Source organism: Amblyraja radiata, chromosome 4 (genome assembly GCF_010909765.2).
Source record: "Amblyraja radiata isolate CabotCenter1 chromosome 4, sAmbRad1.1.pri, whole genome shotgun sequence".
Classification (NCBI taxonomy): Eukaryota; Metazoa; Chordata; class Chondrichthyes; order Rajiformes; family Rajidae; genus Amblyraja; species Amblyraja radiata.
Window position 1 is genome coordinate 101,186,976 of NC_045959.1, and position 72,089 is coordinate 101,259,064.

At 44.2% G+C, this 72,089-nt stretch overlaps 1 protein-coding gene across 1 annotated transcript; it reads right to left on the reverse strand.

Annotated features, from left to right (window-relative positions):
* Positions 1 to 21,215: 21,215 nt before the first annotated feature.
* plekhf2 (pleckstrin homology and FYVE domain containing 2) lies at positions 21,216 to 55,383 on the reverse strand. Its single transcript, XM_033020072.1, has 2 exons — positions 55,141 to 55,383; positions 21,216 to 24,514 (listed from the first exon to the last, which is right to left on the reverse strand). The coding sequence occupies exon 2, from the start codon at positions 24,504 to 24,506 to the stop codon at positions 23,760 to 23,762; it is 747 nt and encodes a 248-aa protein (XP_032875963.1). The 5' UTR covers positions 24,507 to 24,514; positions 55,141 to 55,383; the 3' UTR covers positions 21,216 to 23,759.
* Positions 55,384 to 72,089: the final 16,706 nt, after the last annotated feature.

The window sequence follows — 72,089 nt, forward strand, 5'->3', positions numbered from 1 at the left end:
CAGAGATGCTGTCCGAGCTGTTGAGTTAACCCAGCTTTTTGTGTCCGTAATGTTATATGTTCTACAGCATCTCCGAGGAAAATCTATGCCTACCTGCTCCTGAGCTGTGGGGAGAGGTTGGGCAGGCTAGGACTTAGAAACATAGACAATAGGTGCAGGAGTAGGCCATTCAGCCCTTCAAGCCAATTCAATATGATCATGGCTGATCATCCAAAACCAGTATCCCGTTCCTGGTTTCTCCCCATATCTCTTGATTCCATTAGCCCCACGAGCTATATCTAACTCACTCTTGAAAACATCTTTACTCCTTGGAGCACAGTAGAATGAGGGGTGATCTTATAGAGGTGTATACGATCATGAGAGGAATAGATAGGAGAAATGCAGTCTTTTGCCCAAAGTTGGGGAATCAAGGACCAGAGCACAGAGGTTTAAGGTGAATGGGGAAAGATTTAATAGGAACCAGAGGGGTCACTTTTTTTTTGGATGGTGGGCGTACGGAACGAGCTGCCGGAGGAGGTATTTGAGGCTTGTACTGTCATAACATTTATGATACATTAAGACAGGTACATGAATCGGACAGGTTTAGAGGGATATGGCCGAAACGCAGGCAGGTTGTTGGTCCTCCAAAATATTCCAAATGGAATTTAAACTGGAGGTGGACTAGTGTAGATGGGACATGTTGGTCAACGTATGCAAGATGGGACAAAGTGCCCGTTTCCACGTTGCACGACTTCTACAAGATGCATTCACAGCTTTTTGATTTAGTTTGAGCAACTTTGTAATGGAGTACTTCATGCAGCTTATATATTTTTTTCAAAATTAAAACTAGTGAGAAATGTGTTAAAGAGGGAACTGTAGATGCTGGAAAATCGAAGGTAGACAAAAATGCTGGGGAAACTCAGCGGGTGCGGCAGCATCTATGGAGCGAAGGAGATAGGCAACGTTTCGGGCCGAAACCCTTCTTCAGACTAGTGAGAAATGTTGCTGTATGCAGTTTATTAACAGGCATCTTTCATTGCTACCTCTTTCAGTGAACAATATGACTAGAGTTAAAATGAGACAAAAAAACTGAAATCAACCATAATTCTTTCTTCTCAGCTTAATTACACTAAACAAAATATTTACAGCAGATTTGCAAGCGTGAAATCGGTTTTAAATGAGCCGTGACAATGCAGATGGGATCTTTGGCAACGCATGGGACTGTGCAACAAAGTGCTGGAGTATCTCAGCAGCTCAGACTGAATCTGGGGTGGGGAATGGGCGGAGGGCACTCGGGTTCGGACTGATGATCTCTGCACGAGATTGTCAGCTTGGTAACAAGGAGAACAAGTCTAGTTGAGGCCCTCTAATTTTCACCAAGTGAGTTGTGAATCTGTGGAATTCTCTGCCACAGAAGGCAGTGGAGGCCAATTCACTGGATGCTTTCAAGAGAGAGTTAGATATAGCTCTTCGGGCTAACGGAATCAAGGGATATGGGGAGAAAGCAGAAACGGGGTACTGATTTTGGATGATCAGCTACGATCGTATTGAATGGAGGTGCTGGCTTGAAGGGCCGAATGGCCTACTCCTGCTCCTATTTTCCATGTTTCGAAATACAATTTATTTTCAGACCATTTGTGTTGGTGGCGCAGTGGCGCTGCGGTAGAGCTGCTACCTGACAGTTCCAGAGAGCCTGGATCAATGCTGACTACGGGTGCTGTCTGTACAGAGTTTGCACGTTCTCCCCATGACCACATGGGTTTTCTCACGGTGCTCCGGTTCCCTCTCCTGTTCCAAAGACGTGCAGGTTTGTAGCTTAATTTACCCCTGTAAATTGTCCCTTGTATGTGGGATAGAACTAGCGATCGCTGTTCGGCACAGACTCAGTGGGCCAAAGGGCACTGTTTCCGCTCTGTATCTCCAAAGCCTAAAGTCAATCTGAAATATATTTCTGTATAATATCAAAAGATTAAATGTTATTTAAGAATTAAATAACGTAAAATAATAAAATAAATATTAAGCAATTAAATAGAGATTGGGCAGCCAGAGGTCGTTAGAATGCATCCCAGTCATTGTGTGTAAGCAAATGCAAGATAGCATTTTCCAGTATAAATGTAAATTATCTATTGATTCACATTTAATGAAGAGAGAGAATATTCTAATAACAACTGACCACTTGCTGGTGAGTGTGCATTTCTATAATTAGCAAGAGGGTTCATAAATTGGCCTTCCTGGGGCAAAATATTCGGCCAAGAATCTGTCCAGACTCATAAAGAACGTTCATTAAGATACCAGTTCACCAAGGAGAAATCCAAACCGCAAGAAAACAGCATCAATAATAAAATGGTACTATATTCTGCACTCTCACTTGCCCGATCAGTTTAGTTTAGATAAGGCACGGAAACATGCCCTTTGGCCCACCGAGTCCGTGCCGACCAGCGAATCCCGCACGCTTACACTATCCTACATAAAACAGGGACAATTTTATGTAGGATAGTGTAAGCGTGCGGGATTCGCTGGTCGGCACGGACTCGGTGGGCCAAAGGGCATGTTTCCGTGCTGTATCTAAACTAAACTGATCGGGACAGGGACAATTAATACAGGGACAATTACATAATTGTACATGACTGTACATAAAACAGGGACAATTTTATGTAGGGTAAATTGGTCCCCTAATTTGAGGGACATTCTTGCTATTGAGGGAGTGCAGCGTAGGTTTACAAGGTTACTTCCCGGGATGGCGGGACTGTCATATGTTGATAGAATGGAGTGGCTGGGCTTGTACACTCTGGAATTTAGAAGGATGAGAGGATATCTTATTGAAGCATATAAGATGATTAAGGGTTTGGACACACAGTGGTTCCCAACCTTTTTTTGGCCATGCCCCACCTAATCACCTCTAAAATCCTGATGCCCCCCCCCCCCCCCTCCTTTTTTACCCCAAAAAAATTATTTACTCAAAATAACATCTGAAACATAAACCACATTTACCTGATGGAAAATCCAAAAAAATAAAAATCGAAAATTTGGACCCAGACCACCTCAGTCGTGCTCAATTGCCCCCCTTAAAAATCAAAATGCCCCCCTGTGGGGCGTACGCCCCACGTTGGGAGCCACTGCACTAGAGGAATGAAACATGTTCCTGATGTTGCGGGAGCCCAGAACCAGGGGCCACAGTTTAAGAATAAGGAGTAAGCCATTTTGAACGGAGAAATTGAAACACTTTTTCTCACAGAGAGTTGTGAGTCTGTGGAATTCTCTGCCTCAGAGGGCAGTGGAGGCGGGTTCTCTGGATGCTTTCAAGAGAGAGCTAGATAGGGCTGTTAAAGATAGCGGAGTCAGGGGATATGGGGAGAAGGCAGGAACGGGGTACTGATTGGGGATGATCAGCCATGATCACATTGAATGGCGGTGCTAGCTCGAAGGGCCGAATGACCTACTCCTGCACCTATTGTCACCCCTCTTCCACAAGGCAAGAGGTACAGAAGGCACACCTCCAGATCCAGGGACAGTTTCCTCACAGCTGTTATCAGGCCACTGAATCATCCCATCACCAACTCGAAAGCAGTCCTCGCCTCCCATCTACCTCATTGGAGACCCTCGGACTCTTTAATCAGGCGTTACCTTGCACAAAATGTTATTCCCTTTGTCCTGTTTCTGTAAACTGTGGACGGCTTGATTGTAATCGTGTATAGTCTCTGACTGGATAGCACGCAACAAGAAAAGCCTTTCACCATACCTCGATATACTATAAACTAATGTCTTTGTTCCAAAAGCAGATTTGCAACCAAGACTAGTCATAGACCTGGAGGCAAGTTTGAGCACAGGTGAAGAATGGTTTGAAATTAATGACAAGGATTTGAGTTGGTTTTAAATTATGCATGGTTACCAATTATGAAATGAATTATTTACCTTCCTCTATCACATTGCCTCAATACATTTTCCTTTGAAGCCTACATTGCCTCAATATAGTTTCCTTTGAAGCCTACATTACTTCCCTTAAAAATCAGACAAACAATTTTTATCTTGGCCCACTGCCAGTTATACACAATCTTTTCTATTAATTTTTTTTGAATATTAGAGGGGTAACTTTTTTCACACAAAGGGTGATAGGTGTATGGAACGAGCTGCTGGCGGAGGTGGTTGTGGCTGGTACTATCACCTAGAAAGTAGGTGCTGGAGAAGGCCATTCAGCCCTTTGAGCCAGCACCACAATTCACTGTGATCATGGCTGATCATCCACAATCAGTACCCCGTTCCTGCCTTCTCCCCATATCCCCCGACTCCGCTATCTTTCAGAGCCCTATCTAACTCTCTTGAAAGCATCCAGAGAATTGGCCTCCACTGCCTTCTGAGGCAGAGAATTCCACAGATTCACAACTCTCTGGGTGAGAAAGTTTTTCCTCGTCTCTGTTCTAAATGGCCTACCCCTTATTCTTAAACTGTGGCCCCTAGTTCTGGACTCCCCCAACATCAGGAACATGTTTCCTACCTCTAGCGTGTCCAAACCCTTAATCATCTTATATGTTTCAATAAGATTCCCTCACATCCTTCTAAATTCCAGAGTGTACAAGCCCAGCCGCTCCATTATATCAACATATGACAGTCCCGCCATCCCGGGAATTAACCTCGTGAACCTACGCTGCACTCCCTGCACTGCACTTACCCCCATCATCACCAAGTGCTTCGAGAGGCTGGTCCTGGCACACCTCAAAAGCTGCCTACCCCCCACACTGGATCCCTATCAGTTTGCCTACCGCAAGAACAGGAGTACGGAGGATGCCATCTCAACGGCACTTCACTCCGCCCTCTCCCACCTCGACAACAGAGACACTTATGTAAGAATGCTGTTCATCGATTACAGCTCAGCATTCAACACCATTATACCATCAAAACTGATCACCAAACTCGGTAACCTGGGCATCGACCCCTCCCTCTGCAACTGGATACTGGACTTTCTAACCAACAGACCCCAGTCTGTTAGGTTAGACAAGCACACCTCTTCAACCCTCACCCTGAACACCGGCGTTCCACAGGGCTGTGTGCTGAGCCCTCTCCTCTACTCCCTCTTCACTTATGACTGCACACCTGTACATGGTACTAACACCATCATCAAGTATGCAGATGATACAACGGTGATTGGCCTCATCAGCAACAACGATGAGTCGGCCTACAGGGAGGAGGTCCAGCACTTAGCAGCATGGTGCGCTGACAACAACCTGGCCCTTAACTCCAAGAAGACCAAGGAGCTCATTGTAGACTTCAGGAAGTCCAGGGGCGGCACGCACACCCCCATCCACATTAACGGGACGGAGGTGGAACGTGTTTCTAGCTTCAGGTTCCTGGGAGTCAACATCTCCGATGACCTCTCTTGGACCCACAATACCTCAACTCTGATCAAGAAGGCTCACCAGCGTCTCTTCTTCCTGAGGAGACTGAAGAAGGTCCATCTGTCTCCTCAGATCCTGGTGAACTTCTACCGCTGCACCATCGAGAGCATCCTTACCAACTGCATCACAGTATGGTATGGCAACTGCTCTGTCTCCGACCGGAAGGCATTGCAGAGGGTGGTGAAAATTGCCCAACGCATCACCGGTTCCTCGCTCCCCTCCATTGAGTCTGTCCAAAGCAAGCGTTGTCTGCGGAGGGCGCTCAGCAGCGCCAAGGACTGCTCTCACCCCAACCATGGGCTGTTTACCCTCCTACCATCCGGGAGGCGCTACAGGTCTCTCCGTTGCCGAACCAGCAGGTCCAGGAACAGCTTCTTCCCGGCGGCTGTCACTCTACTCAACAACGTACCTCGGTGACTGCCAATCACCCCCCCCAACCCCCCGGACACTTATTATCACTTATTATTATTTATTCAAATCATTTGCTATGTCGCTCTTCCAGGGAGATGCTAAATGCATTTCGTTGTCTCTGTACTGTACACTGACAATGACAATTAAAATTGAATCTGAATCTGAATCTCAATAGCAAGAATGTCCTTCCTCAAATTTGGAGACCAAAACTGTACACAATACTCCAGGTGTGGTCTTACTAGGGCCCTGTACAACTGCAGAAGGACCTCTTTGCTCCTTTTCTCAACTCCTCTTGTTATAAAGGCCAACATGCCATTAGCTTTCTTCACTGCCTGCTGTACCTGCATGCTTACTTTCAGTGACTGATGAACCCCCAGATCGCTTTGTACTTCCCCTTTTCCCCAATTTGACACCATTCAGATAATAATCTGCCTTCCTGTTTTTGCCCCCAAAGTGGATAACCTCACATTTATCCACATTAAGCTGCATCTGCCATGCATCCGCCCACTCACCCAACCTGTCCAAGTCACCCTGCATCCTCATAGCATCCTCCTCACAGTTCACACTGCCACCCAGCTTTGTGTCATCTGCAAAATTAACTCTACCCCAATCTACCCCATGACAGAAGGGGGAGGTGTACAGTTTGATAGCCACAGGGAAGAAAGATCTCCTGTGGTGTTCAGTCCTGCATGTGCAGCATCAATAACAAAATAGATGAACTTTAGTTTAGAAACAGCATGGAAACAGTCCCTTCAGCCCACAGTGTCCACGCCAACCACTGATCACCCGTTCACACTAGTTCTATGTTATCCCACTTTCACATCCACTCCCTACTGAGACCAGGGACAATTTACAGAGTGCCAATTAACCAATAAATCTGCACGTCATTGAAATGTGGGAGCAAGCCAGAGCACCTGGAGGAAACCCACGCGTGCAAACTTCACACAGACAGCACCCGGGTTCAGGATAGAACCTGGGTCTCTGGCGTTGCGAGGAGGGAGCTACACTCTTATTTGTCTGTACATAAACCATTGCCCTCCAGTCCCTGCACGTCCATTTGCCTGTCGAAAAGTCTCTTAAATGCCACCAATGTGTCTGCCTCCGCCAGCATCAGCCATGATCACATTGAATGGCGGTGCTGGCTCGAAGGGCCGAATGGCCTACTCCTGCACCTATTGTCTATCCCTGGCAGGACGTTTCAGAAACTCACCAACCTTAGTAGAAATTAAAAAATGCCCGCACATCCCCGTTACATTTTGCCCCCATCACCTTAAAGTTATGCCCTCTAGTATTTACAAGTTAAGGGCCTGTCCCACTTACTCGACGACTGCCGGCACCCGTCATAGGTCACCGAAAAATTTCAACATGTTGAAAATTCAGCGGCGACCAGAAAGACGCTACGACTCTTTGGGTGACTGAGGAGACCACTCACGACCATACAGGCGACATCCTGGCGACATGTCGCGGGGTGAAGTCTGTATGGTCGTGAGTAGTCGCCCAAAGAGTCGTACCTTGTTCTGGTCGCCGCTGGATTTTCAACATGTTGAAAATTTTCGGCGACCTGCAACGCCCTATGACGGGTGCTGGCAGTCGCCGAAAAAGTCACGTAAGTGGGACAGGCCCTTGAGGATCTGATTTGGAAGCAACATTTAGTAGGTAGACAAAGAGGCCTTCGAAGAGAGGAGTACCTAACTCACCTGTATGAACCATGAATTCTCCAATTTCAAGTAATACCACGCTAACCCCCCCATTTCTTCACCTGCCCCCAAGTGTGCAACCCGGAGCACCCAGAGAAAACCCACGCTGTTCACGGGGAGAACGTACAAACTCCGTACAGGCAGCACCCGTAGTCAGGATTGAACCCGGGTCTCTGGCGCCGTAAGGCAGCAACTCTACCGCTGTGTCACCGTGCCGGCTTGATGTCCCCGTGGTCAAGGGTGTTCAAAACCCCTGGGGTAAGGCAGCATCTATGGAGAGAAGGAATTGGCGACGTTTCGGGTCGAGACCCTTCTTTAAACGTAGCCTATTGCTTCTCTCCATAGATGCTACCTCACCCGCTGAGTTACTCCAGCAATTTGTGCCTACCTTCGATTTTACCAGCATCTGCAGTTCTTTCTTAAACATTAGTCTCAGCGTGATAGTTTGATCATTCACGAATTGAGATGGAAAATGTATTCGTCCAGAGAGTAGAAAATGTAGGATATGAAACCACTGCAGCAAATGCTGGGCTGGGCAGGGCAGGGCAGAGAAACTGTAGTCGCCAGCTAATGATGTGGTTAACCCTGGAATGGTGGACATTGACTCAATACATTCAGAACAAAGATCCACTAGAATCTGGGCTATTAAATGAATTCAGGGATGTGGGATTAGAGAGGTAAAAAGACTCACGATATTATTACGGAATATACCAGGGGCAAAACTACTCCAAAACAAAGGGTGGCACGGTGGCGCAGTGGTAGATTTGCTGCCTTACAGCACCAGGGACCCGGGTTCGATCCCGACGACGGGTGCTTGTCTGTACGGAGTTTGTGCGTTCTCCCCGTGACCTGCGTGGGTTTTCTCCAAGATCTTCGGTTTCCTCCCACGCTCCAAAGACGTACAGGTTTGTAGGTTAATTGGCTTGGTATAAATGTCGTGTGTGTGTGTGTGTGTGTGTGTGTGTGTGAGATAGTATTAAGGTGTGGGGATCGCTGGTCGGCATGGACTCAGCAGGCCGAAGGCCCTGTTCCCGCGCTGTATCTCTAATCAAAACTACTCCCGTTTTCATTTCTCATGATTTTGCATTTGCAATGAATGAAACAGTTTCAATTTTCAGGAACCAGTCACCGCCCAAAGCTTCAAGGCTAGCTGTGACATGAGTCGGAAACACAAGCTTCTCTGTTCTGCCCTGCATTCGATGCAGTAATACTTTATCCTAAATTCTAGAACATTTCCAGGCAGTGTCACAAGGTCACAAGTTGTAGGAGTAGAATTAGGCCATCCAGTCTACTCCGCCATTCAATCACGTCTGATATCTGTCTCCTAATCCCATTTTCCTGCCTTCTCCCCATAACCCTTGACACCCGTTCTAATGTCATCGTGAAATATGCACAGCAACAGGCCCTTCAGCCCATTGAGCACTCAATGACACCAACCTTGTCAATAGACAATAGGTGCAGGAGTGAGATCACTTACACACACTAGGGACAATTTACAATTACACCATAGCCAATTAACCTACAACCATGTACATCTTTGGAGTGTGAGAAGAAATGGGAGCACGGAACATACAAACTCCGCACAGGCAGCACCCGGATCAGGATCGAACCCGGGTCACTAAGGCAGCAACTCTACCACTGCGCCACCCCAACGGTCCAATTCAACGACTATTTCAATTATTTTAAATATATGTTTATTTCACTTCGTTAGAAACTAAAGTTCAGTCCTTGGACCACTACAATTTCAGAACAAAGAGACCTCCCTGTCAGATTCACTGCTGGCCTTCAACAATGAGAAATATCTGAATTTAGTCATTATAATCAGTTACAAATGTTTCCATGTTCATACATTCTCGTGCTGATAAGAGGTACACAAAAGAAGAGGAATAGATTAGACAGTGAAAGCATTCTCATTTCACTGTAGCTTCTTGCTACAGTACATGCGTCACGCTCTCGGCTGCAGTGGGAATGGGGGAATCTTGCATTGCTCCCGAGGTCAACAAGTCAACATGGTTGGAAAGAGTTGTGGCGTGTGTCTCACAAGAGGGGAATGATGATGAATGCGAATGGAAGTGGGCACTTCATTCAGAGTATTCCAACTTCTCAGCCATCACCAACCCTCAGCCCCTGCTTCCTCATCACTCGTCAAAGGCCTACATGCTGCCTCGTCATGAAGTCTAATAGAAACATAGAAAATAGGTGCAGGAGTAGGCCATTCGGCCCTTCGAGCCTGCACCACCATTCAATGTGATCATGGCTGATCATCCAACTCAGTATCCTGTACCTGCCTTCCCTCCATACCCCCTGATCCTTTTAGCCACAAGGGCCACATCTAACTCCCTCTTAAATATAGCCAATGAACTGGCCTCAACTACCTTCTGTGGCAGAGAATTCCAGAGATTCACCACTCTCTGTGTGAAAAATGTTTTCCTCATTCCTTAATTTAGAGATACAGCGCGGAAACAGTCCCTTCGGCCCAACGGGTCAGCGCCGACCAGCGATCCCCGCACACTTACACTATCCTACATAAAATGGGGACAATTTTACATTTACACATAGCAACTTAACCAACTCTATCCTACACCCACAAGGGACAATTTTTTTTACATTTACCAAGCCAATTAACCTACATACCTGCACGTCTTTGGAGTGTGGGAGGAAACCGAAGATCTCGGAGCAAACCCACGCAGGTCACGGGGAGAACGTACAAACTCCGTACAGACAGCACCCGTAGTCGGGATTGAACCCGGGTCTCCGGCGCTGCATTCGCTGTAAGGCAGCAACTCTACCGCTGCGCCACCGTGTCATAGAGTGTGGAAACAAGCCAGTCAGCCTAACTTGCTCACACAACCAAAATGGCCCAACTACCAGCCAGCGGTTGGCTCATATCCTTCTAAACCTATCCTATTCACGTACTTCAGTTTAGAGATACAGCGGGGAAACTGGCATCTTCGGCCCACCGAGTCCGCGCCGACCAGCAATCACCCCAAACACTAACTCCATCCTACGCACGGGGGACAATTTACAATTTTGACTGAAACCAATTAACAGACAAACCTGTACGTCTTTCGAGTGCGGGAGGAAACCGGGACACCTGGAGAAAACCCACAATGGTCACAGGGAGAATGTAGAAACAGCACACAATGGTCAGGATCAAACCCGGGCCTCTGGCGCTGTAAGACAGCAACTCTACCGCTGCGCCACTGGTCCAAATGTTTTTTTGTTTTTTTAAAGGTTGTGATAGTACCTGCATCAACTACCTCCTCCGGCAGCTCATTCCATATACCTACCATCCTTTGTGTAAAAATGATGCCCCCCAGGTTTCTATTAAATCTCACCTTAAATCTGTGTCCTCTGGTTCTTGATTCCCCGACCCCAGGTAAAAGACTGCACATTTTATACCTCTCATGATCTTATACACCTCTATAAGATCACCCCCTCATCCTCCTGCGCTCCAAGGAACTCGTTATTCCAGCTTTACGTGTCTATTGTCAGTCTAAACCAGCATCTGTAGTTCCTTCCTGCATGGGGTTCAAATTATAATGAGCGATTTTAATAAGCATCTTAATTGTCATGATGGAATTTGCCTCCACCAATCCTGGCAGCACGTTCCAGGCACCCACCACTCTTTGTATGGGGAAAATAAATCTTGCCCCAAAACGTCACCCATTCCTTCTCTCCAGAGATGCTGCCTGTCCCGCTGAGTTACTCCACTTTTTGTGTCTATCGCCAGTACATCTTGTTGCTGCCAGATTATTTTTTTTAGAGCAATTTAAAAACTTTGTGACCCACAATTTCTCCATTTCCCTTTTTCTGCTCGAGACACTTTCCCCATAAAAGGTACATTGGTACAATTTCTGCTTTGGGCACAATTGGAAAATGTGACTAAAGTTGTATTAGTTAAGTTCTATTTTAAGTTTATGATAAAAAAATACCCAGAGTATCACAATCTTCATTGAATCTGTACAATTTGCAAGCAGTTTATCATCTCTTCCTATTAAATCTATTCCTTGTCAATTTTAAATTGGAATAGGGTGAATGCACAGAGTCTTTTGCTCAGGTTTGGGGAGAGGACGGGTTTATGTTTTTGTTTAGAGATACAGCACGGAAATGGCCCTTCGGCCTACTGAGTCCGCGCCGACCAGCGATCCCCACACATTAACACTATCCTTCACACACTAGGGACAGTTTACTCTTATACCAAGCCAATTAACCTACCAACAGACTCAAAACAATTGTACAGGGCCCTAGTGAGGCCACACCTGGAGTACTGTGTGCAGTTTTGGTCCCCTAATTTGAGGAAGGACATTCTTGCTATTGAGGGAGTGCAGCGTAGGTTTACAAGGTTAATTCCTGGGATGGTGGGACTGTCATATGCTGAGATAATGGAGCAGCTGGGCTTGTATACTCTGGTGTTTAGAAGGATGAGAGGATATCTCATTGAAACATAAGATTGTTAAGGGCTTGGATATGCTAGAGGCAGGAAACATGGTCCCGATGTTGGGGGAGTCCAGAACCAGGGGCCACAGTTTAAGAATAAGGAGTAAGCCATTTAGAACGGAAACGAGGAACCACTTTTTCTCAGAGAGTGGTGAGTCTGTGGATTCTCTGCCTCAGAGGGCGGTGGAGACGGGTTCTCTGGATGCTTTCAAGAGAGAGCTAGATAGGGCTCTTAAAAATAGCGGAGTCAGGGGATATGGGGAGAAGATAGGAACGGGGTACTGATTGGGGATGATCAGCCATGATCACATTGAATGGCGGTGCTGGCTCGAAGGGCTGAATGACCTACTCCTGCACCTATTGTCTATAAACCTGTACACCTTTGGAGAGTGGGAGGAAACTGAAGAACTCGGAGAAAACCCACGCAGGTCACAGGGAGAACGTACAAACTCCGTACAGACAGCACCCGTAGTCAGGATTGAACCTGTGTCTGTGGCGCTTCAAGCGCTGTAAGGCAGCAACTCAACCGCTGCACCACCGTGATGCCCTTGAAGGTGAAACATTTATTCGGAACCCGAGGGACATCATTCTCACTCGGGGTGTATGTAACAAACTGCCAGAGAAAGAATTAGAGGCAGGTACTATAACAACATTTAAAAGACATTTGGACAGATACATAGATAGGAAAGGTTTAGAGGAATATGGGGCAAACGGGATGAACTTCGATGGGGCATTTTGGTCAGCAGGGTTGAGTTGAGGTGAAGGGCCTACAGTTTCCATGCTGTATGACTAACACTGTAAATGAAATGACAAAATTAAGCACTTAGTAATGCGTGCAGTCCCATATAAAATCAACGGAAATTACACTGGTGCATGTGAATAAAACAACATTTTTATTAGTTCATTTCTTTGTTATAACTTAAAATATGTTTGAGCGCTTGTGGTATTTAATTAAAGGTACTTTGGAAAAGGAAATGTACTTAAAGCATTCCCTGACCAAATAATTAAAATCTCATACTTTTAAACTCGGATTACAACCAGTGATGTGCTTTTGTCCAAATTCAACCTCAAAATCCCTTCGTTTTATTTATATTTTAGAGCTACAGCAGTGGAAACAGGCCCTTCAGCCCAGAATCCACGCCGACTGTCTGAAGAAGGGTGTCGATTTGAAACGTCACCCATCCTTTTTCTACAGAGATGCTGCCTGACCTGCTGAGTTACTCCAGCACTTTGTGTCTCTCTTTGGTATATACCAGTATCTGCAGTTCCTTTCTAAAGGCCCTGTCCCACTTTTCCGAGTTACTCACGAACTCTTCCGAGTTTTCCCCTTGATTTGAACTCGGAGAATTACGGTAATAGCCATTTGTAGGTACTCGGGGCTATTTTTTTTTACTCGTTGACATTTTTCAACATGTTGAAAAAAATGTCCCGACTTACCTACGGATGGCATTACGAGCTGCTACGAAACATCTACGGACTCCTCTGACCTCGCTACCGACATTACCCGACATTCCCAGAGTTCGAATCGAGGGGAAAACTCGGAAGAGTTCGTGAGTAACTCGGGAAAGTGGGACAGGGCCTTAAGTCTTCTCAAGTTTCTTTTTATGACAATTCTCATGAAAATTCCTCACCGATTGAAATTTACTTTCAAAGCCACAGTATCGACATTTGCACTAAATCTCTCCCCCACATAATAATTCCTACATTCATCTCAAATAAACACCTAACTGTTTTTGCTCCCAAGACGGATATTTATCATTATTTGTTGGATTCACGGGAGGTGGTCTTGGAGGGGAGGATGCTCCTCAAACTATGGAGCATCCTGGACAATACAGCTCACCCCCTCCATGACACACTGGTTAACCTGAGGAGCACCTTCAGCAACAGACTGGTTCCACCAAGATGCAGCACAGAACGCCACAGGAGATCCTTCTTCCCTGTGGCTATCAAACTGTACAACTCCTCCCCCTTCTGTCGTGGGGTAGACTAAGACTGACTCCCCTCCACCCCTGTCAAAGAACTCATGCAAAATCTCTATTACATTTGTTTTTCCATTAAACAGGTAAAATAAGACCTTCAGTCAATTCAAGGTTTGTTATAAAGCCATTTGGTGAAGTTGGCCTGTCATACAAAGTATATAAACATCTAGAAGCAGTAATGTACAATTTCGAGACTGGGCCCGCACTTGTCCTCCACTATCACCCTGAGCACCGGCACACCACAGAGCTGTGTACTGAGCCCCATGCTCTACTCCCTCTTCACACACGACTGTTCCTGTATTCGACACCAACACCATCGTCAAGTTTGCAGATGACACAACGGTGATCGGGCTGATCACCAACGATGATGAAACAAAATACAGAGCGGAGGTGCAGAACCTGGCGGACTGGTGCTCACGTAACAACTTGTCACTAAACACCTCCAAGACCAAGGAGCTGATTATCGACTTCAGGAGGTCACATAATGGAGAATACGCCCCAATCTCCATCTACGGGGACAGTGTGGAGAGTGTCCAGCTTTAAGTTTCTGGGCACTCACATCTCAGAGGACCTCACATGGTTCACCAACACCGCTGCGCTGGTCAAGAAGGCACAGAAATGACTGTTCTTCCTGAGAACATTAAAAAAGACTGGTTTGCCCCAACAGCTGCTGACAACCTTCTACCGCTGCACCACAGAGAGCATACTAACGTATGGCATCTCAGCTGCACGGAGGTGGAGAGGAGAGCTCTTCAGCGCGTCGTCCACAGAGCGCAGATTATTGGGACACCGCTACCAGCCTTGGAGGGCATCTACCACACACGGTGCCTCAGGAAGGCCGTCAGCATCCATAAAGACTCCTCACACCCTTGTAATGGACTGTTCGAACTATTTCCCTCCGGCAGACGTTACAAGGCCTTCTACGCCCGCACCTCGACTCAGGAACAGCTTCATTCCTAGAGTTATAGCGGCTCTGAACCGGCCCGGCTGAGTGCCCCCCACTGCCATGGACTGTCTCCCTCGGATGGTCACGTCGCACAGACACATCTGCACTTAAGTCTGTTTTGACTGTTTTACTTGTTTTAATGTTCTTTTTACAAACCATGTTCTCAGGGTATCTAAATCTAAATTGTATTAGTTATTTAAGTTATGACATCGGATGAAAGCTGCATACCCAAATCTCGTTGCACTAATGTGCAATGACAATAAAATATATTATTATTATTATTTGTTTAGTTTATTGTCACGTGTACCAATGTACAGTTTAAAGCTCTTGTTGCGTGCTAACCAGTCAGCAGAAAGACAAAGAAACACAAAGTGCTGGGTTAACTCAGCGGGTCAGGCAGCATCTCTGGAGAACATTTTCATTATTGGATGGAATTCTTTAGTAACTGAGAATCCACTCAGAATTGGAATTGCTTTTCACATTTGTAAAAGTGCAACCAACGTTTAATGAGCACTTCATTATACATTCAAGGTAACAAGTAATAAGCGAATCTGCTGCCATTTATATGGAAGAAATCTAGAAAGATGCCACAGATGTTGTTTGAAACAGATAGTATTGAATTGTTCAAACGAATTGGGTGATAGAAATAGGGAATGTTTGCAGTGGATAAGATGGTGAACAACTCTACTGGGGCAGAATGCAAGTTGGGCTGAATGCATAACACCACAAATTTAGGCTGAAGAACTGTGATAGACACAAAATGCTGGTGTAACTCAGTGGAACAGGCAGCATCTCTGGAGAGAAGGAATACTAAATAAACAGTACTTCTGTTATCTTATTCAGAGCATTCAGAAAGAATTCAGACCCCTTCACTTTTTCCACATTTTTGTACGTTACAGCCTTATTTTAAAATGGATTAAATTATTATTTTTTATCATCAATCTACACACAATACCCCAGAATGAAGAAGCGAAAACAGGCTGTTTAGAAATTTTTGCAAAAGTAATTAAGAAGAAATAACTGAAATATCACATTTACATAAGTATTCAGACCCTTTGCTATGACATTCAAAATTGAGCTTAGGTTCATCCTGTTTCCATTGATTATCCTTGAGATTTTTCTACAACTTGATTGGTGTCCACCAGTGGTAAATTAAATTAAATGGACATGATTTGGAAAGGCACACACCTGTCTATATAAGGTCCCACAGTTGACAGTGCATGTCAGAGCAAAAACCAAGCCAGGAAGACGAAGGAATTGTCCGTAGACATCCGAGACAGGATTGTGGCGAGACACAGATCTGGGGAAGGGTATAAAACAATTTCTGCAGCATTGCAGGTCCCGAAGAGCACAGTGGCCTCAGTCATTCTTAAATGGAAGAACTTTGGACCCACCAGGACTCTTCATAGAGCTGGCCACTCGGCCAAACCGAGCAATCGGGGGAGAAGGCCTTGGTCAGGGAGGCGACCAAGAACCGGATGGTCACTCTGACAGAGCTCCTAAGTTCCTCTGTGGAGATGGGAGAACCTTCCAGAAGGACAACTATATCTGCAGCACCACCAATCAGGCCTCTATGGTAGAGTGGCCGGACAGAAGCCACTACTCAGTAAAAGGCACATGACAGCCCGCTTGGAGTTTGCCATAAGGCATGAGAAACAAGATTCTCTGGTCTGATGAAACCTATTGTCCATTTAGAACGGAGACGAGGAAACACTTTTTCCTCACAGAGAGTTGTGAGTGTGGAATTCTCTGCCTCAGAGGGCAGTGGAGGCAGGTTCTCTGGATGCTTTCAAGAGAGAGCTAGATAGGGCTCTTAAAAATAGCGGAGTCAGGGGGTATGGGGATAAGGCAGGAACGGGGTACTGATTGGGGATGATCAGCCATGATCACATTGAATGGCAGTGCTGGCTCGAAGGGCCAAATGGCCTACTCCTGCACCTATTGTCTATTGCCTATAAGATTGAACTCTTTGGCCTGAATGCCCAGCGTCACGTCCGAAGGAAACCAGGCACCGCTCATCACCTGGCCAATACCAGACCTAGGTGGATAGAGATGAAGAGGGGGTGGGGTGGGGGGGGCGGAGATGGGTGGAGTACTAGTCAGGTAGACTTAACACCAATTAATGACTATGTGTATGTGCGCCAGGTATGCAGGCATATTTACAATTCACAATCCTATTGGGGTCCATCACGTTTATGAACCTTACACAACAGAAGGTCCTATTACCTTCACTTCCTTTTCTGAGGAAGTTTGATTGTTAATAGCAGTACAATAAAATTGTTCATTTTTTTACAATGACAAGAATGGCAAAATACATTGGGTACAATCATTTACTTGAAATCAGATACAAATATAACACTGATCATGCCTAATTAATTTCCCATGTTTGTACCGTCAATTTACATCCTATTTCTCCAGAGGATCTTTGTTATGTAATGTTCTTAATACTAATTACTTGCTATATTTGAAGCAGGCAAAACATAAATCTTATTGTCACATCCTGATAGAGACTTGAGGGAAATGTTTTTTTGCATCACTTAATTTGCAAAAATATGGATTGATGTATTAGACTTTGGTACCAAATTTATTAAACTTAAGCACAAAGCTTAACAGCACTTCACAAATTCACAAGTAATTGGAATAGAATTAGGCCATTCAGCCCATCGAGTCTACTCTGCCATTCAATCATGGCTGATCTCTGCCTCCTAATCACATTTTCCTGCCTTCTCCCCATAACCCTTGACACCTGTTCTAATCAAGAATTTGTCTATCTCTGCCTTAAAAAATATCCACTGAATTGGCCTCCACAGCCCTCTGTGGCAATGAGTTCTACAGATCAACTACACTCTGACTAAAGAAGTTCCTCCTCACCTCCGTTCTAATAGAACGCCCTTTGTCCTAGACTCTCCCACCAGTGGAAGCATCCTTTCCACATCCACTATATCTATGTCTTTCATTATTCTGTAAGTTTCAATGAAGTCTCCCCTCAACCTTCTAAACTCCAGCGAGTAGAGGCCCAGTGCTGTCTAACTCACTCATCCCTGGAATCATTCTTGTAAACCTTCTCTGGACCCTCTCCATAGCCAGCAGATCCTTCCTCATATACTGTATTGGCCCCCAAATTGGGGCACTTAAAATTGATATTCTAAGATGACAATCCTGATGAAAGCAATTTACTTCAGAAATCAGCCAAGACCAAATACAAACTGGCTAATGCTGCCAAGTCCACGCACTGTGAAAATCAGACTCATTTGTTTTCCTGTCATTTTTCAAAATGTCAACATAAAAGTGATCCTGGTTTACAAAGCTCATTTCAGTTTCATACTGTCATCTGATTTTAAAAATATGTAAAATAGTAAGCATGAGTAGCAGTAACTTTGATCTTACCTTCAAGAAAGTATTTCTTGTTACGCAGGGCATCACCACTGGGCGTTTCAGATTTTGCATCACAAGTTGCAGTAACTGCAAGTAATCTTTAATTGTGCAACTCTACCAATGTTGTTTCAAGATAGTGGGTAGGAACTGTTCTTCACACTGTACAGCTGCTGGGAGTTGAGGAATGAAGGGGGAAAAAGGATTTGCAATCAGGCGGCGCAGTGCATTTTCCAAAATGCATTTTCTCTCTGCCTACTGCTTGCCAATATGAATCACGCTTATAATAGGCAGAGATCGGCTTCAAGCTGAGGCGAGCGGGTAAATTATGTGCAAAGTACACGGCCAAGGTGCAAATCTTGCTCAGGGTGGCTCATAATAATTTTCTTCCAAATCCAACCACTGATAACGGCCCCTCTGCTGACTCAGCAATTGGTGGGGGGGGGGGATTTCAGCATAAATCAGTTCATTTTAATTCTTAATCACAAGCAATTGATGACTATTTCAATGCCCAACGTTCGCACCAGTACAGTGTAAAGACAAACAATTTACTGAAGAAGGGTCTCGACCCGAAACGTCACCCATTCCTTCTCTCCAGAGATTCTGCCTAACCCGCTGAGTTACTCCAGCATTCCGTGATTTTGTGTCTATCCTCGATGTAAACCAGCATCTGTAGTTCCTTCCTGCACACTTCCCAATAGTGCAACATTTTTTTCTGTTAAACAAGCTTTTAAATGTTAATTAAAAATCTAAATTAACATGTGAGCAATATTCAGGTTGGTTAGGACCAGTGTTAAGAGAAATGGTTATTCGTTCAGGTCTATGACCTTTTGGCAGAATGGATATAGACTTGATACATCAACTCTCACTCACTCCCAGATTATAACTTGATTGTAAACGTGACAATAAACTAAAAAAAGATAGATGCCTTATCTGCCATTTCCAACATTTGACTGTTGAATGCTGCTCTCCATTAGTAAACAGTTAATATGCCTATTGGATTAGTACAACTTTATAGACAATTAGAGCTCCTCATCCAAATATTACCCATTTAAAATGATTGTAGATAAAAATGCTGGAGAAACTCAGCGGGTGAGGCAGCATCTATGGAGCGAAGGAATAGACGACGTTTCGTGTCAAGACCCTCGACCCGAAACGTCACCTATTCCTTCGCTCCATAGATGCTGCCTCAACCGCTGAGTTTCTCCAGCATTTTTATCCCCCTTCGATTTTTCCAGCATCTGCAGTTCCTTCTTAAACATTTAAAATGATTGGCATTTTCTAGCAAACAAGGAAAACATGACGACAGATTAAAACAGCCAAACTAAATGCGTTAGGATACCAAGTTGAATTTTAAATGGTTTTCTACTGAAAAATGTCTAAATAAAATTACAATTGCAACAATAAGCTGTGAAGTCCAATACACAAATATAATAATCAGTTTATTAGATACATTTAGAAGACAAAGACAAAGTTCCCCTAACCAATATGGGTAAACTGGTTCCCCCATTTGTAAAGGAAATATTTTTCCATCTCAAAAATGTTACAAAAATGTGGTCTGGCAGGTTACACATATTTGCTTGCACTGCAGAACAGGAAAAAAAGGAATGATTACAAGGAAGGTCACCAATAGCCCCAAGATTACAACCACACAAATTGAAACACAAACATCTGAGGGCAAATGTACACTAAAAATCAAACATTTGTAAAGATATTATGATGGGCCACTTTAGATAGAGAATGCATATTAAATTACATCAACTTCATAAAACTTGGTATTAGTGTCAGATATCCAACAAAAGTATTTTAGGAAAGCAATGCAATATATAATGTAACAAAATATATATCTGTTACAAAATACTGAGCCCTTTCACAAAGTTTAGACATCAAGAATACTAAACAAGAGTAAAACATTAAAATTTGAAACTTGGAAAATGAATAACCGAGGGTATTCTACACCAAAATATACAATTCATAAAGTAATAGCTTTGATAATTAACTGTAGATAACACTTCATACGGTGTTAAAACGTTGAGACATATCACTGAGATCCTCAAACTCAGTGCAGTATAGTGCAAGACAGAGTTTCAACAGATGCATGAAACAGTTTGCGTAACAAGACATCACATTTATATATTTGTAAGATTCTTACCGAAGTGACAAATCTGTGTCAGCAAAATAAAGTGCCAAACTTGGGGGCGAAAAAAAAAAATGTATACAAAAAAAGAAATTGACAAAATACCTTTAAAGCAAAATAATTCATTTTCTCGATCGAATCTTAGAGCGACAACCCAAAAGACAATAGAAATCAATTTCATTTTACACATCTTAAAACATGTGCCCTTTGTGCACTGATTATTCCTGAGAAAGTTAGCTAAAGGAAATAAGATCTTCCAACCTCAGTTTTAGGACACCTCAATTCAATTCCTGTAAAGTTTAATCAATAGCTCGCAGTAGCTGGAAGTAATAATGTTTTAATCAACTGAATGTACAATAAGGAACACAAAAATTGTATAAAAGATAGAGATTTTTTTCAAGCAGGAATCATCCGCAGTTGTTTCTCAGGTTTCAGGTCAGTCTAACCTACAATTTGGCTGGTCACATGCAGCCATCCATTGTTAGATTATTATTTTAGCACCTAAAGAAAGCCACAAAAATTTTGCAATGCAGTTCACCAGCATTGTTGAACCCCAAGTTATCAGTACAACTCAAGGAGGCTGAATAACGATTTTCAGTGTGCTATTATTTCTGTACTTTTATAGATGTGGATGAAGTCAGTAGTGTGAATTTGCATTTACGGAAACAATCTTAAAAAAAAAAAAAAAATCCCTTGCATTTATCCACGATATATCAGTTCCCTGCACATTTAAATAGAGGCAATTTGAAAGATTTGCCCATTGAAATAATCTTTGTAAATCACTGTGTCAGAGATCAAAACAGTTGTCATTTTAAAGAACGTTTCATTGTACTATTACTGACTAAATACAAGGGGAATTTAAAAAAAATCGGGGAAATATTAGTTAACTATTAAAACAATTATATTCCATACCACATTATTAAACAAAACTGTTCTACCATAAGAATGAAGGAAATATACCCAGCTACGTAATGGTAAAAGGAGCCAAAAGGAATTTTAACCCATCAAGTAAAAACAATGAGCAGGTTTCATCTTCCAGCAAAATGTAGCACATGTAAAACTGAGAATACCAACCGTTGGTTAGCTTTCTTATCTTCTCAAGGGCTAGATACAAATACAGCTAATTGTAGCATCGTGCAACCCATAAACCCAACCCAATGTAAACTGAGCAAGTGGTTTAGCAGTGGGTCAGAAATGTGAATCACCACTTTCGTTTGGTCAAAGGTGCACGGGGATATAAGATCTGAGCCGATTTAACACTAGTTTTAGGCGCTCTTTTGATGCTACCACAAAGTAAACCACATTATGATGGTGGAGAGCGATTAGTTAGACCAGGTCACTGGAGATAAAAACCAGTGTTAAAAACAAATATATTATAGAACTCACGTTTGAAGACTGTCGTCATTGCCGTTTGTCGCAAATGTTTCATCTCATTAAAACAGCTACCATGTTCATACAAGACATATAATGGATTGGATTTTCACTGAACATGTAGCATACAACGCAGGAATGTGATAAACACAAGTGGTTTGACAAACATTACAGCACTATTTTAAAATGTTTGATTTAAATTTTTTTTTTTTTTTTTTTAAAGTAAATTTGACGTTTACAAAATTAAAAGTGATAGAACAGTTCTGCATGAGATTATGCTGACGCTATAAAAACAATTTACAGGAAACTCCATGCAAGGCATTACCAGTGGGGAAACAATCCGTTTTCCTTGCTTTACCGTTACGTCAAGACAAGTTGTGGCTCGTAAGGAAATTGTCAATTTCACATTATCTCACTTATCAACCACCACCAAAACCAAATTGCTCATAATAAAAATCACAGAAGATCAGAAAAAAAAAATCAGCAGGCCAGTCAGCATCTGTGGAAAGAGAAACAGAACTAACATTTCAGGCTGGCAAACATCAACTTCACAGGTGTTGCCTGAAGCACTTTTTTGCATTTTGTGATATTTCAGATTTCCACCATCTGCAGCCTCTTAACCATGCATTTAACCTCCTTAGCAAATTATTTCCGCAATAATACACCAACACATCAATAAGTACGATTAACCATTCAATCAATGTTTGAAGCAAAATCGACGAACCTTCAAATGCTTGGCTTAATCCGACTACATAAATAGTCAGGTAACAGATGCTGAAGCAAATGTACAACTGGATCACACTGGTAATTAGAAATCCTAGTACTTCAAATCTGTGATCATTAAAGTAGCACTGACAAACAGATAGCTCCTGAACACAGTGGAAATCAACTCACTCACAATCTTTCTAGTTTTTCTACCGGTTTGTATAACGAGACAATAAAGATTCCATTGTTTAATGTAGCTCGATTAATAAACATTTGCTGCAGCATCAAGCCTGAAAACCACAGCCAAAGGACTAATGCACAGGGACGAACTGAGTGACAAAATCATTATACAAATAAGGTGCCAACATCTCATCAAAAATGATCAATTCCTCTCCCATTGACAAATGTTCAAGAATTGGGAGGATTGGTGCACAAAAGTGATCTTTTGAGGTGAACTGGAAAATTACTTTGGATTTTCACTCAAACAAGTTAAAGCCAAGTGACTCGAAACGCCAAAATTGTTCCATAAATACTGAAGATTTAATATTAAAACATCCTTAATATTTTCAAAAGTAATCTTGCTTTTATGACTACTGTTAGTAAGCTCTATAGCATTTTGTGGAAGGGTTTCAGAACCGAATACAAAAGCAGACTAAATCATCCTCTCGCCATTTTCAGCGGAGCTCTTTAAAATGTGTATATAACTACGTGGAACAAGACACTATCTCGGGGGGGGGGCGCCAGAAAATAAACGTTCCCATGTTTGCACATCCTAGTCACTTACTTGCCTTACAGAACAATATAATCAATGCTCGGTACACTAACTAAAAAGCACGAAGAATCCAGTGTGTAGAATTGGACAAATTCGACAATCCGAAGTTTACTTTGAAAAATTGTGCTTTACATCCTGCTCCTCTTAAATCAAATTGCAAAGTTTGGAAATCCTTTGCACAGCTGTATTTGAGGGGGCTTTTATTTACAGGGCATTTCATTGCGAACTTTAGGGAAAATAAAATAATAATACAAACTGAGGGCAATTAGATTTATTTATTTTTAGATACTGCAAAAAAAAATCAAGTAACTAGAAAAGTGATCAATGGTTACAACAAGCCTAAGAATGATAATTTGACGCCAGCAATGCATCCCTGTAGAAGTAGAGGAGGATACCATTAGTATATTGAACATTTAGGCACAGGTTTTGTTTTAAGGTTTGCAGGTATAGTCTATGGCTAACGTCACAAGAGAAACACTGAGGGAAGTTAATAGACCTCAAGAGCAGTTCATTTGAAGCTGTACTCCCATTACTTAAATACCAACGCTGACATTTCACGTTTAATCACTGCTGTCGTCATCGTCATCTTCGTCAGATAAATTTCTAGGGGACTGCAGTGACCCGCGATAAAACTCAGAGCGATTTGGAAGAGTTGCAGTCAGTTGTCCAGTGGAAAGGAGATCAAAGCAGAAAGCGCACACACGCACGGGTTTGGAAGACTGGCTCGGTAAGAGGAACCTTTTTTCTGAACAGGGCCCACACACAACAAATCCACATTTGCGGCAGTGATGTCGACGACTGACTGGAGTGAACTTGACTTTCTGACAACGCATACATATATTCGCCTCGGAATCGGGCACCCAGACTGCAGCGTGCTCGTTGCTGGGTATTTTCCCACTTTTGGACAGCAAATCAGAAACGCACTTGTTAATGTGATTCATCCACTCCGATTTCTCAGTAGCTGTAGCAGCATAAACAGCAAAGGATTTGGTTGGAGTCTTAATGAGCCAGCCATTACGCAGGTCACCATCATCTTCAATGGAATCAATTGTAACATTCTCCAATGGAATTATATGCTGTTTGTTGTACCTCTTCTTTTGGATGACGATATTACCATAGACAAGAATGTCGTTGAACAAGAAAAACTGCCTGGCTTTTGGTTTCTTTCGACAAAGTTTTGTAAGGACTCCCTCACCTATGAGCACCCGGCCAGGTATGGTCAGGGGTTGCCCAGCTGCTCCAAAACAGCTCTCAACCATGCCAATCCGTCGAGCATTTGCCTCACTGTTTGCTAAGCGGTCCACCATCTTGTTTTCTGCAAGGCAAAGAGACAAAGTAAAAAGGTATTAATCATCAAACATTTGGCTAAACAGCAACATTTACTAAATCAGCAACTAATCAAAATGTAGCATCCTCCCAGGATGTCACAGGGGATTGAAAAGAAACACAGATCTAAGAATATAAGAATGCAAGAACCCACACAAGAAAAGTAAGGACCATTCAACCATTCATTTGTTTCTCCATTTCTATTTTAGGAAATAACATTTTTTGAGACTGGATATCCCTTGTTCTAATCAGGGGAAACCTGCTTTGTTTCTACCCTGTTTAGCCCCATAATTATTTGGCAAATTTCAATGAGATCACCTCTCATTCTTCCGAATCCAAGTGTATTGGCAAACTTCACTGAATTGCTTTTGTAAAGACAAACCCGCCATCTCAGGAATCAATCTGGTGAGCCTTCATTGTACTCCTTCACAAAAACTCTACACACAGATACCCAGATATGTCGGGAGAACAAGCCTGTACCCAATATAGACACAAAGTGCTGGAGTAACTCAGCTGATCAAGCAACACCTCTGGAGAAACAGGATGGGCAACGTTTCGAGTGGGGACCCTTCTTCGGACTCGATATTCCAGATTTCCAATATCGCCAACACGCAATATCCCAGATTTCACGAGAATCCTGTGCAAGGCATGTCAATTCTTGTACTCAATTCCTCTCTTGCTATTAAGCTTGTTTTCATTTGTGCTCCTAATTGCTAATCTGCATGTTAATTTTTATGTTTATGTACAAAGACAACATGGTCCTTCTGAACGATTTTCCACCTCTTACCATGAAAAAATACTCTTCTATTTATCTTATAAACGTAGGTCATGTTTTTTTTAAACACAATGTTTCATCTGCTATTTTATTGCAAACTTGCCCAGAATATCCCAGAGAGCCTCTCAGTACCTTCCTCGTAACACACAGTCAATCACTTAGCTTTGTACAACAGCAATCTTGGATAAATGACACTTGATCTTTTCATCTAAATTATTCAAATAGATTGTGAACAGCAGGTGTTCAACACCAATTCTTGCAGTATCCCACTGCCACAGCCTCCCAGAGAGTGAGTGACCTTTCTTCATTTGTCTTTTCTCAATTAACATCCAATTTTGTTTAATAATTGGACAGGATAGGTTTGGAGGGATATGGACCAAACATAGGCAGGTGGGTCGAGTGTAGCTGAGACATGTTGGCCGGTGTGGGCAAGTTTGAATGAAGGGCCTGTTTCCACACTGTATGACTCTAATTCATCTGTGTCACTATCAAAGGTCTTCAGATTGTCCAAACACACCAACTATTGCACCCGTATCCATTCTGCTTGTTACAATTTAAATAGTCGACAATTTGTCAAACATGAATGTCATTTCATAATCCACACAGCCCAAACCTAACTGTATTTTCCAAGTACCCTGTTATCACTAAGAGTCATAGTCATAGTGATACAATGTGGAAACAAGCCCTTCGGTTCAACTTGCCCACACCAGCAAACATGTTCCAGCTACACCAGTCCCACCTGCCTGTGCTTGGTCCATATCCCTCCAAACCTCCATGTGCCTGTCTAACTGTTTCTTAAACGTTGGAACAGTCCCAGCTTCAATTACCTCATCTGACAGCTCATTCCATACACCCACCACCCTTGAAAAAGTGTGAAAAAAGTTACCCCTCAGATTCCTATTAAATCTTTTCCCCTTCACCTTGAACCTATGTCCTCTGGTCCTCGATTCCCCTATTCTGGGCAAGTTAATAGATTAGTGCTAACTGGTCTAGTTTCCTGGTTGCACTTGTCACCCCTTTCCTAAAATTGCTACATTTGCCACTTTCCAGTCTACAAGAATATCAAACAGGCTTCAATAGACATTTTAGTAGCTAAACATTTTTTGTTAGTAATCGTGAGTGAAGGATAAATATTGCAGAGGAAACCAGGAGTAACTCCCTTGTCCTTATTTGAAAAAGCATCATGTGATCTATTTCCCATGTATGGCATGAAAGTAAGCATGCAGGTACAGCAGGCAGTGAAGAAAGCGAATGGCATGCTGGCCTTCATAACAAGAGGAGTCGCGTATAGAAGCAAGGAGGTCCTTCTGCAGTTGTACAGGGCCCCGGTGTACCACACCTGGAGTACTGTGTGCAGTTTTGGTCTCCAAATTTGAGGAAGGACATTCTTGCTATTGAGGGAGTGCAGCGTAGATGCACAAGGTTAATTGGCAGGACTGTCATATGTTAATAGGATCGAGTGGCTGGGCTTGTGTACTCTGGAATTAAGAAGGATGAGAGGAGACCTTATTGAAACATATAAGTTTATTATGGGATTTTAGACGCTAGATGCAGGAAACATGTTCCCGATGTTGTGGGAGTCCAGAAGCAGGGGCCACAGTTTAAGAATAAGGCCATTATTCCATAGGCCATTTAGAACGGAGATGAGGAAAAACTTTCACCCTGAGAGTTGTGAATCTGTGGAATTCTCTGCCTCAGAAGGCAGTGGAGGCCAATTCTCTGGATGCTTTCAAGAGTTAGATTGACCTCTTAAAGATAGCAGAGTCAGGGAATATGGTGAGAAGGCAGGAACGGGGTACTGATCGTGGATGATCAGCCATGATCACATTAAATGGTGGTACTGGCTCGAAGGGCCGAATGGCCTACTCCTGCACCTATTGTTTATTGTTCTATCCAAGAGGTCAGGCTGGGTCTCAGTTTAACATCCCAAAGAAAAGAGATCTGACTATGTAGTACCAGTGTCTATCTAGATTTTTGTGCTCTAGACCCTACAGTCGAGACTAATAATTGATTTTAACAGTGGATGAAACCATTAATCAGCAAGGCAGTACAATGGAACAGGTTTGACGCCTCGTTTTGAAGCCATCTTTCAGTGAGTGTGCGTGCAGTATGCACCCTTGGTCTCTGTGACCAGATAGGTTTTCTCCCACATCCCAAAAATGTGCTTGTAGGGAACTGGCCATTGCAAACTGCGCTATGGTGCAGTGAAGGGGGAAGTGAAAGGAGAGTTGATCGGCTTGCGAGAGGTAACAAGATGCAAGGCTACCGGGTAACAAAAATAGAGGTGAAAGTGGGACTGGTGCGAATGCACCCTGGTAAAGATCCATTGGACTGAATGGTTTCCTGCATCAAAATACAATACAAACCATACAAATACAAATTGCCTTTATTCAAACAAACAGAGAAAACATGCCATAATTAAGGGGTTCTATTCAATTTACAGGTGAAGGAACCAGGCAGGAATAAAAAAAAAGTTATACCACTAAGAATGCAAATCAATTATGCAGATTTCGCAAGTGCCTCTGGTCAGTACATAGTTAGGAATATTATGTTTGTGCAGTCTTGAAATGCTCAACTAGAAACAATGATAGAACCCGTACCTTAACTGCTTTTAAAAGGGAATGACAAAGTTGTACATGGGGGGGGAGCAATTAAATGGATAAACAGCTGCTAGTAAGTTGGCATGATGTACTGGACCAGATGTCATCCTGCAAGTTGCAAAAGTCTTGAAAATGCAGTACAACTGTGCAGTTGTGAGGAATTGATATTAATCTAACAAAACCTGTTAGCAAACAGGAGCACAACAAATTTTGGACATGGCATTAAAAGAATTACTGGATATACAAAATCATTAATTCCCACTGTACAACTAGAGGAATACATTGGGAGTTTTTCTTTAAAATCTACAGCATTTAGTATTTAAACTAGCAGAATGTTTAGCACATGCTGTTCTTGAGATAATGAAATCATTTAACCCCAAGGGATGCTGCTACAACAGGGGCCTCCAAACCTTTCAGCACGAGGGCCACACTATATATTTGGCACATTTTTGCAGGCCATACAAACACACTCACTCCCACCCATCCACACACACACCCAGTGGGGCCACTGTCGCCACTGTCTCCCCAGGGCCATCGACGGTAACCTGTCAGCAGGTGCACAAAAACCCTCAACTTGATAGCCTGTGGCAAACTAATGTGTAAGTTCCCGCGCTACCACAGAACCCGCTAAATAGCCCACCGCACGGAACGTCTTAAGAGCTTGCTGCGGGCCGGATAATATCTCGTGGCGGGCCGGATGTGGCCCGCAGGCTATAGCTTGGAGACCCCTGTGCTACAGGATTCCTACGCACAGGAGTGGTATTTTTCATTGGCAGCTCAATTAATCAATAGTAGCAGAGCTGCACGAAATACATTCTCCATCAGCCACGATGTCTAGGTTAAAAATACTCTGGATAATGTTATTCCAGCTAGATGAAGGGATTTCTGTGAAGTCTTGACCCAAAATGTTGCCTATCCATGTCCTCCCCAGATGCTGCATAAGCTAAGTTAGGCCAGTGTTCTACGCAAGATCTAGCAGCCCCAATTCCATGCACCCACACTTTTCTGGATAACTTGCAGGTTGTGTAGATTTAACCTTAATTGCAATTAATTTTCACCAACATTCTTCGTCAAAGCCAAGTCCAAAAAGATGAGCACTAGGAATCATGCAGTTATAACCCACAAAAGCTCCCAAAGTCAAATACGTTTCAAAAAGTTATTCATCTATATTACTAAATCTCTGATCTTGACCGCTTTTGGCCTACTGTGCTGCGATTTCCAACAGAACGCCGCCACCTACGGCCGTCATTTTTGGCCACCTCGCCCAGAGCCCCCCTCCGCCTTACGGGTGCGGAGGATTTTTCCCATCGATGACAAATCAGAGAGATATTAATGGGTTTTTTAAAATCACCATTCTCTCTGCTGCCCCTGCTGGAAGGAGGGGGAGGGACTATAAAACCAGGAAGTGGTGTGCCTCACTCACTCTCTGCAAGATGGATGAAGCCAAGGGTGACGTCTCTCTGAGCTCTGAATAACACTGAACAAATGTCTACACAACTGTGAGTACCCTTAATGTGGTTTGAAAATGAAAATATGTTTTTTTTTAAGTAAAAAGGCACTGCCTGCAAATGGTTGTTTGGATGCTTTGGCTTGAAGTTGAAAGGCACTACTTACTGCAAATGGTGGCATGAAGTTGAAAGGCACTACTTCCTGCAAATGGTGGCTTGGGTGCTTTGGCTTGAAGTTGAAATGCACTATTTACTGCAAATGGTGGCTTGGGAGCTTTGGTTTAAAGTTCAAAATGCACTACTTACTGCAAATGGTGGCTTGGGAGCTTTGGCTTGAAGTTTAAAAAAAATCACCATTCTCTCTGCTGCACCTGCTGGAGGGAGGGGGGGGGAACTATAAAACCAGGAAGTGGTGTGCCTCACTCACTCTCTGCAAGATGGATGAAGCCAAGGGTCATGTCTCCCTGTGCTCTGAATAACACTGAACAAATGTCTACACAACTGTGAGTACCCTTAATGTGGTTTGAAAATGAAAATATGGTTTGTTTGAAGTAAAAAGGCACTGCCTGCAAATGGTTGTTTGGATGCTTTGGCTTGAAGTTGAAAGGCACTACTTACTGCAAATGGTGGCATGAAGTTGAAAGGCACTACTTACTGCAAATGGTGGCTTGGGTGCTTTGGCTTGAAGTTGAAATGCACTATTTACTGCAAATGGTGGCTTGGGAGCTTTGGTTTAAAGTTGAAAGGCACTACTTACTGCAAACGGTGGCTTGGGAGCTTTGGCTTGAAGTTGAAAGGCACTACTTACTGCAAATGGTGGCTTGGGTGTTTTGGCTTGAAGTTGAAAGTCACTACTTACTGCAAACGGTGGCTTGGATGCTTTGGCTTGAAGTTGAAAGGCACTACTTACTGCAAATGGTGGCTTGGGTGCTTTGCTTGAAGTTGAAAGGCACTACTTACTGCAAATGGTGGCTTGGGTGCTTTGGCTTGAGGTTGAAAGGCACTACTTACTGCAAATTGTGGCTTGGGTGCTTTGCTTGAAGTTGAAAGGCACTACTTACTGCAAATGGTGGCAGGTGATTTGGCTTGAAGTTGAAAGGCACTTCTTACTGCAAATGGTGGCTTGGGTGCTTTGGCTTCAAGTTGAAATGCACTATTTACTGCAAATGGTGGCTTGGAAGCTTTGGTTTAAAGTTGAAAGGAACTACTTACTGCAAATGGTGGCTTGGGTGCTTTGGCTTGAGGTTGAAAGGCACTACTTACTGCAAATGGCGGCTTGGGTGCTTTGGCTTGAAGTTAAAAGGCACTACTGCAAATGCACTTACTTCCTGTTTGCACTGTATATTGATTTTAGATAAAACGCTACACTTACGGCTGTGATTTTTGGCCATCTTACTCAGCTCCCCCCTCCGCTGAGCAGGTGCAGAGAATTCTTCCCATCAATGAAAAATAAGTGTTATTAGTGTTTAAAAATGTTGAGAATCTCTCCTGTCAATCACGCCCTGAAAGCCACACCTTTTCTGGTGGGAGGAGGAGGGGTTATAAAACCCGGAAGTGTGGGTGTGGCTCAGTCTCTGCATGATGGGGGAGGGAGAGGTCATGACTGTCTGAGCTGTGAATCAACTGAACACACTGAATGTCTACTGGACTGTGAGTTTGGTGTTTTGTGTGGTTTTATGGTGGTGTCACCCTGCATGAAATGGTATGAAGCTGCATTTGAATTTGGTGGCCTTGGACTCCGCTTGAAGTGGAATAAAACTGTACTGAATTTGGTGGCCTTGCACCCTGCTGAAAGTGGTATGAAACTGCACTTGTATTTGGTGGCCTTGGATCCAGCTCATAGTGGTAAGAAACTGCACTTGAATTTGGTGGCCTTGAACCCTGCTTGAAATGGTAGGAACATGGATTTGAATTTGGTGGACTTGCACCCTGCTTGAAATGGTAGGAACATGGATTTGAATTTGGTGGACTTGCACCCTGCTTGAAATGGAATTTCAAGGAATAGTCATGAGTCAACTGCCTCTCACCAGCCATGAGTGAGCTGCCAGCAGATGAGGCTTGAGGGACTGAGCTGCCACCCCAAGAACCCATACCAGCACTCCAGAAAGCCCCCCCACTGGCCACCAATATTGGAATTGGTGGAGAGGTGGAATATTGCGTCGGGGGACCAGCCCTCCCGTGTGAACATGGGACCCAACGGGTCGCACTTAGTCTAGTTTTCCATATATTCATGTGCAACTTTCATTTGTCTTTGTATATCTGCAAATTGCTTTGCTATATATTTTACATTTGGTAAATAGTTCCTATTACTTAAAAGAAAAAGAAAAGAAACAGTGCTGCACCATGACCAGCAATCCGTGTACATTTTTAAATTTCAGAAATTGTTTCTGCAAAAGTCTGGTCCATCTTATTAACCTCCCTTCATTCGAAAGGATCTATAGGAGGCCTGCCTCAAAGAGGCAGCCAGCATCATAAAGGACCTACACCACACTGGCCTTGCTCTCATTTCCCTCCTGCCATCGGGACGTATAGCATTCTGAAAACCGTGACCACCAGATTCAAGTACAAACTTCTTCGTCGGGCTATACAACCCCAACTAAACTATGAACTACAAACTGTCTTGGTTGCGTTAAGGACTTGAGCTTTTTTTTTACTAAGATTCGGGTTTTGTTGATTTTTTTCTGTTTATTACGTTATCTATGAACTGTGTTTACTGGCCTGTTATGCTGCTGCAAGTAAGAATTTCATGATTCCACTTTCGGTACATATGACAGTTAAATACTCTTGACATTAGGACCCACCAATGTACATTTCTAAGTAACCAAGACTACCAATATACGCAAAAAGGGGAGATATGTTTGCCTGGATTTTTATGGTCCGTAAAGGTGTTTGTTATGCCATCACCTGCCTGCAATATTTTTCATGGTTTTCGATACAGTGACTTGCTGTTATCTGATCCAAAGCAGCAAACCTGACAGGAAATTTGTGGTTTGCACCAGCAAAGTGCAGCTCTTCAACAGCCCTAAATCAAAACAGCCCTGTGCAAACTTTGAATACAAATAAACCACATAAAAATCCGGTTAGTAAAAGGGAAATTTAAAAAAAGAAGATATGTAATTTATTTAATCGCAGATACTAATTAAATTGAGGAAACGGATTTTGCACACAAAATGTAATTTTCAGTAGCAAATAAACGGCTACATAATTACAATTTATCATAACCTTAATAAAGATGTGTACTTTAAAGCAAAAACTCTACCAGAAAAGGGATCCATCTGTGGCTTTGTACAGATTCAAAGAAAAGCTGACAATATTGCAAAAGATTGCGGTAGGCTAGAGGATTAACATTTTAGAATGCAAAGAGCATAGGTTTAAGATGAAAAATGTAATAGGAATCTGAGAGGTAACTTTTTCACACAACGGGTGGTGGGGGTATGGGACGAGCTGCCAGAGGAGGTAGTCGAGGCTGGGACTACCCCGACATTTAAGAAAACATTTAGACAGGTACATGGATAGGACGGGTTTGGAGAGATATGGACCGAACGCAGGCAGGTGGGACTAGTGTATCTGGGATATGTTGGTCAGTGTGGGCAAGTTGGGCCGGAGGGCCCGTTTCCACGTGATATGACACAATGACTCTCAGGATGCTTTAAAATATTGAGAAGAGGATTCCAAGGAACATTAGGAAATATACAGGCAGATAGGGTGGCAGAGTAACAGAGTTACAGTCAGCACTGCAACCTCAGGCCAGAGTTTGCATGTTCACCACAAGACCACATGGGGTTCTGTGGATGGGAGCTTCACACAAGACACGGTAGATACATTGGAGCTATGCTCCTGGTAGAGCCACCCATGGCGGTATGGTCGAGAGGGAGGTCCCCGACAAAGAGCAATCCAACCAAGACCTCAACGGTGGAACAGGCGGAGGACGATGGCTGACTTTAGTGGAGCGTCACACGGCTGGGAAAGCGGATGAAGGCTGCAGCAGAAAAAGGTCTCCGGTCGTCTTGGACTCCATGCCACTGGATCCTGACCCAGATCTGTCAAGGACTGTGTGGTGGCTGTTTGTGCACCAGTCTCCCCACATTAAACAAAGTCTCACACAGGCGTCCTCCCAAAAGAGGACAGTCATACTCGTTTTGAGTGACCGCCGATGATGACTGCCAGACGGTAGAGTAGTTATCTTGCTATAACTATGCAGTGCTTTGTTGAAACCATGTCTGGAGTACAGTTTGTCTCCTTTTTAAGGATATATTTGCATTGAAAACTGTGCAGACTTTCACTTGATTGATACTCAGAATGAAGACATTGTCTTATGTGGAAAAACAGAATAATTTGGGCCAAGAATTCCTTGACATAATCTTACTGAAACACAAGATTGAGTTATTGACATGGTAGATACAGCGAGGAAGCTTCCTCAGATAAAGAATCTAGAATCAGGGGGAAACGTTTTGGTGTAACAGACCATCAATTTATGATCAAGTTTGAGGATTTCACAAGTTCACAAGTTATAGGAGTAGAATTAGGTAATTTGGCCCATCGAGTCTACTCCGCTATTCAAACATGGCTGATTTCTGCCAACTAATCCCAATCAGTACCCCGTTCTTGCCTTCTCCCCATATCCCCTGACTCCGCTATCTTTAAGAGCCCTATCAAGCTCTCTCTTGAAAGTATCCAGAGAACCGGTCTTCTGACGCAGAGAATTCCAGACTCACAATTCTGTGTGAAAAAGTGTTTCCTCATCTCCGTTCTAAATGCCTTATCCCTTATTAGGAGTAAAGAGGTTCTTCTGCAGTTGTATAGGACTCTGGTGAGACCACATCTGGAGTATTGTGTCCAGTTTTGGTCTCCGAATTTGAGGAAGGACATCCTTGTGATTGAGGCAGTGCAGCGAGGGTTCACGAGATTGATCCCTGGGATGGCGGGACTGTCATATGAGGAAAGATTGAAAAGACTAAGCTTGTATTCACTGGAGTTTAGAAGGATGAGAGGTGGATCTTATAGAAACATATAAAATTATAAAAGGACTGAACAAGCTAGATACAGGAAAAATGTTCCCAATGTTGGGCGAGTCCGGAACCAGGGGCCAGTCTTAGAATAAAGGGGAAGCCATTTAAGACTGAGGTGAGAAAAAAGGTTTTCACCCAGAGAGTTGTGAATTTGTGGAATTCCCTGCCACAGAGGGCAGTGGAGGCCGTCATTGGATGGATTTAAGAGAGAGTTAGATAGAGCTCTAGGGGCTAGTGGAATCAAGGGATATGGGGAGAAGGCAGGCACGGGTTATTGATTGGGGATGATCAGCCATGATCATGATGAATGGCGGTGCTGGCTTGAATGGTCTCCTCCTGCACCTATTTTCTATGTTTCTATTATTCATAAACTGTGGCCCCTTTTTCTAAACTCCCCCAACATCATGAACATGTTTCCTGCCTGCAGCGTGTCCAAACCCTTAATAATGTTATAGGTCTCAATAAGATCCACTCTCATCCTTCTAAATTTCAGAGTATACAAGCCCAGCCGCTCCATTCTCTCAGCATATGACAGTCCCACCATCCTGGGAATTAACCTTGTGAGCCTACGCTGCACTCCCTCAATAGCAAGAACGTCCTTCCTCAAATTAGGGGACCAAAACTGCACACAATACTCCAGGTGTGGTCTCACTAGGGCCCTGTACAACTGCAGAAGGACCTCTTTGCTCCTATACTCAACTCCTCTTGTTATGAAGGACAACATGCCATTCGCTTTCTTCACTGCCTGCTGTACCTGCATGCATACTTTCATTGACAGATGAACAAGGACCCCCAGATCCCATTGTACTTCCCCTTTTCCCAACTTGACACCATTTAGATAATAATCTGCCTTCCTGTTTTTGCTCCCAATGTGGATAACCTCACATTTATCCACATTAAACTGCATCTGCCATGCATCTGCCCACTCACCCAACCTGTCCAAATCACCCTGCATTTGCATAGCATCCTCCTCACAGTTCACACGGCCACCCAGCGTTGTGTCATCTGCAAATTTGCTAACGGGTTTGTCTCTATCTCCCTCAAACCCTGGAATTTCACGGCTTTCAATTAAGCAGCAGCCGGGGACTTGCCATTCAGCAAAATTAACTTTAAAATGGCATAAATGTCCTTAATTTGTTCACAAGATGTGGTAAAGTCACGACTTATTGTCCTTGAACTGAGTGATTTCTGGGTCAACAGCAAGTTATGAGTCAAATCTTAATCAAACAAGAATGGACGATTTTGCTTCCTAAAAGGAATTTCATGACACCTGGTAGTTTCATTCATTTCAGGTTTAATAAACTCCATATCTTCTATGTAGAGTCAGCACCAAGGTCTATCACCAGTAATTTAGGTTCCCCTATACTTTGCTGACAGGATATTTGGTGTTGATCCCAACCGTGTTTCTGCTCCTGGCTTCACGTTGCTGTACGATTTACAAGTAACAATATTTAATCTCAATATTATTTTGACAAAATATCAACACTTCAGACTTAGCAAATTCATACCAGTTACCTATTGCAATATCTTCACTAATGAGAAAAACAAATCCTGAATAAACTAAGAAAAGCCAGAATTTAATCATGCAAAGAATATAAAGAGAAGGAGCCAAATAAACAATTTGTATTTGCAGCACTCGTGGCCTTATGCCATTGTAAAGCACTTTACAAATGTTTAAATTGCAGTTATTGGTGTAATATTCAAGTGGCAGCTCAATTGCACACAGATTTTCTGGTTATTCACAGATTTTTGTCATTAATTTTGCTTCAGTGATAAATATTGGGAATCAAAAGAATTTCTTATGACTTCAAAATGCTATCGAGTGGCACAATGATGCAGCTGCTGCCTCACAGCACCATAGACCCGTGTCCGATCCTGACCTCGGGTGTTGTCTGTGTAAAGTTCGCATGTTTTTGATGTGACCACAGGTTTCCTCTGGTTTCTCCGGCTTCCTACCACATCCCAAAGACGTGCAGGTTTATAGGCTAACTGGCCACTAAATTGCCCCATGTGTGTACGGAGTGGATGAAAAAGTGAGTTAAGATAGAAGCAGTAAGAACAGGTGATCGACAGTCGGCATAGACTCAGTAGGCCAAAAGGCATGTTTTCATGCTGTATCTCTAAACTGCCATGAAAAGACAGGGAAGGCCTTAATTTAATGCTTTATTGGAAACAACACTTGTAATAGTACAGTAATATTTCCACAGCATAGAAGCATCTGCACAATTTCCTAAAGTGGAGCCACTCCCTACTATTTTTTACAAAGAAAGGATTCCATCATCGAGCCATGGCCAACATGATTTACCTAACTTTGGTTGCAAAAATACAGTCAATACAAGTCTTAACAAGTTCACATTACATGCAGCATCATGAAAAATTAAATCATTTCTTAGATTCCACCTAGAGCTCTGCTGGAGATCCTTTCAACCCTTAAGGTTTCACAACCTTTTTTACTCATGGACATTTTTCATCATGTTAGAAAAACGCCCCGACCTACTTGATGCCACGAGCACCTACAACTAGCATCACGGCCTGCTACAACCGTGCTGCGAGTACGAGTCAAGGGCAAACTCGGCAGAGGTCGTGAATTAGGTCGTGAATGTGGGACAGGCCTTTAGCATCAACATACTGATGTATTGATAAGAATGTTTGTTTCCTATGTCATTTAAAGCATGCCGATTTCAGAGCTCATCCCAACCAAACTTTTGTTTTTAAAAAGTGACCAGCATTGCTTCTTCAGAGGAAGTGCAGCAATAAGGCATCAATGCTGCGATATTAAGGGGCTGGAAATATAGTGACTAGACAGGTGTACTCAAAACACACGGGTAGAAAGTATTATAACATTATTCACGTTCCGGGTGCAGAATTAGGCTATTAGGCCCATCACGTCAACTCCATCGTTCAAACATGGCTGATCCATCTTTCCCTCTCAACCCCATTCTCTTGCCTTCTCTCCATAACCCCTGACACCCTTATCAATCAAGAATCTGTCAATCAAAGAACATCCGCCCCGTCTCCCTCTATGCGGCCGCACTGTCACGCGCTGTGGGTGACACACCGAACCGACATATTTCAAAGATGTGCAGCTTTGTAGGTTAATTGGCTCCAGTAAATTGTCCCTGGGATAGAAATAGTGTATGGATAATTGTTGGTTGGCACGGACTTGGGTCAAAGGGCCTGTTTCCATGCTGTACTCTAAACCAAACCAAGCTGCTTGTTGCAAAACGTTCCAAACTTTCCTGCAATTAAACAATGAGGAAATGGACGATTTTCTCTCTTTAATCCTATCCATTCTATGCTTTAACCAACCTTTAATCTTTACCTCCAAAAACACGTCCTCAAATTTTACATTAATCTCATTGGGCATCTCACTGAAGCAGGTTCACCATTATCCTTTAGTTACAACCTCAAAAAAAACTAACGTGTCCCTTTCATTATTGCATGTCGATTGTGCCCAGTCCTATTTCAGGTCCACAACTGATTTTCCAGAAACTGGTGCTCTGGCACCTCCTTTAAACCAGATACAATTACAAAAGCACACTTGAAATCCCCCCCGAAAATGTGGCGCCTAGTCCGGATGAGGCGCCCGATGTCATCGTGACTTCTCTGCCGATCGGTGGGTCGAATTTCCTCCAGCACTGGGTACTCGAGCCCACTGGAGCCAGCAGATCCTTTCCCATAGCCTATTTCCACTGTTGACTTTGCGAGCCAGAACCTCGCGTCCCACCCAAACCAATGACCTGTGTGGCCCAGCAAAATGGATAATAGGGCAAGGCTCTGGAACCAAGGGTGCCGGAAAATCGGTGGGGGACCATTGTCTGAAACGTCTGTTGCCTCTACCAAGAGTTTCAGGCACTTTCCCTACATCTTTTAAGCTAACTGATGCGCAGGTTCCCATTTCACACTGTCATTTTTAAGTTGGGATTTCATTTAATGCTTTCCAATCCATGAGAACCATTCAAGAATCAGCAATCAATATTTCTACTCACTCATCTAAAAGGTGCTGGGGATTTATTTTTTCATCAATGGCAGTTTTTTGAGGTCATCATTCGCTCTAGACCTGCAAGTCTCCAATACTTCCAGATTTTCAACGTCTTTTTCCAAGAATAAATACCAAAATATTGAATTTCTCTGGCATTTCCTTAATCCCCAACATAATTTCTCCCGTTCCAGTCTGTAAGGAATCCACAATGTTTTTCCACTTCACGTATCTGTAGAAGCTCTTTTTTTATGAATGCCTTGGCTGTCCTTAGTTGAATTGTTAAATTTTCCCAAATCCTCAGCCCTACTATTTTCTAATAACAACTTTTTTTTTTTAAATTTTAATTCAATGTTATCTTTATTTTTTTTCCCAACCTTGGCTGGGGCACTTTGCCAGCCGATATTTTCATTACATTTGTCTTAAAAAAACATTACCTATACACCAAGTGTTTAAAGCATTAGCCAATGTGTTTATTGTTACACTTTCTTATGCAATTTCCCAATCCTTCTCATTGCTTAATTAATCTATAATTGTCCATTCACCCAGAGATTTTCTACACAGTATTTCTTCCACATGAGAATTCTATAGAAGTGCAAGTCTTCTCCAGACCTGACTTGATGTGGCTTTCAGGGAAATAAGGAAGGAAAAATAGGTTCAGGTGGTCAGTTGAAGATCTTTCATATCATATTTCCCCACAAATTCATCCAACACACTAAAGAACTGCAGATGCTGGAAAAATCGAAGGTAGACAAAAATGCTGGAGTAACTCAGCGGGCGAGGCAGCATCTCTGGAGAGAAGGAATGGGCAACGTTTCGGGTCGAGACCCTTCTTCAGACTGATGAAATCAAACTGTGCCGCAAGATTTTCCAAAGCACAAAACAAAATGTTACTTCATAAGTAGAGTGGTTGTTAATGAGAGCTGTAAATTATAATGCTATCTATAACGTCAAGTAGAATAGACCCATACTGATGGAATTTAGAAGAATGAGACAAGATCCCTTGGAAACTAAATGCTTGAAAGGTCAGAGTTCTTAACATTAAGCTGTTTCTCCAGTGGAAATTGATAACAGGAGGCCTGTGACTAGTGGCGTGCCTCAGGGTTCGGTGTTGAGTCCGTTATTCTTTGTCATCTACATCAATGATTTGGATGAGAACATACAGGGCAAGATTAGCAAGTTTGCTGATGACACAAAAGTGAGTGGTTTTGCAGATAGTGAAGATGGTTGTGAAAGATTACAGCAGGATCTGGATCGATTGGCCAGGTGGGCTGAGGAATGGTTGACGCAATTTAATACAGAGAAGTGTGAGGTGTTGCATTTTGGGACGTCCAACAACGCCAGGACCTACACAGTAAATGGTAGGCCTCTGGGGATTGTTCTAGAGCAGAGGGGTCTAGGAGTGCAAGTGCATGGTTCCCTGAAGGTCAAGTCGCAGGTAGATAAGGCGGTCAAAAAGGCTTTTGGCATTTTGGCCTTCATCATGCAGAGTATTGAGTATAGAAGTTGGGAGGTCATGTTGCAGTTGTACAAGACGTTGGTGAGACTGCATATAGAATATTGTGTTCAGTTCTGGGCACCATGTTATAGGAAAGATATTGTCAAGCTTGAAAGGGTTCAGAAAAGATTTACGAGGATGTTGCCAGGACTAGAGAGTGTGAGCTATAGGGAGAGGTTGAGTAGGCTGGGTCTCTATTCCTTGGAGCAGAGGAGGATGAGGGATGATCTTATAGAGGTGTATAAAATCATGAGAGGAATAGATCGGGTAGATGCATAAAGTCTCTTGTCCAGAGTAGGGGAATCAAGGACCCGAGGACATAGGTTCAAGGTGAAGGGGAAACGATTTAATAGGAATCCGAGGGGTAACTTTTTCACACAAAGGGGGGTGTATTGAACAAGCTGCCAGAGGAGGTAGTTGAGGCTGGGACTATCCCATTTAAGAAACAGTTAGGAAATACATGGATAGGACAAGTTTGGAGGGATATGGACCAAGTGCAGGCAAGTTTCCACACTGTTTCACTCTATGACTCTATCAAGATTTCCTTGGTTTGTGAATATTTAGAACACTACCACAAAGATATGTGGATAATAGCAGGTAAGGTCAGATTTTTTCTAAAATAAAAATTGAATTTGAGCTACAAACAGAATGACACCGACACAATGTCCCATGCATTTTGTAGGCAATTTATCAAACTATTCTATGCACCCTTTATTATTTTAAGAATAGTAAAGTATTCGAGCTAATCAGTTATTTTTCAAAGAGCAGGATCCATCAATGTCATACAAAATGTATATGTATAATGTATATAGAAAATACCACATTAGTTTGCTTTTAAAATTCTACGGCCAGTTAGCCTTAAAATAATCTCAAGCAGAGCATGTACATTGGCTTAATAGAACTAGATTTCTCATACAGGATACTGCATTAATGCTCATTCTCAAGATCCATTTTAACTCAATTTTAACTTATTTTAACCAATGGGATATTTGACTATAGAGGATTGTGGTTTAAAAGAGCACACAAAAGTACTGAGTGGGGAAAGGAAGTAATGCTGACTCAATTACTTATTATGAATTGAAATTGGCCCTACAAAGCTTTGCATTTCAAAATGGGCATTGCAATTTACCTGTAAAATACTGCAAATTTTAAAGAATTTCTCAATTTCTTACGATATCGGGGGCCATTCAGACTTCTAGTCTCTGCTGACTTTCAGAGCATTCCCATGAACTATTCTCCCACTTACTTTCCAGTAACCTACTATCTCTCACATGCCCATCGACTCCTTTCCCACCAACCTTTCCTCCCCATCATGTTCTCTTGCGACTCACTTGTTCCCGATGTTGGGGGAGTCCAGAACCAGGGGCCACAGGTTCAGAATAAGGGGTAAGCCATTTAGAACAGAGATGAGGAAACACTTTTTCTCACTGAGAGTTGTGAGTGTGTGGAATTCTCTGCCTCAGAGGGCGGTGGAGGCCGGTTCTCTGGATACTTTCAAGAGAGAGTTAGATAGAGCTCTTAAAGATAGCGAAGTCAAGGGATATGGGGAGAAGGCAGGAACCGGGTACTGATTGTGGATAATCAGCCATGATCACATTGAATGGCGGTTCTGGCTCGAAGGGCCAAATGGCCTACTCCTGCACCTATTGTCTATTACACTAGCAGCCAGAAAGTGGGAGGAAACCAAAGCACACGGGAGAATGCACAGTCAGAGGAAAGGCGTCCAAACTCCACACAAAGAACACCCAAGATCAGGATCACACCCAGCTCACCAGAGCTGTGCAGCAGCACAAACAATTTCTGCACCACAGCAACTCTATTAAAATCATTCTTAAAATGCAGAGGGAAACCTAATCGAAAATGTCATTAAAACTCGTCAGAATGGATCAGTGCAAGTCATATTACCTTGTAGGTGGCAAAACATTTGTTTCAGGAACATTAAGTAATAGTTTGCGGCAGTTTTTGGATTAAAATTAGTTTCTTAATCGGCCTTAGTAAAGAAAAACTTGAATCAAAAACACCTTCCTTTGTTGCCATATTGCGTTCACATTGCTATCACCAGGGAACACAGATTGGCAGTCAAATTTTCCTTCATTGGAAGTTTCATACTATAAAGTGCTATGACAGTCCCGAGGTCACAAAACATGCTACAGGTGCACAACCTTTTATCCGAAAGCCTTGGGACCAGACACTTTTCGTAATTCAGAATTTGTCGGTCTTCGGAATGGAATTTTTTTAGCGTAGATTTTAATGGCTGGCTCAGTGGTAGAGTGCTCGGCTCATATCCGCAAGGTCGCGAGTTTGCGCCTTGATCCTGGCAGTTACTCGATCGCGAGTTTGAGTCTTCAATGTCGTTTTTTCTTGCAGAATAAATGTTTGTATGAAATACAGTGTAGGAGAAGTGTACTGACTGTGTGGGCAGAACTTTGGAAGTGATTGCCCACCAGTCTAAAACGTCGCTGTGTCTCCCTGTCCCTGGGATAGCAGGGGGCGATCAAACAGCACAATACCCCCCTCCTCCTCCAACTCCAGAGGAATCCGCTCCCCGATGGGCCGCTACCAAAGATCATAGAGGAGCTCCTCTATGATCTTTGGCCGCTACAGCGACAAGTGGCAGTTCGCCCACAGCCCGAGCTGCGCCCCCTCATCCGCCACCCCAAGAACAAGACGTACCTTGCACACCATCAGCTTCTGCCCCTACGTGTTCCTCTGGAGTTGGAGCGGGGCTGGGCTGGAGTTGCTGCTGGCTGTGGGTCTCTGGGATCTCCGTGCTTGCAGTGGGCCTGGGGGTCGGTGGGCGGCGGTGGGAGCTGTGGACCTACGGACCTACCTCCGTGGAGCTAGCCAGCTTCGGAGCGTGGAGAGTTGCGGGGGCGAGCTGCTGCGACCCGACTCCGGTGGATGGTGACACCGGGAGCTCGCGGGTCTCCTGGTGGGAGACTGCTTTGCGGGGCACCGGCAACGGCGACTTCTCCCGCCCGAATTACGGGGTTGAGAGCAAACATCATAGAGGTTGAGAGTGACCTGGAGGGGGGCCTTACAACGCCCGGCGCGGCTGTAAATTGCCGCGGACTTGCTAGCGCCCGCCGGGGGCTCCAACATCAAGACCGGGGCAGGGCCCTACATCTCCCGGCGTGGCTTTGAGTGGCCGCTCCCCGATGGGCCCCTACGACGCCCCGAGCTGCGCCCCGTCATCCGCAACCTAGGTTCCTCTGTAGTTGGAGTGGGGCTGGGCTGGGCTGCTGTTGGCTGTGGGTCTCTGGGATCTCCGTGCTTGCGGTGGGCCTGATGGTCGGTGTCCAATTGGTCCTGACACGGTCCTGCTGCAATCGCCGACGTGAAGACAGTGCAAAGCCCCCGCGCCGGTGCAATGGGCGGGGAGCTGGAGAGGGGAGGGAAGGGGTCACACACATGGCCGGGAAGCAGAGGGGTGTAGGTGGGGTGATACTGAAGCGAGCGACAATCTGCTGCTGCCTGCCCCGCTGAGTTAAAAAGTTCCCACGCAAGACTCACGAAACACTGTATATCGTGAGTCTACCGTGGGAACTTTTTAATTCAGCGGGCAGGCAGCAGCATATTGTCAATTATTAACCCTCCCGCGCAATATACCCTCATCTTCTCTTTTATGAATGGGGATTTAGTTCCCCTTTCTTCGAGGACCGACCGGAGGTTCCGTTGTCACCTCTGCGGGCCGCCCTCGGTGAACGTTTTCAAGGACCTTTCTTCAAGGACCGAAAAAATGGCCGCTATTCGGAGGTTTTCGTTATTTGGATCTTCGGATAAAAGGTTGTGCACCTGTACATAAATGAAACCCCATTTCATGGCAAAGTACTTACAGTGCCCTCCATAATGTTTGGGACAAAGACCCATCCTGTATTTATTTGCCTCTGTACTCCACAATTTGAGATTTGTAATAGAAATAATCACATGTAGTTAAAGTGCACGGTCAGATTTTAATTAAGGCCATTTTTATACATTTTGGTTTTACCATGTAGAAATTACAGCTGTGTTTATACATAGTTCCCCCCCCCCCCCCCCCCCATTTCAGGGCACCATAATGTTTGGGACACATGGCTTCATAGATGTTTGTAATTGCTCAGGTGTGTTTAAATGCCACCTTAATGCAGGTTTAAGAGAGCTCTCAACACCTAGTCTTTCCTCCAGTCTTTCCATCACCTTTGGAAACTTTTATTGCTGTTTATCAAGATGAGGACCAAAGTTGTGCCAATGAAAGTCAAAAAAAGCCATTATGAGACTGAGAAACAAGAAAAACCGTTAGAGACATTAGCTAAACTTTAAGCTTACCTCGGGCAGATGGGGCTAGTCAGCCTTGGAAGGCAGTCAATTTAAAACCTCCACTGCCTTGTGGCCATATCCAGTCATGGGAAAGGCTCCTGGAGTAAACCTCAAGAAAATCCGGATTCGTAGCCCCCAAGACAGTTTGTCATTGTCTACAACCTCGCTCTGGCAGCTCCTGCGACGGCGCTGGTGCCAAACTGTAACGGCCCTGCTGTTCCTTTGGATCAATCAGCAACGTAGAGAGGGGGGACGTGCTGCATGGGCAACAGCCTGTCCTCCAGATGACATCGCCCAGGCTTGCATCCGACCATACATCACGTGCAAACTAGGATGCATCACCCATGGTCAATCATGACCGAGGGGGGGCCTACTAAGGCTTACCAAAATCAACTGTTTGGAACATCATTAAGAAGAAGAGAGCACTGGTGAGCTTACTAATCGCAAAGGGACTGGCAGGCCAAGGAAGACCTCCACAGCTGATGACAGAAACATTTTCTCTATAATAAAGAAAAATCCCCAAACACCTGTCCGACAGATCAGAACCACTCTTCAGAAGTCAGGTGTGGATTTGTTAATGACCACTGTCCGTGGAAAACTTCATGAACAGAAATACAAAGGCTACACTGCAAGATGCAAACACTTGTTAGCCGCAAAAATAGGATGGCCAGGTTGTAGTTTGCCAAGAAGTAAAAAGTACAACCAAAGTTCTGGAAAAAAAGGTCTTGTGGACAGATGAGACGAAGATTAACATACCAGAGTGATGGCAAGAGCAAAATATGGAGAGAAGGAACTGCCCAAGATCCAAAGCATACTACCTCATCTGTGGAACACAGTGGTGGGTGTGTTATGGCCTGGACATGTATGGTTGCTGAATGTACTGGTTCACTTCATTGATGATACAACTGCTGATGGTAGTAGCATAATGAATTCTGAAGTGGTTTGACACATTCTATCTGCTCAAGTCCAAACAAATGCCTCAAAACCCATGGCCAACGGCTCATTCTACAGCAAGACAATGATCCCAAACATATTGCTAAAGCAACAAAGGAGTTTTTCAGCCAAAAAATTGTAATTTCTTGATTTGCCAAGTCAATCACCCGATCTGAACCAAATTGAGCATGCCTTTTATATGCTGAAGAGAAAACTGAAGGGGACTAGCTCTCAAAACAAGAATAAGCTAAAGATGGCTGAAATACAGGCCTGGCAGAGCATCACCAGAGAAGACACCCAGCAACTGATGATGTTTATGAATTGCAGACTTCAAGCAGTCATTGCATGCAAAGGATATGCAACAAAATACTAAACATAACTACTTTCATTTACATGACATTTCTGTGTCCCAAACATTATGGTGCCCTGAAATGGGGGGGGGGGGGAGAAACTATGTATAAACACTGCTGTAATTTCTACATGGTGAAACCAAAACGTATAAAAATGGCGTTTATTAAAATCTGACAACGTGCACTTTAACCACATGTGATTTTTGCTATTACAAATCTCAAATTGTGGAGTACAGAGGCAAATAAATAAATGATGGGTCTTTGTCCCAAATATTATAGAGGGCACTGTCATAGATGAGGGAGACCTTTTTTATTTTTTAAACGCATCCCTTATATGATTTTAAGACATTTCTGACACAATTTGATGTGAATATGTTAACCTACAAGTTGGATAGTAGAGACACATTGTTTGAAATAGACTCTTTGGTACACCAAGTCCGCACAAGCCATCAAACACCCATTCACTAATCCCACTTTATTCTCCCCACAGTACCATAAATTCCCCCTCCCCAGCACGTAATTGAGTGTAGGGCAATTTGTAGATCATAAGATCACGTGATAGTAGAATTAGCCCATTCAGCCCATCAAATCTACTCTGCCATTCAATCATGGCTGATCTATCTCTCCCTCCTAACCCCATTCTCCTGCCTTCCCCCCCCCCCCCCCCCCCATAACCTCTGACACCCGTACTAATCAAGAATCTGTCTATCTCTGCCTTAAATATATACACTGCCTCCACAGCCTTCTGTGGCAAAGAATTCCAGATTCACCACCCTCTGACTGAAGAAATTCCTCCTCATCTCCTTCCTAAAAGAACGTCCTTGGATTCTGAGGCTATCACCTCTAGCCATAGACGCTCCCACTCATGGAAACATCCTCTCCACATTCACTCTATCCAGGTCATTCACTATTCTGTACATTCTTCTAAACTCCAGCAAATACAGGCCCAGTGCCGACAAACGCTCATCATAGTGGCAATTAACCGAACAACTCTCACACCATTGAGCTATTGGATGAAACATGCCGGCTGGGGCGGAGGGGGTGCATGAAGAACAAACAACCACGAAGAGATTAATGGAGGTCAGGATTAAATCCCATCACTGGAGCTGGTCATTATTCAACCTTTTACACATTTTTTTTGGATCGAGACCTTTCTTTTAAATGTTCTGTTTTATAAATGAGGCAGTGTAATGTTAATTCACAGCTGCCCAGCACATAACTGACTTTTATAGCGTGTATGCAGAATAATTATGCCCAAGAACCAACTGTAAATTTGAAAAAGTTTCACAAAAGCTTAGTTGCAAATATCACAATGTTTTTCACTGTATTTTCATTCACGTGACAATAATAAACCAGTATCAATAAAATACTGAGGAAAGCACAAAATGCAGGAGGAACTCAGTAGTTCAGACAGCATCTGGTGAGGGAATAGACAGGCAATATTTCTGGTTGATATTTCTTCCCATCCCAAAACTTCACCAGTCCATTACTTCACCAGATGCTGCTCGACACACTGAGTTCCTCAGGCATTGTGTTCTGCTCAAGATTCCAGAGTTTAGAGTCTCATTTATATCCGATAAAATACTGCTCAATTAAATGTAATTACCATTTTTCAAGATAAGGAAAAAATTACCAAATCTAACTTTAGGATTTCACTCCAAATCTTATTTGGCACGTGCTCCAAAACACTAAAAATATGGACACCGTACATATGGACAATTACTACATAATACTAATGTACCCATCTGATATACTGTTAATCTTGTGCCACTGAAATAACACTGCAGAGAAGTGAAAAACAAAAAGATGAAAATTCCCAACCTTTGAAATAGAGATTTGCCCATCAACCCAGACCACTTGCCCATTTTTCCATGATCATTCACCTAAATTAACAATGCATTGGGAGTGGGGTTTCAACTGGGCACTGTTTCAAGATCATTGTTGGCCTTGACGTAATACCAGCAAGTACCCCATTGTTATCATCTACAAAAGAAATGGCACCATTAACTAGAAGCCATGCAGACAAGATAGCCAGAAAAGTAGTGCAGAAGTTTGATAAGGTCTGACAAATAGCTTATCTTCCTTCAAAACCTCTCCACAATTTCAAGGTTCAATTCCAAGGATCATATCAGAAGTGAAATTGAAAACCCAATGAAATAGATAATGTCATTTTTTATAACATAACAGAGCAGTTCACTTGATTAGAGACACAAGAAACAAACCACTGGAATAACAAAATCGAAGAGAATGAGGGGAGGGGGACTGAACTGAAAATAAATTGTCAGTGTTTAAGGATGAGATCCTGCAGCGGGACTGTGGGGGAAGAGAGCAGGTATAAAAAGGAGAGGGGGATGGGTGAGAGGGTAGAAGGTAAAATATGTGATGGATAATAGATGGATGGAGCCAGGGGAGGCATCGGGTTGGGAGATACAGACTGGCAATAGGTGGAAATAAACAAGGAAAGAGGGAAGATGGAACCAACGTGGGGAGGGGAGGATGAACTGATAAGGGACAAAGTCTACGTGTACCAGTCTGATCAGTAAGAAATGTGATAATGGATCTGTTATGGGAGAGATAAAGGGCATATTGAGCTAGATGGTGGAGATCTAATGGGTAAAATGTGTTGGATGTAGGTGAATTCAACCAGAAAGTGGTGAAAATGTATGAAGGGGCTGTATGGGCAAAAACAAAGGTCAAGGTGGATTGGAAGATAATAATGGTTAACTTAAATTGTAAAATTCAATTTTGACACCATAGGGATGTAAACTACCCAGGAAGAATAGGAGCAATTATTCCTCTGGTTTGTGCCCCCACCTGTAAATATCCAGCACTTGCCAGGTCTTGTCCAACCCCTTTTCTTAGCTCCCCCCCCCCCCCCCCCCCCCCCGCCCCCACCAGAATGTCGGAAGAGGGTCCGGCCCCAAAATGTCGCCGGTCCATATCTTCCAGAGATGTGTGGGAATGTAGATGATGATGTGGAGAGATAAAGAACAATTAATAAAGGGTATGCAAAAAAAGTAAAGATGAAAAAGGAAACAGGCCATTGTAAGCTATTTGTTGGGTGAAAACAAGAAGCTGATGTAACTTGGGTGGGGGAGGGATAGAGAGAGGGAATGCCGGGGCTACCTGAAGTGAGAGGAATCAATATTCATACCACTGGGCGGTAAGCTGCCCAAGCAAAATATAAGATGCTGTTCCACCAATTTGCTTTTAGGCTCATTCTGACAATGGAGGAGACATTGGACAGAAATGGGAAGTGGAATTAAAGTGTTTGACAACCGGGAGATCAGGTAGGTCCAGGCAGGCTGAGCGAAGGTGTTCCAAGAAACTATCGCCTAGTCTATGTTTGGACTCGCCGATGCATAAGAGTCCACATCTTGAACAACGGATACAGTAGATGAGGTTGGGGCTGTCTAACTCACTGAGTTACTCCAGCACTGTGCCTTTATCAAGTGTTTTGCAAAACAGCACATGAAGCAGAGTCAGTTTGTGAGCCCAAAGTTTACTCTCGGGCATCAGAATATATAAAATTTAAAGAGGCAAGAGATGAGGTTGGAGGCAGTGCAGATGAATTCTTGCCTGGAAGGGCCATTCGGTTCCATGGATGGTGATGAGGAAGGAGGTGTAGGAAAAGGTGTTGCACCTCCTGCAGTTGTAGGGAAATGTGTTAGGGGGTCAAGGAGGAGTGGGTGGATAAGAAACAACAGACCAATGTCTCAGAGAAAGTGGTCCCTGCAGAAGACGTGGCCAGTGGTGTGATCCCATTGCAGCTGACAGGAATGACAAAGGATGGTGCACTGGGCACGAAGGCAATAGGGTGAAAGTCAAGGACTTGGGGAACATTATCTTTATACCCTGCAGTTCACTTGATGGGAAACCTGGTCATTTGATTCAACTTCTAAAATTGACAACGTATTGGGTGCAATAGGCGTGTTTTATAACATGCACTGCAGCAATTCAATAAGGCACCATTTCCACACAATAACAACAATATCATGGGATAGTCACTGCTTCCCATCCCAATACATTATTCCAATCCTCTCAGTCACGTTACTGCAGCAAATGGCAACACAATTCTGGCGTTACAGCACCAGGGACCCGGGTTTAATCCTAACTATGGGTGCTGTGTACGGAGTTTGTACGTTCTCTCCGTGACTTGCATGGATTTTCTCTTGATCTTTGGTTTCCTCCAAAACTCCAAAGACATACAGTGTTAGGATATACTATAATCTTGCCCTATACATACAGGTCTGTCAATAAATTGGCTTGGTACAAATGTAAATCAAGAGTGTTTTATTGTCATATGTCGCAGATAGAACAATGAAATTCTTACTTGCTGCAGCACAACAGAATATGTAAACATAGTACACTGTAAACAATATGATAAATGAGAGAAAAAAAGATCAATGGGTATATATACACACACACACACACTCACTAGTACACACATATCTATATACATATACACACACATATATATTTACACACACTCTCAAAAAACAAACAATAGTAGTACAATAATAATAATAATAAAAATAGTCTATAGTAGTTCAGAGCTTATTTGATGTTGTGTTTAATAGCCCGATGGCTGTGGGGAAGTAGCTGTTCCTGAACCATAGCGTTACAGTTTTCAGGCTCCTGTACCTTCTTCCCGATGGCAAAATGAGTGTGTGGCCAGGATGGTGTGGGTCTCTGATGATGCTGGCTGCCTTTGAGGCAGCGACTCCGATAAATCCCTTTGATGGTGGGAAGGTCAGTGCCGGTGATGGACTGGGCAGTGTTCACAATTTTTTGCAGGTTTGTCCGCTCCTGGATGTTCAAGATGCCGAACCAGGCCATGATGCAAGCAGTCAATATGCTCTGCACTGTACACTTGTAGAGGTTCAAGAGAATCCTCTTTGACATACCAAATCTCCTTAACCTTCTCAGGAAGTAGAGGCATTGATGTGCTTAATTTATAACTGCATCAGTGTGCTGGGTCCAGGAAAGATCTTCGGAAATATGCACACCCAGGAATTTGAAGTTTTTTACTCTCTCCACCATCGTCCCGTTGATATAAACAGGATTGTGGGGCCTCATCCTTCCTCTTACAAAGTCCACAATCAGTTCATTGGTTTTACTGATATTGAGAGCCAGGTTGTTGTGCTGGCACCATTTGATCAATCAGTCGATCTCACTTCTATACTCCGACTATCACTAGTTGTCCCTAGTGTGTGTGTATATGGGGTGTTAGTATTGCCTGTCGGTGTAGATTCGGGAGGGGAGGGGGGCTTGGGCAAATGGCCTGTTCCCACACTGTATCTATGTAAACTAAACAAATAAGTAGGGTGGTAAAGGTTTATCAGGGCTCGAAATTCACGGTTGTCCGGGTGCCAATGACCACTCAAACTGCCGCCGGGCAACCTAAACGGCGAGTCATTTTGCCCGGCTTGGCAACTTGGTTTATACCGAAGATAGACACACAAAAACTGGAGTAACTCCGCGGGTCCGGCAGCATCTCTGGAGAAAAGGAACGTGACGTTTTGTGTCGGCGACGGTTGTGGGAAAGATGCTAAGTGTGGCGTGACGGAGGGTCGGAGCTAAAGACGGGCAGCAGCGGCGACGGCGACGGCTCCATCTCCTCCTCCCGCACCCCGCCCCGCCCGGCCTGTTAGCGGCAGCTGCTGCCACTCCACCAGCGGCGCTTTCAAAACAGACCCTTGGAGGAGGGATGTGTCGGTCAGAGGCGGAAGTAGAGTAGGGGTAGGGGGGAGGGGGGTGATTGGAGGAGGGAGACGAACCAAAACACTCTCGGCAGACCTGCACCGCAGCCAGGATCCCGGCGCTGCAATTGCTGGACCATCCCCGTCCCCACCCGAGCCTCCACACGCCCGGGGATGGCCAGAGGCGTCGGGAGGCAGACGGGCGCGGCGCCCCCAGGCCCACAGCCAGTGCAGAGAAGCAGCGCAAAACCCAGCTCGGCTCTGCCTGTCCCGCCAGGTTAACCAGCAGCCATGTCTGGATTGAGACGGGGCTGTAGGCGAGACAGGCAGCTGAGATGCATTTAGCGCTGGATTGAGCTGAAATTACCGTTCACAGAAGCCTCCGAAGCCTCGCGCGTGTGTGTGCGCATGCGCGCGCGGCAGCCAAGATATTCTGTCCACTCTATATTTTGGTTGCGATTTCTGTGCCTGACATGTGTTGTACGAGGAGCGCTGGCCTTCCTTCCCACCTCCTCTGCCCCTTCCTCTCTCTCTCTCTCTCTCTCATACACCCCCCTCCACTCCCCTTATCCTGAGAGCCCTCCTCTTCATCCCGCACTGATCCCCATTCCTGTCTCTATTCAGTCCTCACTGACATCCCCTGTGCTCCCCACTCCCCCCCCCCCCCCCCATCTATTTATCCTGCACTGATCTCCCTAGCCACCTCGCATTGATTCTCCTGCCACTCCCCATCAATCCTACACTGGTCCCCCAATTCATCCTGTACTGACCCCCTTCCCATCCATCCTGCACTGCTCACCACTTCATCCTGCACTGCTCCCCCCATCCATCCTGCACAGATCCCCCCCCCATTCAACCCCACTGACATCCCCTGCGCTCTCCCCTCATAATTTTACCTACTCCAGCCAACACTCACTAATTCCCCTGCCTCAATCCATCCAATCCACACCGATTCATTTTGTTGTGGATAAATTATGTGGGAAGCGAGAGTGTTTCTGTACCAATAGCAATAACGACCCATGCTATGGCCATGTCATGATAATGTTCGGTCCTTCACAGAAAACATGCTTGTAGTGTGCATGGTTAAGCATATATGTTATCAAGGTCCAGGATTTATTGACACAGGTTGATCATACGCTGAATAATCCAACCACATTTTTGTTTGGAAGTGGAAAGAAATAATAAAAATGGCATTAATTGCAATGTGTAAAAAGAGTTGAGATACCGTATTATAATTTTGCTGCATGTCATTGTGGTATATATCATGTCTTGATTGGTGAATATGTTAGTTTGTGACTTTATTTGAAGCAGAAATAATATATGAATGCATAATTCCGACTGGTAACTGCGCACTTCGTCCGAGCACGCGTCATGCAAGCCATCTTAAATGACCACCTAAAATGTCATTTGGCAACCTAAAAAGCTGCCAAGGTTGCCCGGCTGGCAACAAGGAAAAAAAGTTAAGCGAGAGCCCTGTTTATGGCATGATTGTCATCATAGGTTTAGTATAAAAGACAGGATGTCATGTTGCAGCCTTACAAAACTTTGGTTAGACATATTTGCATATTTTGTGCAGTTCTGTTCGTCCATTACAGTAAAGTAGTGGAGACTTGAGGGTGCAAGAGAGGTTCACCAGGTTGTTGCTTGGAGTAAAGATATTAGCTATTGGAAGAGTTTTCTCTGGGGCATCAGAGACCGAGGGAGCGACCCGATAAAAATATATAAAATTTAAGAGAGGCATGGACAGGGCAGATAGTCTTTTCCCCATGAAGCCAATTTCAAATAATAGGGAGCATGGCTTTAACATGAAAGGGGAAACTTTAAAGACATGTGGGAGGTTTTTCTTTAAAATAGAAAGTGGTAGAGCTGAGAATACACTGCTTGGGGAACTCGTGGAAGCAAGTATGACAGTAACATTTAAGAGGCATTTGGACAGACGTGAACAGACAGAATTAAAAAATATAGAGCAAGTGTAGGAGGATGTGCAGTTTAAATTGGCATCATTGTGGCACAAACATCATGGATCAAGGACCTGCTTTTGTGCTGTTTTATGCGCAACTTATCTATATTATCTGCAAAGCTTTAACCAAGTTGACTAACTCAGCGATGTAATCTTTACCGTACATGCGAGATAAAGAACATATTCTATCTTTCAGCTAAGCAACAAATGTATTATTATCAACAGCAACTTCAGCAACCTTGTAAAGAACTTTCAAATTTAAGTAACCAAATTTTGCCTTATTACAAGAACTTAATTTGAAACATTGCTCATTAAAGCACGAAGGGAAATCAGCAGTTAAAAAATGGTGGAACAGGCTTATGGGTCAAACAGCTTACACCCATGTTAGTATTAATTTAAAACTGGTTCGTAAAAGTTTAAATGTTCACATCAACATAATAATTCTGGAAACAACCAAAAAATGCCACAAAATAAATGTAATACATCATACAATACCAACTGACCACAAGCCAGAGTAATCATTATTTGACCACCACGATCATTTTTAATGGGAACAGATCATTCAAATATCTGAAGAAGGGTTTTGGCCCGAAACGTTGCCTATTTCCTTCGTTCCATAGATGCTGCTGCACCCGCTGAGTTTCTCCAGCATTTTTGTGTACATTCAAATACCTAAGCTTGTCCGAAGGTCAATCAATAACTGACTTCCAATTATCTGCATTGATTGAGATCTCCTGGTAGGATACATGGCAGAGTTTTATCCATCTTTGTCTTAACCACTTCAACTCAAAATGCCCAACTTTTGCATCAGGTGCTTAACAGAGTCTGATCCTGGTATCACAAGATCAGCTCCAAACCCTCACCTAGCATTTATTTAATTCAGGTTTAAAGCAGAAGGGAGTGTAAGCATAATAATGTCGCTTGTTTGGCTGATACACGCAGTCTTCTTCCGGATTTCATATAAACATTTAAAAAAGTGTCAGGCAACCCAGTTTAATCACCCTGGATACAACTGACGGCCGTCTGTTTATACATAACACATGCAAGCAATTCTAGTGTGTGACAACCTGCACGAAGAATCCCACCGTCAAAGCTCACATTACCAGTCCTGCCAGAAAGTACACACCCAGAAACGAAGATGATTTTTTTTTTAAGTGAACGCATGTGATCTCAGTATTTTTTCTTGCAAAACTGGGAGCGGCTTAAAAACTTTTTGTCAAAATATAACGTTTATTCCGAACACCAGACACGAAGCGCCTTGTCTCCGTTTATTTACGATCGTGTTGATCGCAATAATAAAACTAGAAGATGAAAAGTTTTCAGTGATCTGAGCACAGGGTTAGTGACAAGGAGAGGGTGGGTCGGGGAGCCTCACCGGCGCCTGGGACCAGACCAGCCACCCCACCCTCTCCCAAACCATCCCGTCCCTTCCCATCTCAACCCAACCCACCCCATCAGATGCTGGATCACCCCCACCCGCGGGACCCCGGGACCTGGAGACGGTGTGGAGACCGTTCGGCTCAGCCCGACTTGTCCAAGGCTCACGGTTCCAGTGTCACCTTTCACCGCGCAAACTACTAGGGCGCAACTTCCCACCGCAGCTACGACGGAGCAACTCGCAACCGCGGTTTGGCGCAACTCCGCACCAAACTACTCAACTACTGCTCACGGCACAAAACTGCTCACGGCGCAACTCCGCACCGCACAACCTTCGCCGAACTTAGCCCCCACCACACGGCGCAACTTGAACTTACTCTCTCTCAGCCTCACAAACGGTGTCGTTAGCCCTTCACCCGCCTACAAAGAAGTAATCTCGCCGTCATATCCATCACACAAACAATACTCCCGCTCCACACACACACACACACACACACAAACTACGGCGCAACTCCGCGCAAACTACGGCGAAAGCTCGCAGCGCACAAACTCCGCCGTTACTCCCACACCGCGCTAACTGAAACTGCGGCGTCAAGTCGATGCCCGCCCGGCCTGAGGTAAAAAAAAGTCACCACAAACCACCGCAACTTCCAGCGACATCTCCCGCTCCCGCTCCCCCCGCGCTTACCATTGACCTCGCCGGGCGTTAACCGGGCTGGAGGTGAGGGTTGAGGCCGGGCCGCTGTCCGCCGCTCCAGTACTTTTCACTTCGCTCTCGCCTTCACCCCCCAGCGGGCGGGGGGGGGGGGTCACAAGATGGCGGTGGCGGTGGCGGCGGCGGGACGGGGAACGCGGGCGTCGCCACGCACAGCTCCCGGTCGGCTCACGTCATTACGTCACCGGGAGAGGAGGGAATTTCTCCCCCCCCCCCCCCCCCCCCGCGTCACGTGGGAAGGGCAAGCCTCACTTGCCATCACGTGACGGGGAGGGAGGCCTGGCTGGGAGGAGGGCAATCCCCCCCCCACACACACATCACGTGAGATGGCCATGGACTGTCAATATTCCTTCCAATATTTAATATGTAAAAGAATATTGTGTGTTTATGATTGTGTTTATAGTTTGTTTGTTTGTTTGTCTTTTTGCACAAAGTCCGCGAGCATTGCCACTTTTCATTTCACTGCACATCTCGTATGTGTAGGTGACGAATAAACTTGACGACTTGATGAAGGCTGCAAACCAAGAGAGTCAAAAGTGTTTTATTGTCTCATGTCCCAGGTGGCCTCCCAGAATTAGGTCATTCGGCCCATCAAGTCTAGGCCGCCATTCAAACATGGCTGATCTATCTCTCCCTCCTAACCCCATTCTCCTGCCTTCTCCCGATAACCCCTGACGCTTGTACTTATCAAGGGTCTGAGCTACAGGGAGAGGTTGAGCAGGCTGGGACTCTATTCCCTGGAGGGGAGGAGGATGAGGGGTGGTCTTATAGAGGTGTGTAAAATCATGACAGGAATAGATCAGGTAGATGCACAGAGTCTCTTGAGGTGTATAAAACAAGGGATATGGGGAGAAGTGTTTAAGAAGGAACTGCAGATGCTGGAAAATCGAAGGTAGACAAAAGTGCTGGAGAAACTCAGCAGGTGCAGCAGCATCTATGGAGCGAATGAAATAGGCAACGTTTCGGGCCGAAACCCTTCTTCAGATTGATGTAGGGTGGGGGTGGGGCGGGGAGAGGAAAGGACAAAGGAAGAGGAAAACTGTTTTCGGAGGGAGGAGGAGAAGTTCTTCAAAGTAGGCATACCTTGAGGAGATTTCGCAGTGGAGTAGACAAAGTGTTTAAGAAGGAACTGCAGATGTTGGAAAATCGAATATGGGGATATGGGGAGAAAGCAGGAACGGGGTACTGATTTGGATGATCATCCATGATTGTATTGAATGGAGGTGCTGGCTCGAAGGGCCGAATGGCCTACTCCTGCACCTATTTCTATGTTTCTATAAGAAGAATAGATCAGGTAGATGCACAGAGTAGGCGAATCAAGGATGATAGGATATAGGTTTAAGGTGAAGGGGAAAATATTTAATGGGAATCTGAGGGGTACCTTTTCCACACAAAGGGTGGTAGGAGTATGGAACGAGGTAGTTGAGGCTGGGACTATCCCAACATTTAATGAATTAGTTAGACAGGTACGTTCATTGGACAGGTTTGGAGGTATATGGGCCAAAGGCAGACCCGAATAGTGTAGCTGGGAAATGTTGGCCGGTGTGGGCAAGTTGGGCTGAAGGGCCTGTTTCCACTGTATCACTCTATGACTCAATGGAATAATGACATTCTTACTCGCAGCAGCACAACAGAATGTGTAACCACTGCTTGTTATCCAGCCCTTGAATTTACATGCGGGTGACCTCTCCCAGCAAGCAAAAGGTACAGAAGTGTGAAAACACACACCTCGAGATGCTGTGTAGGAAGGAACTGCAGATGCTGGTTTACACCAAAGATAGACGCAAAAAAGGAAGGGGTGACGTTTCAGGTCGAGACCCATCTTCAGATCCATTTTGTGTCTATCTTACCTCCGGATTCAGGGGAAATGGGGAGAAGACAGGAACGGGGTACTGATTGGGGATGATCAGCCATGATCACATTGAATGGCGGTGCTGGCTCGCAGGGCCGAATGGCCTACTCCTGCACCTATTGTCTATTGTCTATTGGATTCCGGTGGATTGACCCAGGTGGTCACTGGTTTCACACCCCTATACCTTCTTCCCGATGGTAGGAGTGAAATGAGAGCCCGTAGATGAGACGTGCAGGAAGGAACTGCAGATGCTGGTTTACACCGAAGAGAGAGAGACAGGGGAAAGGTGAACTAGACATATGGAAGGTGTGAAAACGACAGATCAAAGCGGACGATGAGGCATACAATCAGTAAAATTAATCAGTTCAGTGAAATTAGTCGGCGAGGTAGCGTGAGGGAAGGGTGGAGAGAGAGGGAAAGCAAGAGTTACAATAGACAATAGGTACAGGAATAGGCCATTCGGTCCTTCGAGCCAGCACCGCCATTCAATGTGATCATGGCTGATCATCCCCAATCAGTACCCCGTTCCTGCCTTCTCCCCATATCCCCAGTCTCCGCTATCTTTAAGAGCCCTATCAAGCTCTCTCTTGAAAGTGTTCAGAGAAGTTATCTTGAAGTTAGAGAAATCAATATTAATACCGTTAGCGAAATGTGAGGTGCTGTTCCTCCCAATTTGCATTGGGCCTCACTTGCGGTCTTGGATGGAGCTGTTCCCAAACCATACTGTGATGCACCCCGATAAGACATTTTCCATGGAACATCTCTCAAAGTTGGAGAGAGTTGTAGGGGACATGACGAACTTCCTAAGCCTTCTAATGATGGAGAGGCGGTGGAGTGGTTTCTTGGCCATTGCTTCAATATGGCTGGTCCAGGACAAGATGCTGGTGATACTTACTCGTAGGAACCTGAAGCCAATTGACCTACAAACCTGCACGTCTTTGGGGTGTGGGAGGAAACCAGACTACCCAGAGAAAACCCACAAGGTTACAGGGAGCACGTACAAGCTCTGTACAGAGAACATGCAAGCTCCTCACAGAGAGCACCTGAGGTCAGGAACGATCTCTGGAGCTGGGTGGCACCAGCTCTACCAGCTGCGACATGGTATACCTCTCTCCGCACCTCTCGTGGACCGTACCTTTGTGAGTTTAGTCGTTTAGTTTATTGTCACGTGTTCCGAGGTATAGTGAAAAGCTTTAGTTGCATGCTAACCCGCCAGCAGAAAGACAAAACATGATCACAATCGAGCCACTTACAGTGTATAGATACATGATAAGGGAAAAACGTTTAGTGCATGGTAAAGCTAGCAAAGTCCGATCAAGGATAGTCCGAGGGTCACCAATGAGGTAGATAGTAGATCAGCACTGCTCTCTGGTTGGGAGTGGCCAGGGTGCGATGGGAGGAGGGTGTTCAGGTTTTGTGGGTTTGGCCTCATTGTGGTCCTCCCCATGTTTTACAACTGATTCACCTGGTTAGCTTTATCTCCGGCTGCTTCATGTTGTCGGCGGCTGCACATCCAACCAAGAAAGAAGAGAAGAGATGCGACGTCACTCACAGCCGCCAACTGACGCGCTTCCCCAGACCGCACAGATCGCTGTGATATGGCGCAAAAAGACAAACTGTGCAGGGACTGAAGACAGCGTGAGAATTCTGTCATCAGCGTGAGAATTGGCTGAAATGCGTGACTCTCACGCTCAAAGCGTGAGAGTTGGCAGAGCTGTCTAAGGCCAGGATGTGACAACAGACGCACAGGGAGACAACAGACGCTGGAGAAACCACGGTTTCAGAGACGGCCGGCCTGAGGATCTGCCCTGCCTGAAGAAGCAGAGAGCTGATTCCTCATCCTCCAAGATGAACAGCATGGATGTTTTATCAAGGTCATCTTGCAATATGTTTATTCGGTGATCAATATAATCCTTAAGTCTTTGTTCCATTGACTCCATATGTTCAGTGATACTTCAAGAGTTCAGTCTTTCCTTTGAACATCACAGACGACACTATCAAGGTGTCCTATTTTAGGCCAACATAAACATTACAATTCGTCAGTATAAAAATTCTCATCCTATCACTGATGCTCACAAAGACACACACACACACAGACACACACACACACACACACACACACACACACACACACACACACACACACACACACACACACACACACACACACACACACACAGGGAGACAGACACACACACACACACACAGGGAGACACACACACAGGGAGACACACACACACAGGGAGACACACACGCACAGGGAGACACACAGGGAGATACACACACAGGGAGACACACACACAGGGAGACACACACAAAGGGAGACACACACACAGGGAGACACACACAGGGAGACACACACACAGGGAGACACACACAGGGAGACACACAGACATGCACACACACAGGGAGACACACACACACACACACAGGGAGACACACACACACACACACACACACACAAGGAGACACACAGACACAGGGGACACACACACACAGGGAGACACACACACACACACAGGGATACACACACAGGGAGACACACACACATACAGGGAGACACAGACACACACACACACACACACACACACACACAGGGAGACACATACATAAAGGAAGACACACACACACACACTGGGAGACAGACACACACACACACAGGGAGACAGACACACACACACAGGGAGACAGACACACACACACAGGGAGACAGACACACACACACAGGGAGACACACACACACGGATACACACACACACACGGGGAGACACACACACACATGGGGATACACACACACACATGGGGAGACACACACACACATACAGGGATACACACACACACAGGGAGACACAGACACACACACACAGGGACACACACACACACACACAGGGAGACACAGACACACACACACAGGGACACACACACACACAGACACATACAAACACACACACAGGGAGACACACACACAGGGAGACACAGACACAAACACAAAGGAAGACACACACACACACACAGGGAGACACACACACACACACACAGGGAGATAGACAGACACACACACACACAGGGAGACACACACACAGGGAGACACACACACACAGGGAGACACACACAGGGAGATACACACACAGGGAGACACACACAAAGGGAGACACACACAGGGAGACACACACAGGGAGACACACACACAGGGAAAAACACACAGGGAGACACAGACATGCACACACACAGGGAGACACACACAAGGAGACACGCAGACATGCACACACACAGGGAGACACACACACAGGGAGACAGACACACACACAGGGAGACATAGACACGCACACACACACACAGGGAGACACATACACAAAGGAAGACACACACACACTGGGAGACAGACACACGAACACACAGGGAGACAGACACACACACACACACAGGGAGACACACACACACACACAGGGATACACACACACATACACACGGGGAGACACACACACATGGGGATACACACACACGCATGGGGAGACACACACACACATACAGGGATACACACACACACAGGGAGACACAGACACACACACACAGGGACACACACACACACACACACAGACACATACAAACACACACACAGGGAGACACACACACAGGGAGACACAGACACACACACACAGGGAGACACAGACACACACACAGGGAGACACAGACACACACACACGGAGACACACACACACAGGGAGACACACACACACAGGCACACACACACAGGGAGACACACACACACAGGGAGACACGCACGCACACACACACGGGGAGACACACACACAGGGAGATACACACACACACAGGGAGACACAGACACACACAGGGAGACACACACAGGGAGACACACACACACACACACACACACACACACACACACAGGGAGACACATACACAAAGGAAGACACACACACAGGGACACACACACACACACACACGGGGAGACACACACACAGGGAGACACACACACACAGGGAGACACACACACACAGGGAGACACACACACACACACAGGGAGACACACACACACAGGGAGACACACACACTCAGGGAGACACACACACACACAGGGAGACACACACCCAGGGAGACACACACACACACACAGGGAGACACACACCCAGGGAGACACACACACACACACAGGGAGACACACACAGGGAGACACACACACACACACACACACACACACACACACACACACACACACACACACACACACACACACACACACACACACACACACACACACACACACACACAGGGAGACACACACACACACAGGGAGACACACACACAGGGAGACACACACAGGGAGACACACACACACACACAGGGAGACACACAGACATGCACACACACACAGGGAGACACACACACACACAGGGAGACACACACACACACACACACAGGGAGACACACACAGGGAGACACACACACTCACAGGGAGACACACACACACAGGGAGACACACACACACACACACACAGGGATACACACACACCTTTACTTCCCCCCCTCCATCCTCCCCCTCCCTCCCTCTCTTTCCCCCCCTCCCTCGTTCCTCCCTCCTCCCTCTTTCCTCCTCCTCCCTCTTTTTCCTCACGCTTCCTCTTTCTCCCCTTTCTCCTTCCCTTCCTTCATCCCCTTTCTACATTCCCTCCCCTTGTCTCTCTTTGCCTCCATCCCTCCCTTTTTCTCTCTCTCTCTCTCTCTCTCTCTTTCTCCCCTCCCTCTCTTTCCCCGGCCGCCCAATGGGGAGTCTGGCGCGCACGGTGCAGCGTGGATTGGCGGCGCTGGCGCTGCCGTGTGAGTTGAAGGGCAGGAGGGAGGGTGGGAGCGAGGTTGCCGCGGTAGCCGGAAGCGCAGCGCTCGCAGACGGTTCACAAAAGCGCTGGCACCCGCTGCCCAGGACCGTCGCGCTTCCCCAATCCGTGCAGATCGCTGTCATGCGACGCAAACTTGAGACAAACTGTGCAGCAAAGATCCTGTAGCTCCGCTATAGGATCTTTGCTGTGCAGGGACTGGAGACAGGCTGTCAGCGTGAGAATTCTGTCTTCAGCGTGAGGGCGTGAGAATTGGCTGAAATGCGTGAGTGTCACGCTCAAAGCGTGAGAGTTGGCAGCCCTGTAATGTGCAGGGTAATCGCTGGTCGGCGAACTCTGGGCCGAAGAGCCTGTTTCCACATTGTATCTCTGAAAAAAAGGGTCTCGATCCGAAACGTCACCCATTCCTTTTATCCCGAGATGCTGCCTGTCCCGCTGAGTTACTCCAGCTTTTTGTGTCTATCTTCGGTTTATTTTTATTTATTTATTTATTTATTTATTTTTATTATTAGAATGAAGTACAATAATATGGTACCATAGATATCTAGTATATATTGGCATGTTACAGTTCATGTACAGCTTCTTCTTATTATTTTTTTATTTTAACAATAAAAAGGAGACAGAAAAAGAATAGAAAAGAAATAGAGAAGTGTGTGATATCAGAAAGTGAGAAAAGGAAAATGAGAAAAGAAAGAAAATGAAGAGAAAAGAAGCAGAGGTAGAAAGCAGAAGAATAAAGGAGAGATAGCTATTTGTTATTCTTGACCACCATTCACCCAGTCCTGAAACGGATCATTTCTACTTTTGTGTTGCACCATATGCTTGTAAGAAGTCGACAAATGGAGACCAAATCCTTAGGAATTGGTCTACTTTGTCTGTTAGGAGGAAACGCATTTCTTCAAGATGTAAGGTTTCCAACATGTTTGAAATCCACATTTTAAGCGTTCGTATCGATGTATTTTTCCAAAATGTCACTATGTTTTTTTGCCGTTATTAAACCATAATTAAGGAAAGATTTTTGAAACATATTCAATTTATTCTCGTCTTCCAGTAATCCAAATATAATCAATTCAGTGTTAGTATCAAGTTTTATCTTAAGTAATTTCGTGAAAATTTCAAAGATTTCGCTCCAAAATTTGTGTAATTTTATACAAGAAACAAAAGAGTGTGTTATAGTGGCATTCTGAGATAAACATTTATCACAAATGGGGGAAGTATTTGGGTAGAATTTGTGCAATCTAGTTTTCGAATAATATAATCTATGTAGAATTTTAAATTGAATTAAATTATGTCTTGCATTAATCGAACATTCTGCAGTTCCCTTTTGAACACATTTATGTATATATATCAAGTGTTTTTCCCAAGTTTCTTTCGGGATTTTTATCATTAGTTCTCATTCCCATTCTTCTCTAAGTGCCTCTGTCGGTGGTAATTCTATATTTAAGATACTATTATATAAATATGATATTAATTTCCTTGATTCAGCCTTATTGTTCATTGCTTCTTCCAATGAGTCTAGAGTTAAAGTTTGATATCCTTGTATATGTTTTTTTCAGGAAGTCACGGATCTGAAGATATTTAAAGTATTGGTTATTTTTCAGCATGTAATTTGATTGCAATTGTTGAAATGATAACAAGTTTCCCATTTCGTACATATCACCGATCCGTTTAATTCCCAGTTTTTCCCACTGGTTATATGTTTTATCAGTGAAAGATGGTTTAAATGCTGGATTATTAACTAATGGAGTTAAAAGTGATAGGTTTCTTAATTTTAAAGTTAATTTTATTTGTTTCCAAATTCGTATTGTATTATGGATGATTGGGTTCTTCTTATATATTGTGTTATTCATTTTTGTCGGGGAGAAGAGGATCGCTCCTATATTAAAAGGAGAACAGTCCTATTTCTCTATTATTGTATTGTATATCTTTATTGTTATTTTCCTGAGTACTCGCATACCCAGAGGAAACAAAAAAACGTTACTCAAACCAGTGTCCATTCAGTGTGCAGTAAAAAATAAATAAATAGAAATAAAAATACATATATCATGAACAAGTTTAACACTACTCTCAACTAAACATCAACAGGCGTTCCGATCGGCAGCGGCACGACAGTGGCTCTGTCCAGGTTGGTGGTTGGTGTGCGATACTTTGGCAGGGGGCAAAGTCCGTTTAACAGTCTTATAGCCTGCGGGAAGAAGCTGAGGAGCAACCTGCTGGTTTTGCAGCTAATGCTCCTGTACCTCTTCCCAGATGGCAGGATGGAGAATATGTGATGCGATGGGTGGTAGGGGTCTTTGATGATGGAGATGGCTCTGTTGATACATCTCTTCCTGTATATGTCCAGCAAGAAAGGGAGTGGAGCACCAATAATCCTGCTGGCGGTCTTCACAATCCTGTCAAGTTGGTGCCGTTCGTACGCTTTGCAGCACCCGAACCAGGAAGTGATGCCGTTGGTTAATGTGCTCTCAATTGTCCCCCTATAAAAAGTTCGTAGATGTGTAGTGGGGAGACCTGCTTTACGTAGTCTTCGGAGAGGGTGTAGTCGCTGCTGGGCTCTCTTGACCAGTGCTGTGGTGTTGGTTGTGGACATCAGGTCATCTGACAGGTGGAGTCCTAGGAACTTCACGCTGCTGACCCTTTCCACATCAGCTCCATCGATGTGCAGAGGTGTATGGTGTTGTTTTCCCGCCCTCCTGAAGTCAACCACCATCTCCTTAGTTTTTCCCACGTTGAGAATGAGGTTGTGGGATTTGCACCATCCTGTGAGCAGCTCCACCTCCATCCTGTACGCCGACTCATCATTGTCACTGATGAGACCCACCACTGTTGTGTCATCAGCGAACTTGTTGATGAAGTTGTTGTTGAGTCTAGCAGTACAGTCGTGTGTAAGCAGACTAAACAGCAGGGGGCTTAGGACACAGCCTTGTGGCGAGCCAGTGCTCACGGCTATGGTTTTTGATGTCCTACTGCCCACCCTGACTGTCTGCTGCCGTTGTGATAGAAAGTTCAGGACCCAGTTACATGTGCCAGCATCAACCCCCAATAGCTCCAACTTCTCCACCAGCTGCTGCGGAATGATTGTGTTAAACGCAGAGCTGAAGTCTTATTCTTGTGGCAGAAGTCTATTCTTATCCATTCTGACTGTTGGGCAGAACTGTCCAACCAATAGATTATATTTTTTATATGCACTGCCCAGTAGTAGTACAAAAAGTTCAGGAGTGAAAGTCCCCCAGCATCTTTGGGTTTACACAAATGTTTTCTTTGGATTCTGTGTGATTTATAGTCCCAAATGAAATTTGTAATATTAGAGTCTAGTTTTTTAAAGAAGTTTTTTGGTATGTATAATGGTATTGATTGGAATGAGTATAATATTTGTGGTTAAAAAAGGCATTTATTCTGCCTATTAAATACAACGGCAATGTTTTCCAGAATTTAATCTGCGAATTCAATTTAGTTAATAGCGGCATGAAATTGGCATTAAATAATGATTTATATTTTCTAGTAATTTGGATACCCAAGTATTTAAAATTTTCTGTTTCAATTTTAAACCTATCTTCGGTTTAAACCAGCATCGGCAGTTCTCTCCTACACAGGTCATGTATTTTCTCCCTAAGGTATGTAATTTTCAATAGAAATTCACTTCCACTGGCCAACCTTCCTGGTTAAAGCTAATCATGCTTCTAGAATAGAGGTTGCAAGTCACGACCAGCTTTCCCGAATCTGCCTATTTGTTGCCGTTCTGATTCAGTAAGATAAGAACTCTGCCACTAAGCAGAAAGTACCAGCTAATCAGTGAAGCTTATTTCCACGTCATCAAGGTCAATCTTCCACATGAAAACTGTATTGGGGTAATATGCTCGGGCAATCACTAACGGTACCAATCCCACAGCCATACCAACAGCTACACGCAGAACGGAGGAACAGCACTCCATATTCCGCTGGTATAGCTTACAATGCAACAAGGCAGCACGGTGGAGCAGCGGTGGAGTTGTTGCCTTACAGCGCCAGAGACCTGGGTTTGATCCTGACTACGGGTGCTGTCTGTAGGTAGTTTGTACCTTCTCCCCGTGACCTGCGTGGGTTTTCTCCGAGATCTTCGGTTTCCTCCCACACTCCAAAGACGTGCAGGTTGCGAGGTTAATTGGCTTGGTATAAGTGTAAAATTGTCCCTAGTGTGTGTAGGATAGTGTTAATGTGCGGGGATCGCTGGTTGGCGTGGACTTAGTGGGCCGAAGGGCCTGTTTCCACGCTGTATCTCTAAACGAAACAAAAAAAATATGAACGTTGAATTCTCCAATCTTAAGTATTACCCCACCTATGAAACCCTTCAAAAATCCAGAACTTATTTGAGTTTGAGTTTAGTTTATTGTCACGTGTACTGAGGTACAGTGAAAAGCTTTTGTTGCATGCTAACCAGTCAGCGGAAAGACTATACATGATTACAATCAAGCCATCCACAGTGTGCAGATACATGATAAAGGGAATAACATGAATAATATAATAATCTCCACTTTAAAAATACCCAATGACATGGCCTCCACAGCCAGCCGTGGCAATGAATTCTACAGATTCATCACACTGGCTAGAAATTCATCTCATCTCTATTCCAAAGGTATCTTTTATGTTGAGGCTATGACCTCTGGTTGTAGACTCTCACACTATTGGAAACATCCTCTGCATATCCAGTCTATCTGGGCCTTTCATTATTTCAATGAATTCCCTCCCTCATTTTTCTAAAGTCCAACGAGTACAGTCTCAGAACCATCAAACGCTCATCGTACGTTAAACCAATCATTCCCGGGATCATTCTCGTAAACCTCCTCTGGACACTCTCCAATGCCTGCACATTCCTCCTCAGATACGGAGCCCAAAACTGCTTGCAATATTTCAAATGTCGTCTAACCAACACCTCATAAAGCCTCAGCATCACATCCCTGCTTTGATATTGTTGTCCTCTCAAAATAAATGCTACCATTGCATTAAACTAGCATTATCTTATTTAGCAAGGAGGCTACGAGTAGTAGCTCTACTCAATAGACAAAAATCTGTAGCCTCCTTTCGCTCTGGTATTTTATTTAATTCATATGTTTAATCGATTAATGTTTTATTATTAATGTTATTAAAACATTTAAAAAAATTTAAAAACTTTTAATGATTAAAAGCTGTCTTCTGAGATTGTGTTTTGCAACTTTAAAATAAATATTACCATATGAAAAAAAAAAAAAATAGTTAATGTTATTTAATGTTTTATGGGTCATTCTTAATTGTCACTGTATGCCATGTTGTCATTTGTGAGCAGAGTACCAAGGCAAATTCCTTGCATGTAAACATACTTCATTCATTCATTTGCCTTCCTTCCTACCTATTCAACCTGAAAATTAACCTGTTGGGAATCCTGCACCAGCACTCCTTTGAACTTCCAATTTCTGAATCCTCTCCCTCTTTAACAAAATATTCTACGCCTTTATTCCGTCGACCAAAATGCATGACCGAACACTTTGCCACGTTGTATTCCATTTGCCACTTCTCTGCCCTCTCTCTCAACCTGTCGCAAGACCTTCTGCAGAGTCCCAGCTTCCTCATGACTACTTAACCCTCCATTGTATCATTGTATCACCTGAAAACATGGCCACAAAGCCATCAATTCCCTCATACAAAATGTTATGCGGACCCAACACCAAACCCTGAGGAACACCACTAGTCACCAGCCGCAACCCAGAATAGACCCCCTTTATTCCCACGCTTTGCTTTCTGCCAGTCAGCTCATCTTCTATCCATGTTACTATCTTCCCACCAATACCATGGTCTCTCATCTTATTTAGCAGCCGCACGTGCAACACTTTATTAAAGGCCGCCTGCAAACCCACATGAACAACATCCACTGACTCTCCTTTGTCTATGCTGCTTGGTAGTTTCCTCAAAGAATCCCAACAGATTTGTCAGGCAAGATCTCCAATCGGTGGAATGTTTTGATACGGTTCTTGTTGGCCAGGGCCTCTCTCGGCCCACTGTCCAGTACCAAGTAAACCAGGTGTTTAAGAAGGAACTGCAGACGCTGGAAAATCGAAGGTAGACAAAAATGCTGGAGAGACTCAGTGGGTGAGGCAGCATCTATGGAGCGAAGGAAATGGGCAACGTTTTGGGTCGAAACCCTTCTTCAGACTGGTCTGAAGTCTGAAGAAAGGTTTCTTTTTTTTTCAATGTTTATTTTAATTATACATGCAATTGTACAAGAATAAAGCAATCGGCATAACAATTATACAATTTTCGTACAACTGCATTTTTAACATTTTATAAATTGATACATGAATCGGGGAAAAAAGTAAAAAGGAAAGAATGAAGACAAAGAAGAAAGATACAAAAAAGAGAGAAGAAAAGACCCGTGAACTGCCAAAGAAGTGAGAGAAGAAAAAAAAGTAAAGAGAAAAAAAAAAGGAGATATGTCCCACTATCCTTCCCTTCCCCAACCCCCCCCCCCCCCCCCGCCCCCTTCCACCCCCCGCTCACCCATCCCAAGCATCGGTTTTCGACCCGAAACGTTGCCTATTTCCTTCGCTCCATAGATGCTGCCTCACCCGCTGAGTTTCTCCAGCATTTTTGTCTACCATGTAAACCATTGCAGTCCATGGTTCAGTTGGCAGACTGAGCTGATATCATTACCTGGGCTATCCTAGGTGACGTATTTGTATGGGGACTCACCAGATCTAAAAACAAAACCTCTCAAAAGCCAGGTCAACCTAGTATGTACACATGGAGGAAACAAGTGCCACCAGGTCATTTTTCCTGAGGAATACACAGCAGCACAGTAGCGCAGCGATAGAGTTGCTGTCTTACCTGGGCTCGACCCTGACTACGTACGTGTGCTGTCGGTACGGAGTTTGTACGTTCCCCCCTGTGACCGCGTGGCTTTTCTCCGGGAGCTCCGGTCTCCTCCCACGTTCCAGAGATGTGTAATCTTGGAGGTTAATTGGCTTTTGTAAATTGTCCCGAGTGTGTAGCATAGACCTAGTGCACGGGCGATCGCTGGTCGGCGCGGACCTGGTGTGTCAGTGGGCCACCCTGTATTTCTAAAACAAAAGTCACGGACTCGGTGGACGGGAAGCGAGCAAGCATCAAGCTGAGAATATGTGCTGACATGTACTGGATGGAATTGTTTCAATTTTTCTAATTCAATGTAATTCCATGTAAGATACAACATCCTATCAGTGACTGTTAAATATATCTTTTAAAACAACTTCCCTTTTCGAAATCTTTGAAAAAAAAATCTTAGAAAGGGTTTTCAGGGAAAATATGTTTTATACAATGTTTGCCAATGCTAACAAAAGGTTTTGGAACGCGCTGCAAGGAGTTGTGATAGATGCAGACATGTCAGTGGTATCTTAAAGGCTTTTGGATAGACACATGGATATGCACGGAATGGAGGCTGATGGACCACCTGCAGGCAGATGAGATTAGTTTAACTTGGCATCATAGTCGGCACAGACATTGTGGGCCGAAGGGACTGTTTCTGTTCCTTACTGTTCTTTGTTCCAACCATCATGTCATAAGATCATAAGTGATAGGAGCAGTATTAGACCATTTGACCCATCAAGTCTACTCTGCCATTCAATCTATCTCTTCCTCCTAACCCCATTCTCCTGCCTTCTCCCCATTACCCCTGACACCCGTACTGATCAAGAATCTATCTATCTCTGCCTTAAAAATATCCATTGACTTGGCCTCTACAGCCTTCTGTGGCAAAGAATTCCTCATGCTCAGACATCCAAGCTTAAAAATCTGCCTGTAAACAATCGTGAGAGTGCATTAGATGTACATTAACTTCTTAGGTCGTGGCTGACCATGGGCGTCTCCAGGGTTGGAGGACGCCAGTGCGTGACTTCATTTAAGTCCTTGACAGATCTGGGTCAGGATCCAGTGGCATGGAGTCCAAGACGACCGGAGACCCTTTTCTGCTGCAGCCTTCATCCGCCTTCCCAGCCGTTGTGACGCTCCACTAAGGTCAGACATCGGCCTCCGCCTGTTCCACCGTTGAAGTCTTGGTCGGATTGCTCTTTGTCAGGGACCTTCCCCTCGACCTTACCGCCATGGGTGGCCCTACCAGGAGCATAGCTCCAGACGGCATCGCTCTCAGGATCTCAGGACCACACCATCTTCTCCACCACGACAAGGTGACAATCCACGGAGAAGTACATTAACTACAGTGATTATTAATTAACCATAGATAGAGTTCAGTAAGAATATATTAACCACAGCAAGGATTCAATCATGTACATTAAATAGTTATACCACAATAAAAGTGCATTAACTGCAATTAGTGGACAGTAATATATCAGCCACCATCACCACACAATAAGTGCTCTACCTGTAACCTCAGGAGTACAGAAACAATTATAATACAGAGAGAATATATCATAACTAGATAACTAGATCTTCAGAAGGGTCTCGACACGAAAAGTCACCCATTCCTTCTCTCCAGAGATGCTGTTAGTCCCGCTGAGTTACTCCAGCATTTTGTGTTTATCTTAACTAGAGTCATAGAGTCACACAGCGTGGAAACAGGCCCATTGGCCCAACTTGCCCACACCGACCAACATGTCCCATCTACACGTCCCACCTGCCTGCATTTGGCCCATATCCCTCTAAACCTGTCCTATCCTGTCCTAAACCTGTCCTGTCCTATCCTAAACCTGTCCAAATGTTTCTTAAACGCTGCGATAGTCCCAGCCACAACTACTTCCTCCGGCAGCTCGTTCCACACACCCAGCACCCTTTGTGTAAAAAAGTTACTCAGTTTCCTATTCAATCTTCCCACCCTCACCTTAAACCTATGTCTCCTGGTTCTCAATTCCCTTACTCTGAGCAAGAGTTCAATAGTAGTACATTAAATGCAGTTACACTTTAGGAAAAGTGGTTAAACTTTTAGGACTTATTTATACGTTTAAGAAACAACAAAACAGGTACATGGATAGGACAGGTTTGGACGGATATGGGCCAAACGCGGGGAGATGGGACTAGTGCAGCTGGGACATGTTGGCCAGTATGGGCAAGTTGGGCCGAAAGGCCTGTTTCCACACAATGTCTATAAGATGCTCTTCTTTACCACAGATGATTAGATGATTGTATTTCTATCCATTATCAAAGTAAGAGTGAAGTCTTAGTTTTGATTTTTAAAACAGCTTATACTGCCATCTATCAGCTCGAACTGGTAAATATAGTGGCTGTTATGTAATCTTGACAAATAATGGGTTGTATTATAAGCCAGCATCTGCAGTTCCTTGTTTCAACTGTCCACTACAATAATGCTTTCGGATACTCCGATGAGGAAGGATTTTTATCTCCTGAATTTTCCCGATTTGAATTGATAATGGAAAATTAAATTCCTCTGCTTCCATTTAATGGTGACTGAAAAACCCAAAAAAAATAGAACCCTGAAGTGTAGGGGGGGAATTAATGTTTACCAATAGTGTAGTAATAATACTCTCAAGAGTATTTAATTTAGTTTAAAACTAGTTTAGAGAAACAGCACGGAAACAGGCCCACCGAGTCTGCACATTAACACTATCCTACAGACACCGGGGAATTTTGTTACCTTTTTACCCGGCCAATTAACCTACAAACAGACAAACAAGACCAATTCTTAATGAGTTGGTCCCCATTTATTGATCTCTTGGATTCATGTGGTGCCATAGTATCGTGAAAATTAAAAGTTTCAGGTATGGGTGAAAGACGATTTAGAATATAAAAAATTCATCTCCTTGTGGTGATTGAATAAACTCCCTCCTGGTATCCCTCATCACTTATTTCTTTTCTTCACTATTTTCTTTATCTGTCTTTCACTCACGCTCACTAGTCTATCCTTCACTTTCTACAACCTCTTTTTTCTTTTTCTCTTCTTACTTTCCTCTTTAAAAAAAAAAAAAAGTAAGTTGTACAGAGAATGTAATATGTTAACATAATTTTTGTACCATTGTATTGTACTTACTTTGGGACGACAGATGGCACAATGGGCTAAGTGTTCGGCTGGCGATCGGAAGGTAGCCGGTTCGAATCCCGCTTGGAGTGCATACTGTCGTTGTGTCCTTGGGCAAGACACTTCACCCACCTTTGCCTGTGTGTGAATGTGTGTGAGTGATTGGTGGTGGTCGGAGGGGCCGTAGGCGCAGATTGGCAGCCACGCTTCCGTCAGTCTGCTCCAGGGCAGCTGTGGCTACAGAAGT

What these genes read in the sequence shown, in the direction of transcription:
- plekhf2 (XM_033020072.1), bottom strand. Translation starts at nt 24,506, where the DNA reads ATGGTGGACCGCTTAGCAAACAGTGAGGCAAATGCTCGACGGATTGGC.